Here is a 72,089-nt window from a genome sequence, read left to right on the forward strand (position 1 = left end):
CAATTCACGTGCTTAAGATAGAAAATAAAGATTTAAAGATTAGATGACTACACCTATTACAAAACTTTCCGTGATCTGCCTTTCACATTGTCATTACCAGCTTTCTTCAACAGGTAAGTTGGGAAGCCCTGTCAAGACAAGGACACTTAATTATTGGTTTGTCACTACCACTGGAGTCAGAACAAGTCTTTCTTGCTTTCTTCACCTCAACACTTCTTATTTATGTATTTAACTAACCTAACTAGTAGACTGACTATGCCTTTTTGCAGAAAATGGAGATTTCAGTGTGTGGTCCCTTCTCTTCAGCTAATAATGGAAACACAGCACTCAGAAGAGCACTTCAGATACAGAGGCTTTGAATTTTCTGTAAAATATTTTTTAAATACTGAAGAAAAAAAATATGATCCTTTACCAACTTTGGTAACAGTACTTCATCTTCTGAATAAAAAATAAATATGAATGTTTGGTGGATGTTCACAGCTCTTGTTTGCTTCCATAGCTGCAGAGAAAACTGAAACAGAGATACATACCATGGCCTCTATGTGGTTTAAAAAAATATTATTCTTATTGGGAGGTTAACTCCTTTAAGTGGAGCCAGAAAAGATATGGATAAAATAAGAATACTGAGGGTAATATAGTGAATATTATTTACTCTTTCCCTACTTCTGAATGTCTGTTATCACCAAAAAGGATAAACTTAAGAACAGAGGAGTAGATATATAGGCCACTACTATTGCAAGCTTAGTATTTGCACAGATGAACACAAAAATCTTTCCATGCTGATTGTTTCTCACAGCAGCAGACCTTCTGCCTTTACCAGAAAGGTCTGTCTTTTTCACAGCTCTGTGTTCACGTAAACCTTCTCGTAAGCTCTGGTCTCTCAACACTTCTGAGGTGCTACAGTCCTCAGAGAGAAGGGGGTTGGACCGTTAAGAAAAAGCAACAGATTTTCAGTCTCCCTTTATTTTTACTGCCTACATCAGTCAGCTGTGCTCACGCAGCACATAACATTCCCACCATTAATAAAACAGCCCGCTAACATCTTTGGAGGCAGGAAAATAAACCCAGAGCATTGATTTCAAGCTTCAGCTGGAACAGGCACCCAACATCAACAGCACAAAATGAAAGATGAAAGCCAAGGCCTTCGGCAACATCCACATGCCAGTGCCTCTAACAGAGGGCTCCCACCTGGTTACATTTCTTACCCCAGAGCCACAGGAGAGCATGCATCTCACAGCAGTAGGTCCATGACACCAGTTCAACAAAATCAGCAGCATTACCATAGCTGACTCTGCTTACAGGCCACCATCGCTGGTCCACCCCTCCCCTTCCAGCCTCCCCCACTGCAATCATGGCTTCAGCAAACACCACAAACTCACAGCCTCACTGAGGAACCTAAAAAGCTGTGAACTAATCCAGCTTGGAGCATGAAGTTAAGAACTATGGCTAACAAAATTGAGATGTTTTCCCCAGGACTGATATGAATGGAATATAGCTCTTAGAAGTGATTTTTTTTTTTTCTCCCATCTCTTTTCTCATTGGGCACTTAGCTAATTGATGACATGAGTAAAGTAGAGAGCAAATCCACTTGCTTCTGCACCCTCTTATCTAGCAGTTCTCCTGTTGCAGTTCGGTATTTCCTTCATTGCTAGAAAGCAGGTGTACAAACTTTTATTCTCTCAGGGTAAATAACACATTTGTGTTACCCTGATCTGAACACACAAAGCAGAAATGCAAACCGAACCCCTTCACCAACATCCACCTGCCATTGACTCTAGCAGAGGGCTCCTACCTGATTGCATTTGTTAACCCAGAACCACAGGACCCATTTTGCATTGTTTTCAGTGTTGTCACTTCCTTGAGGTCAGCTGCAGACAGGGCAGCACTGATCTTAGTGTAAAACTGGAGAGCTCTTGTTGTCCCTCTGTCACAGGACAGGTCATGTGCACCCATTACCTTGGGGTTAAAAAAAATACCCACCTGTGTGTCTTGGTTCAGAGCAAAACGCCTGCCTCAAAGCAGCTTCTTATTTCTAGGCTATGGCAAAATAGAGGAAAAAAACAGGCAGAAGCACTAGTAAGTCTGACAGAAGGGCACCTCAGTGACCAACACAACTGAAAAGAATGAGGCAGTTTTCATCACTTTATTGCAAGCTGGGAGCTGCAATCAGAGGTATGCTGCTCAGTCAGTCACCCTGCAAGAGGCCTCATCTTTGACCCTCATCTTGGTAATTATCTCCCCTCACACTGCTCACACCAAATGAGACTTAATACAAGCTCCAGCTGCACTCAGTCAGCAGCTTCATGTACACATCTTATGACTCCTTCTGAGGACAAGCATGCAGAAGCCAAAAATAGCTTCCTCATCTTATTTACACAACAATCATGAACACTGTAATAAACAAATAAGCTCTGATGAAGCTGCTTTATAAAATTAGTTTAGATTTAAATATTTTATCTTCCACGAAGAAGGATAAGCAAAAGTGCTAGCACTATCTTCAAAATAGCAACCAAAAAGAAAATCATAACTGCTCAATTGTTTATTTATAATGTGTGTGTGAATATTGAAAATAATTGGAAGTACAGAAAAATAATTACTTTGCAGCTTTTTGTTTTCTTCTGTTCTTACCAAAAAGTTCCAATCAAACATGTTTAATTCTTGCCCTAGTTGGCACAACTTAAGCATAAGTCTCATTAACCTTAATGAAACTCAGGAAAGCACTTAATTTATCTTTTGATTTAAGTGTTCCCCCCAATTAGAATGCTGAACCAAAGGCAAAATTAAAGCACAAAGAGAGTAAACTGCAACAGAAGTATGCTCCCAAGTGAAGGGATTTTGCTCTTGGGGGATTTGCTCTCTGCTTCATCCAGGAAGTCATACCAATGAGTTAAAGCTATACAAGGGAGACAAAGTCTTTATGCTCCCATTGTATGCTGTGAAGCTTCAATTCAGTTTTTTGTTTCATGTAACTTTTACTGAGTTCCCATTTCAAGTAATTTCAAGGTATTTAAAACTAAGATTTTAGGAACAGGGAGGGGAAGCTCTGAGCCACCCTTCTGTTCCCACAGACAGCTTGGATCCCGATGACTGAGCATGCATGGCAAAGATGACTGGCTTTACCTTATCAGCTAAATCTCGTGATGCTGATCTGTTTTGGTACCAGGGCTGTGGTGTGCAAGATGCTGTAAAAGACAGGGTCACTCCTGATGCTGGAGAAACCCCACACTGCACAGACCCAATGGCAATTATCACACCACCTTGGGAAGTATCAATACCTGTTTCCCAAAAAGAGAGCAATTGTTAAAGCCATAGGGCCTCTGAAAGTAGCTGAGGATCCTGTGGAAAGTTACGTTTTAATCTTTGGTGACACTATTAATGTCCTGATAAGTCCCAATTTAAGAAAAAACACTTTGTTTCCCCTGCATGATGTAATCTAAAATGGAAGTGGACTGTCAGGAGTTTGTGGAGGCTGTGTTTATGGCAGCTTTGAGCTTTATGCCAGGTAGCAGTCATGGAAGACTTTTTGGTGGAAATTGCATGGACATGTGCTGTAAGGATCAGGCCCTACCAGAGCAATCAGGACCCCAAATGTCAGAATCATCCATTTCCACTTAAATAAAGTACTTCCCAAAATATGAAAGGCTCGGAAACTGAGCATTGCATTTGCACATTTCTGTGCCAGCACAACATAACATATGCTCAACATGTCTAGAAACATTATGGTGCTGCTTCCATTTCCTGCCAACCACGACAACTCATTCTTTTCCTTCCTGATTTTAGCCTTTGTGAATTGTTTCAGTTCAGGAAAAGGAGGAATAGAAGAGTACTTCAGTACCTGGGAGAAGAAAGTAGAGGAAAGAGGCTAAGCATGTGTTCTCAGGATCAGTTGGCAGAAGAGGCAGAAAATACCACAGAGCGTGACACAAACTGAGAAAAGATTGTACTTGCTTTTCATTTGTTCCCACAACAGATGCATGCTGGCCTGACTCAAATACTCCATGAAGTAGCAGCCATTGCATATGCTTCCAGATTCATGTCAGCATAGCTGCAGGCAAACACACTGCTAGCCAAACATCAGTTGAAAAACTAGCACGGTGGCTACAACTGAAAAAAGGCTGCATATCCTCGAAGTCCCATCACAGTCTGCAGAGTGTAAGAGTCCTCTCCCACTGCCTTCAAGGCTAAAATTCCTTTCAGTGTTCTCCTCTACAAGCAGCACTAGGTTCAAGGTACATAGCAGCATTGATAAACTTGGTATTCAATTTTAGGAAAACCACAAATGGAGGATCCACCCTTCAAACAGGTTCAGATTTGGGAGGCACTCAAACATCTGAAAGATTTGATCCTTATCTAAATGATTCAAACCATCTGAGCAACACACAAGTCTGCACAAATGGACTGAACTCCCGAGAGAAAGCCCTTTCTCATGAAATTTCAAGTATCTCCAACCCTGGCTTGGCAAGAAGTAACATGAGAGCAGGCTCCCTTGTGGTATTTTGGTATTTCTGATTCCAAACATGGCCAAAAAAAGAGTGAGAAGATGGATTTCAATACATTATCTGAATTTATTAGATATATAAATTATTTTAGCTTTTTTTCTGATGACAAACACTCTAATATTTTTGAGCACAGACACAGTAATCTATCACCCAGATCTACATGATAGCTCAGCTTTACTATATGCTTCTAGCCACTGAATTTTGGCTTGTTTCAAAAATAAATGCATCACATGGAAAAACTGTCTCGTCACTCCTTCCAAAAAGTTAGCCCAGTCCAAAGGCAGACAACTGCTCAATAGAAAGGTAACAGTAAGACTCTGCTGACGTTCCTACAACAAGATGTTCTCTGCCTGTTACACTATTGGCAAGGTAGCTCCAGCAAGGGTTGGTGGGAACCCATGTACTCTCAAAGGTCAAAGAGGAACTGGCCAACTTCAACAAAGTAATAAAGGGCAGAGACTTATCTACCAGGGAAGTCAAATCAGTGTGATATTTCCCTCAAAATCTAACAAAAGTGCAACCAAAACCAGAGATTAACACTCCTCTTGACTGGCTATAGAGGGCAAAGCCACACTTTGGAAAAAAATTGAGAAAGAGTACATCTTTATATCCAGCAGCTACAGAAACAAAAACAACAACAAAATATATTTTACCCATAGTCTGATTCCTGAAGAGGCCCACAGTGGCAAAAATAGGATAATTGTAAAATAATAGCTCATGGTGTTCTCACACTTTTTTTTTTTTTCCATGCTGCTAAAAGCAATTCACTCAATCAGCAGTTGGCTATCACCAAAATTCCCTCCTTCATCTCTGTATTCCACTTAGGGAGTAGCAAATATAGGGCACTCAGCTCATAACTTTTGTTTTTTTCAAGCAAGAAAATTCTTATAAAAATGAAATAAGCCTCTGGTTTAATGGCCATCAACTGAGCACAATAGCTATGATGGGAACAAGAGATCTTGAAAAAATTCCCTCCATGACTATAGGGCTGATTCTCTCACATTAAATGATTGTGGCATGATTCCAGATGCAGAAAAGCCAACTCCTTCAGGATGGTTTGTTCTTGATTTTAGCTAATCCTCCTAGAATACACACTATTCTGTAATAAACCAATCAGCAAGGGAGCTCCCAGGGTGCAACACCTCACTTCCCAGAAGTTGGATCCACACCCAGTCACGCAAACTAGTCTCATCCTACACGAAGGCACACGTTTATGCACCCACTGCTAATTTCCAGAAAGTCTTTGCCATGGACATTCTGGGAAAACAGTTATCTTCCATCTGGAGTTTCTTTTTTCAGCTGGTCTTCATAATCAGTTGGCTTTCCTGTACCCCCGCTGATCACAGTCAATATTTCTATAGCATGATCTATAAGACCCCTTTAACCTGGCATGAGTCCGGACTTTTTCTACTTTTTCCACAGTCTCTTTGACAAAAGGTCATTTTTTTCCCAGAACATACCCGGGTGATCCAGCCTGAAAATAATTCAGGACCCAACCACCTCATTAAAAACAAGAAACACTAGTTAAAAATAGGAAGAAAAAGTAATTGTATCTTGCATTTATTTTGTTTTAAACACAACCAGCAGCCACATCTGTTAAATCAAGGCTAAAGAAGGTTTAGTTTGGGTTTATACAGCAGAAAAATTTCCTGTAACAGCAGGCATCATCTGTGCCTCTCTTCAGGCACCCTGTCAGTGGGGCAGTTTCTCCTTTCTCAAGCATTATCCTGTCTCATTGCAATAACTATAATGCTACAATGCCCTCTTGCAGTTTCCATGGACCAGGTATTCCTCTCCTCCTCTCAAACTGTTCTGTGATGTTATTATGCACAATCGGCATGTTGTGCTCCATCTCAAAGGCAGCTGAGGCCTTTGAGGATTAAGAAAAGGTGCAATGTCAGATATGTTATTATTAATTCAATTAGGTGTCCATCTACTACAAGGTTCTCACTGAAAGCAGGAATTTAAAACTGGGTCCTGCCAACCTCCTACTCCAACCTGTCCGTCACCTGTCAGAGACTTCAGGAAATTAACTGGAGCCTCAGGAAACAGGAGACAAGGGAGGCCTCTTTGACCACACAGCAAACATTAATGCAAAGAAAGGACACTTTTGAGAACCAGCACCCTGGTTTTGCTGATCCCAAGTATTTAATCTCTCAACCTACCACCTCATTCTTCAGAAGCCCCAATGTCTGAAATGTATCTAGAGCAAGGGATGGATGGGGTCAAGTCATTCTTCCACCAAAGGCTCCAAAGACCGCCAGCACAACGCACCAGAGCAGTCATCATTTTGCCTTTCCTTCTCCACTCCCTCCACAACAAGCCACCAAAATGAGACGCATTTCTGGAAAGCCACTGTTGAAGACCATGCCAATGAAGCAAAAGCCCTGACTGGAACACTGGCCAATGGTTCCAGGAGTACCATCTGACCAAACTGATGGATTTCACTTGAGCTAGCTACATTTACCCGTAATTTGCAAACAGTCTCAATTCATAAATTGGATGATTCAGGACTGATTATTGCCACATTACATCATCTTCTAAGAACAGCATCACAATGCAGCTGCTTGCAACATCTGTATTTTATGGATACTATCCACAAGTCAAGGAAAAATGTCTTCTGCCAGGACTCACCAATTATTAACATGCTGAGACAGTAAAGGTAAGTTAAATGAGGACTGATTTACCCTTCACCTCTTATGAGTTACACTTCTATCTGCTTTAAGCTCCAAATAAAAGGAGCCTGGCACACTCTTTGAAACAGCTAATTGGAGTTTCAATGCCCAAATTCACACTTTTCAATTTGGCACACAGTGGGAATAATCTCCATGGAGGTGTCATACGTGTTGCTGCAAATCAGAATTCAGGTGCTTGGCAGGTATCTGCATCTAAAGTTCAGATAACACCTGGCTGTATTGTCCTGCCTGTACCTAGAATGATGATTCTCTACCTACTGTAAGTTCAAGGGAAGCAAAAATGCAGGCACTTAGATAACAGGCATACAGCAGATTTACAGGAGCCCACTGGGTCTTGAATTCTTGCAGGAAGCACTGAAGCAACCAAGTCTCGTGGTGTGTGAGGAGCCAATCAGCTAACTTAGCTTGCACTATCTCCCTTCTCTTGCTCTTGGATAATTTGGTTTTCATATCAACTATTTTAATAGTCTTTGCAGAATAAAACATACCAGGTTTTCAGGATTTTGCTTTAAACAGTCATGTGATTTGTGCGTCTTTTTGAAGTTTAGCCATGTAATCCCCCTTGGCAATTTTTCTATCAGGGGTTCTAATACTTCTGGAGACAGAATCAAAATTATGCATATATTTATGATTACATACAAAGCTGGCATTATTCAAGTGCAAATCTGTAGCCAAGAGAAGAACGGAAACTCCCTAAACCAAAGATTATTAAGAAAATGCAATTCCTTTCAATCACACAAGGTCTGGTGCTTCTCAGTTTGCCCTTTTTCCACCTGGTCCTTCTGCTTTATGTCTATTCCCTGTGGGCTGACACACATGGGCCAATCCTCCTACCCCTGCCCATATGTTTAGTCTGCCATTAACATCACGTAAGAGACTAGCTGGAAGAGACACACACCAAGGAAAGCAGAGCCAGAACATCCCCCTTCTCCACAGCCAAGTGCACTGTGCTGCCAACACATCTGCTCCCCACCAAGTCAGCGAGCTTCAAGGTTATTTTGGGACCTGCATCTACACCAAATGGCAGCACAGAGCTTCAGCAGTATGAAACTCAATGAGGACCATATAACTGAAACCTGCAATTCAGGAACCAGCCAGCACAAAGGGCAACTAACCCCTCCTTTCCTACTCCCCCACTCCAAAACAGAAGGCAGAGAGCGTTTCAAGGACATGAGACCCTACCAGGTACTCAAGCAGGCACAATGGAGACCCTAAAAAGTATTTGAAGGTGATGGTTTAAGGCACTCCCTCAGTTTCTGGCTGTGCCTTTACAGGGGCAAAGCTTCCATCAAGAAAGCACAGCCAGCAGCAACTTCAGGCCATCAAAGGGCAGGTGTGGACAGCACCTGGGCCTTTGCCCCTCTTTCCAGAAGAGAGGCAGCAGGTCTCTCTGAGCATGAGCTGCCCTTTCCTTGGGGAAGAGACAATGCCTGCCACCCAGAGCTCGGGCAACCTGCCAGGCAGAGTTTGGGGAGGTGTGAGGAATGGCTGACATTGGGGGAATCAGACAAAAGGCATCCAGTGAGAGGGGAAGAAGCAAGTTTAGCAGGGAGCAGCCCTCCCCTTGGGTGTGGGGGGACACCCAGGCTTGGAAATGGCACACCTGTCCTCTTCTTGCAGCCAGAAAACCTGCTTTAAAATACCCACACTTTCCTTTCTGCTACTGTTTCTATCGCTTATTTGCCGTGAAGGTTGGGGAGGCTGTAGTGAGGTGCAGCTTTCAGTGAGGACCCTGTCCTGGCAGGCACTCGGCCTCTAAGTGCACAGGGAGCCATTTACACCCCGCTGCAAGGAGGATCTGCCTGCCCAGACAGCCTGGGCAATGCCCACCTGCAGGGTCAGCACTTGGTAAAGAAGAGTGAAAATACAGCTTCAGAGGTGAAGAGGGAACTGTCACTGAGAAACAATGTTTAACCACTTCTCTGAACAGAAAAATGACAACTGTGATATAGCTAAAGCTGCAAAAGGCTTTGCCTGCTCCTCCCAGAGACACACACAGCAGCATCACCTGAAGTTCACTCTGTCTCCTCTGTGTTCAGGGCAATGCCCACTCACCTGACACAGCTACATGGCCTACTCCTGCAAGAGCATACTGCTCCCTCCTTACAAGCCCTGCTTCACTTAGGGCCTTACATCCATCCTAGCAACAATGCTGCTACTAACAGAATCATCTGCTCAATTGTGAGATTAGTGAAGACTGCACATAGGGAAAGAATGTAATGAAAAGGCAGAAACATGAGTACCTTAAATTCCAGGAAAGTTCAAGTCTCAGGCCTTTCTGCAGACCTTCACTATCACATCACAACAAAACACCACCAAGAAACGTAAATAGAGAATATACTTAAGGAATAAAAATGCTCATTTAGGATCCATCAGCAACAGCCTTTCACATCCCTCAAATTTCCCTGGGGGCTACATCTCTTGGCTAAGATCATCTGTACTGCAGGAGGCTGGAGTGCATGGCACAGGCATTGCCTGGCCAGAACCCAGAGGAGACTTGGGGCGTGCAGAGCTCCAGCCACAAACGTCCCCACAGCCCTGTTCCCCTAGGGAAAGCTCTGATTTTCATAGAGGTGATATTTTGACAGCACGTTGAAACTATACAGAAAGCATTTTGCCGTGTTACTTATGCAGATACTGAAAGCAGAGTGGTTTTCCCCCTCATAAAAAACATTTCATCAGCAACAAAATTGCTGTAGCCCTCCTGTGACACTAACAAAACCAGTGCTCTCCAAAAAGCCACGAACTGAGTTAGAAACTATATAAAGCTTTAATGTACATAAGTACATCATGCTGCAGGAGCCATTCTGTACATTAAGGTCAGATCAGACCACAGTAACTATCTGCTGGTAGGTAGTCTGGGATGTCCAGGTTACTGTTCATGTGTACATAAAAATAAATGCTCAAATAAGCTTTGGCTTTTAGATATTTAACGTTTAGATGCCAACCAAAATAAAACATCAATCTAGCATGGATTTATATCCAGTCTATTGTCTGGTCTTTCTGTTCACCACCTGAACAGAAATGGCCTTTTGTTTGAAAATAAGAGAGTCGTATTTCAAAAACATACCAAAACCAGTTCTAACATTGCATCTTGGACCAAATAGTACATTTATTAGTTTCTATTTGTTTTCACTGGAGAAAGTATCCTTTCTTCTTTTTTGCCAGTCTTCACACTCACATATCAAAGGGCTTATAAAAGCATCTCAGCTGCTGATTGACTAAGAATTATGCAGAGCAACTAGTTTCCTAAAATATCCCGTGTTTCTGACACTTCTTATTGCCACTCATTTGTCTGCCACATAGACTTACTTTTGGGGCAAGGAACACCTTTTAGTATCCATACAGAACCAAGACAAACAGAGGCATAAGGTGGGTAGATTGACTAACGAGTACTAACAAGTATCAATCAGTATTCTCACCAAGGGAAGAACTGCAGGATTTTCACCTCTTATTGAAAATCCAGCTATTTTACCTAAGAAGTAACTGAAAAAGAAACTTTGAGGAAGGGTGTTAAATACTTCTTACAGAACAAGCAGCCTGTAACAGAAAACCAGTTAAACCTTGGAAGGTCTCCTTGTAAGGACTACGAGTACAGCAAAACCACACTTGACAAAACAGGAAAACAAGCAGACAAATACTAAGATGTCTCCCGCAGCAAGCTCTGATGAACTGTCACAGGGGAGGTCAGGTCACCCTGCAGCAGAGTGCCAATAATTTCTATTAAATTCCAGTGGAAAAACTGAACATCCGGAAAAAAAAAAGTTTCCTTCAGCTATTGTTTCCTCTCCAAAGATCACATCTTCAACTAAAAGGATGGGGAAGAGGAAAGAAAGAAAGAGACTGAGTGAATAATGCTCCGTGACTAATAGCCGTAGTCTGACCAGTCTGAAACAGCTTCAAGTACCCATGACCTTTTGAAGAGCCACAAGTTAGACACTAACAAAAACGCATAACACAAACTCTCACACCCCCTTCCTTTTATCAAATGGGCATTAGGATGAATAAGCTGACAAAAACACCATGGAAGGAATCTGCTGAGTAACTCATCTAATATTCCACCGTGGGCTGGCTCTGAGAGTTTGAGGCACACAACTACGAAGGCACTGCTCTGACTGTATTCCAGATGACAAACTGTCATTAATCACACATAAATACTACGTGTTGTTCCAGGGCTTACACAAATGTTCTCCTGGAGCAGCTCTCAAGCCATTAACAAATCACTGAGCCCTCCTGTATATCTCATGACATAATTTCTCCAAGAGGATGTGAAAGCTCGCACCTGACTGCTCCATGCATCCCACTCCCTGTTACCAACCTACAGGACTTCACTCAGTGCATGTGTTCCCCACACCATTTAAAGGTCTTTGGTATAAATTCTGCTTTCAGGGGGTGGCACACCAGTTGACTGTAGGGGGCTTGTTTTGTATATCTCTTCTGTCAATCAAAACAAATCCACCCCAGCCTTCAGCATCATTAGATCAAGCTTGTCAAAAGCAGCTAATAGCAATAGTAATACCATCCAAGTCTAATATACTATTTCAGTATATTAGACTTGTATATATACCCTTTTCATCAGCAGGTGTTAAAGGAGGTCACTAACACTATACAGCAGGGTGCAATATTCTTCTGGGGCTCTTTCCTTCAGATCTTCAGCTGCAAGGAAAGTACCATCTTTTATACTGCTGGACAGTAGAGACATATTCCACTGAAGCAATGCATGCCAGTCCTCCATAAATAGAGATGTAGTGATTCCTGTGAATGTCATTTTTAAGTCAACAATAGATAAAAATCCATAATATGATTGTTGTTAAAAGGAAGGGAATAATTTTCAGGATACAGCTTACTTTTTCAACTCACAGGATATATAGCAGTCATAGTCATTATTCCCAGATTTAGTTTAGCATCCGCACTTCCATGTTTTTATTCCAAAATCACTGTTAACACATTGAGCTTGACCTATTAATATCTAGATTAAGTGATCAGAATTACACAAAATGTTGTTTTATTTTTTGAGTAGACAAGTAGACAATTCTGGTTCAAATACTGACATTCACTGAAATATTTGTTGAAATAATAAATGTCAGAAAGCATTATGATCCATTGTATAGAGAAGAAAAAATACTATGCTGGTTACATTTTGAATGCATGCTAACAAATTCTCAAATGATTGCATGATCAGAAAAAAATGCACATCATTAACTATAACTAGTTAACAAAGATAACTTAATAAAGCTTAATGGAAAGTACTCAAAACTCCCAACTAAATAATCTACTAGCTGTAAAAATCAAATAACATTTACTTAGATGCCTAAGTATTATTTAGCCAGCACTCGAGTTGAGAACATTATTCTACCTTGGGGGAAAATCAGCTTGGGCTAAAGAAAGAACTGTGATATGATTGCCACCCAAACCTTTGGGGAAAGTCTGGCAGTGCATCCAAAGTCCACACCCTAGCACGTGCTTATGTAAAGGCAGAACCCTAAAACCTGGATGTAACAACTGAAATGTAAGGGAAATTCAAACATAGATTTTGGACCATCTCTACCTAGATGGAAACTTATTTAAAATTGTGAGCAAAACTTAGGATCCAAAAACAGTGAAAAGGCACCAAGTGAGCTTCATGCAGCTACCAAACTGATGATAGAACAACAAAGCAGAACTTTGAGGTACAGCCCCAGCAGTGAATACCAGAAGTTAAGACCACTCCTGACCTGGGGAAAACTTAAGCAACAATCACACCTAAACTAACATGTTGGTAGTACAACGAACTGTGGAGACCCTCTCAATTGCAGACTTCAGAATAGGAACAAGAAGCCATGGATGAGAACAAAAGAGAGATGGGGAAACAGGCTCTGACAATTCTGAAGATGAGAGGTGACAGGAAAGATTTTTGAAGACAGAAGTAAACAGGGTGGAAGTCATAAACAGGAGAGCTGACAGCCAGAAACTGTTTGGATTTTAAATTAGCTCAGTGGATAGACAAGGGGAAAGATCATTGAACTGTTACCCATGAATGACAAGGATGGAAGTGGAGCACTGTGAGAAAGAAGACATCCAGTATATTTGGCAGCAATAGCTTTAGGAGGGTCTTGAATGGGGACACAGTGGCAACTGATCCTGCTTAGTCTCTGACATGTATCAAAGAAGAAGGAGATGGGGATAAGTGGAAAAGTGTCCAACCTAAGAGAAGAAATGAGGAAGAAAGAAGCACCAGAAAATCCAGCAAAGACAAAAGGAAAAACCCTTGGGCATATGCAGAATTGCTGATGAAGTGTTTACTGATGAGCAGTGAAAGAATCTCATCATGTCAGCTCAGCGAGCTGGGAAAAGCACCTCAAGACTGAAAAGGGGCAGAAACCGCCCCTAGAAAAAAAGCAGCAAAAATGCAAAGGGAGTTCAATGCATTCTTAAGAGAGTATTCTTTGTACAGCATGGGGAATATGACAGGGAATGCTACATCTTATCTGGGGATACAGAACCAATTTCACAGAATCACAGAATGAAGGGACCTCTGGAGATCATTAAGTCCAACCTCCCTGCCACAGCAGGGCCACCTAGGGCAGGTCACACAGAAACACACCCAGATGGGTCCTGATAGCCTCCAGAGGAGACTACACAACCTCTCTGGGCAGCCTGTTCCAGTGCTCTGTCACCCTTACAGTAAAGAAGTTTCTCCTCAGGTTGAGGCTGAACTTCCGGTTTTCAAGCTAGTACCCACTGCCCCTCATCCTGTCACAGAGCACCACTGAAAAGAGATTGACCCCGCCTTCCTGACACCCACCCTTCAGATATTTATATACAAAAATAAGATCCCCTCTCAACCTTCTCTTCTCCAGACTAAACAGCCCCAGTTCTTTCAGCCTTTCCTCATAAGACAGGTGCTCCAGTCCCTTAATCATTCTTGTAGCCCTCCACTGGACTGTCTTAAGTAAATCTCTGTCCCTCTGCAACTGGGGAACCCAGAACTGGACACAATACTCCAAGTGAGGTCTCACCAGGGCAGAGTAGAGGGGAAGGATGACCTCCCTTGACCTGCTGGACATACTCTTCTTAATGCACCCCAGGATATCATTGGCCTTCTTGGCCACATGGGCACACTGCTGTCCCATGGATAACTTCTTGTCCACAAGGACTCCAACGTCCTTCTCCATGGAATTGCTTTCTAGCAAGTCAGCTCCTAACCTGTACTGGTGCATGGTGCTATTCCTCATCAGGGACAGGACTTTACACTTATTCTGTAATTCTGAGCCTTGTTTACCTAGGGCAGGGTAGGAAGTAAGGGAACCGGGCAAAGGAGGGTGGAGAAAAGAGCTCTGGTTTATCTAACAAGAACTCCTAAGTACTCCACCAGGAAGATCCATGGGCATCAGAGGAGTAAGGCATCTATAAATACAACTGTACTAAAATCCCCAGGCTGATACACCAGAACACACCACACAAGCTGCACTGAGCTGTTGCAGTTACTAAAAGCACCTTCCTTCCTGATGGATCTGCCAGCCTCTCATGGCACCCCATACTCACCACTGGGCAGGAGCCACCTCCATCCTGATCCAGCAGACTCTGCTCCTGAGCAGCCCAAAGGGCTTGCTAGACACTGACACAAGGTGCTCTGTTCTCCTTCCCACCACAGAGAAGCCACACTATGCTGAGCTAGGGAGAGCAGGCACCTTTTTCCTGTATAATGGAGCCTTTCAGCCTTAGTGGGATTACGTACCCTGTAAGAGGAGCACTGGAAAATACAAGGTGGTATTGTATTGTATTAATGTCACTTAATGGTAACTGTCAATGATCGTGATGGAATAAATATGGAAAAGGAAATTACTGTAATTGATTGACAGTCTGGAAGCTTCCACATACGATCTAATGAGAGCGACCTGTGAGAAGCTGCTGCAGTAGAGGCTATTAATGCAAATCATATGCACCATGCCTGCTCTCTGAATTATGCAATGCCATGTGAATGTCTAATCCATTTCACCAGGTTTGTCTCTATCCAGAAAGAATATTTCACTGACATGCTGATTAGTATATTAGGAGACTTTTAGAAGTTCAGTGCTAGAGCTGGAGTGTTATTAATTTAGTTCAGAACAAACCAAACAGGTCTGATCAGCCATCAAAATCACTACATAAGTCTACAAGATAAGTTTGTCACAGCTGATGAGAATTTGCAGGAATGCCTTGTGATACGTGGTAGGAATTAACAAATAGATAAGGAGGGTATCACTTTTCATGGAAACTGTTGAAGACTTGGGAATTGAAGACAAGGAAAAAATGTTTGATATAGATCCATATTTTTGCAGGGATTTCCAGAAAGAACATTGTGATAACAGAAACAGACAGGAAATGTAATGGAGATAGCTGGCACACTTATATTGCAGGAGTGCCACAGACGTGGGAGGCAGAGCACAAACACATCAGAAGATGGTGCCCATCCCAAGCTTTCTCAGCTGATGCCTTTGTATTTTGCCTCTAAAAATATATTTAGTTAAAATGCCATTTAGATAAATGATGGAAAATTTTTTTATGGATTAATCACAGTTCCTGGGGACCACTTGTCCATTGTGCAAAGCCATAACACAATTAGCACCACAGTGTCTGTGAGAAGGAAGCACAGATCTGGACCTCACACACTTCATGATTAAGCTGGGAATGTGAAGAAAGTTTGCATAAAGTCTCCTGTACCTAGGCTGGCTGTCTCTTCCTCACCTCCACCAAAATCACTCAACCTTTACAAGAAATTGAGAGAAAACAATGTGTACAGGACCCCTCACTACTTTTTAAAAACAGCCATTTTTCAAACCTGAGACCTAAACAATAAAGCTGAAAATTAGCCGTGTCATTCACTCTAGCTAACATGAACACTTAAAGCAACCATTTTGCCTCAGTATCACTTGAATCAAAGGATCTTAGGTTAGCTGTGTCTAAAAAACAGGTGGAGAGCCCTCAAACCCAGTCACAAAAGTGAAAAATGGCTGAAGAACAGCCTCATCTCAAGATAACAGCTGCTCTCCTCCTTTTAGGCCAACAAAGTCCCAGCCGTGTGAGACATGTGGTCCTTTAACACCTGTCTAGCATCTGGAAGGCTTCATGCAGGACAACAGCATGTATATGAAGGGTCAAGGCCAAAGCCAGACTTCCCAGATGAACCAGTGCTGAAGGCATTTGTCTTACTTCATGTAGCATAAAGAAAAGTACGTTTCCCACTCCTGGTCATGAGACATCCCAAGGCATCTCCACACCTCTTACATGGAAAATGGGACCAACATTATGTAATAGATCCTCACAGTCCTCTCCAGTGATCGATACTGGATCACCGTTTTCCACCTGTTTGTCTGCAAAGCTCAATAAAAATAAGCCTTCACATCTGTGCAAGCACTAAGATTTCACAGAGTTATTACTTGCACAGCAATGATACAAACCAGCCCTTTAACAGCCTAGGCTTTATGGCACCTGGATATGCCTAGGGACAGATACTGACAGCAGAGCCAAAGGGATCTTGAAAATCAGTACAAGGAATGAGGCAGGGTTTCTTATTTGGCAAGTCAGCACTGGGGAAGCAGAGATCCACATGTCACTGTAACATTATATACTCTTGTAGGGAAAAGATGCTGAAAGCCCCCCTGGATTCAGACATTGTTACTTTATTAGTGTTATTTGCAGTGCTACATCACAGCAGAGCCTCAGCCACATCAGCTGTGCAAACACAACACAAGGAAAGGCAGCCCTTGCCCCAAAAGACTTGCAAATATACCAACTGCCCCACAGTAGCGGACACTAGTTTTCTCAGCTGGGTGCAATGATAAGGAATTGTTTGGGCCTTACTTCTGCAAGCAGATGAAAGGCTGCCCCCACCCACACAGGGAGCCTGCAAGTCAGGAGTCAGCTCTGAGCCAGACACTGGGCACTTGGGCTCAGCCAGCCCCAGGTACAGGGACCTCTGCTTGGGACCTGGGCCTCAGCATGATGGGTGGCCTCACACTCAACCCTTACGGGCCACAAGATTCATCTCTGCAGGGAAATATCAGATCTATTCCTTTGGGATAGAAGTGTTTGGAAGCCAGTGGTTTAAGATCCCTTCACAGTGGTTTCAGAGAAGAAAGAGGTGTGTTTGCAAGCTCTCAAGAAATTGCTGCAACTTCCTGGCAGCTACACAACTCCTGAGGAGGCTGCAGGCACCCTGGGACCTGCAGATCCTCAGCTGGGGACAGAAGCACCTATGCTGGCACAAGGCATTTTCCTGTTTGTTTTTGTTGTGGTTTTTTTCCACTTTTCTACACACTGCTCCACCTCAGAGGTTGCTTTGGGAAGGCAAGGATTAAGGATGTTTTGATCCAGCTTTCCTTGTTAACAGAAAGGATAAACCCTCCCTGACATTTTGATGTTTTGAATTCACACCACTAAGTTTCATTAATATTTCCTGGGGAGCTGAATTTGTCTGGGAGGGGTGAGCAGTGCAGGGGCAGAGGTGGGGAGGCGTTTGCAGGAGACAGAAGGCCTCTCTGCCTTGGAGGAGTTATTTGCCACCCAGGGGCCAACACTTTCTGATTTTTGCAGATATTGATGCTTTCAACATGTAGAAACGCTCCAAGGGAAAAATACTTTGTGTGCTCAGCATCCAAGATTTCAGTATTTTACTCACAGAACAGGCTGATTCTCTCTGTGCTCATTCAACAGGAAGTTTGCTTTTGAGCAGGATAGGCCCGAAAGGCAAAATCTGTGTCCAGATTTCAACTGCTTCCAGAAGTGCAGGCAGAGAGGAAGGACTCAGACTGCTGGGCAGCTAGTAGCCAGCTGTGAATTAACACTCCTCTGACAGGGGGCAGGCTAAGTTTCTATAGGAAAACTGATCCTATACCTTAAACGACATGGCATGCCTATCCACAAAGCCTGGTAATGAAGGAGGACAGTATTAACATTCCAATCAAAACATCCAGGAGGAGGAAAAGGAGAACTGGTACTTCCAGTGTCAACTCCAATTAGGAGGAAATAGAAGCCACAGATGAGAAATAGGAAGCATCTGTATGTGAAAGCTTATTTAGCTTTGAAGCTGGTGTGGGAATATTGGCTTAGTCCTTACTTTCCCCAAGTGTTATGTCATCTCGTGTGTAATGTTGACACTTACAAGGATTACTTATTAAATAATTCCTTTACAAACAACAGGGAATAATTCTGGCCTTTGATATAGGCAGATTATGATCTCAGATGCTACTATAAAGATCTTATATTCATCTTAACAGGCTAAGCACATTAAGAATCAGGGCAGAAATACATGAATATGGAAAGTAAACCAAAGAACAGGAAAATCAGAAAAGCCATGCTGAGCCACAGGTTTTTAGTACCTGAGAAAGGGAAATTATTAAGATATTAAATCAGTCTGCACCAGTCTTCAATTAAGTAAAAACTGTGTTCTATGCAAATCTGGGCAAAAGACCTTCATTTTTTTATTTATTTTTTTTTTCCTTTCACAACAGTTCCCCATCTTAGGGCTGTGAAGAGAAAAAAACCAAGGGGTTAAGAATAGCCTGCAGATGTCTAATTAACCTGACACTGCCCTCCGGTCAGGCATAGCCAGCTCCCAATTACCTGCAGGTGCTTTATCCAGGTTGTGGATGAGGCCTGGCATGATGCAGAGACTCCCAGGCCAGCTCTGTAAGGGTGCAATGCTGCACGTACACGGCTACCCTGCTCCTCCTAGTCCTGGAGCAGTTTGGCCTGTTTCAAACACCACAAAGCCTGAGTTAATAAGTTTTGCCAGGCCTGAACGGGCTCTCTGAGGAGCTGGCCTGGATATTGCTGCTCTGCTGCAGCACCAGGAGCACCAGGGGAGCACAGCACGTGGGCCCCCATTACCACCTCAGGTTCCCCCAGACGCTGGGAGAAGATCAGAGGACCAGAGCAGTGAATTCCCCAGGGCTGCTTGTCCCAGGAGAACTCATTACTCATGCTCTGGGATGGAGGAGCACAAGCCCACAAGCTCAGACCCTCACACCCCACCCAGGGCACCGTGTCCATCTGCATGTTGCAGTGTTCCCAGTAACGTCCCCACAATCCTGGGTGTCCAGAACAGGCATGAAATAGCTACAGCTGCTAAGCTGGCCATCACCTGTACCCCGAGTGGTTTGTGCTGCAGTCTGTATTATAACCGAGTGCCAGAAATCAGATCTGTGCTGATGGAGAGTCTGAATTCAATGTTTGTATCAGGTCTGAAATAGAGCTGCAGTTGCTGTGTCTGGAGAAGCTGGACCCAACATCATAGTCCTGGCAGACTGCTTTGTGGAGACACAGCAAGGCTCCTGTAATATTTTACAGCATACTTGGAGATCTTTTCTGCCTGAAGACACGAATGGGCAGATGCAAGGGGTCCAACGATGCCCCAAGTTAGAGCACACCTTGACTTCAGGGAAATTGTACTTGCGGGTCACTTTGGCATCAACCTTTTTTTTTTTTTTAGAAAAGAAACTATCCTTAGACATTTTTCCAAGCTGCCTCCATTTGAGCATCTGCTCTAACATGGATGAGGAAGAATGACTCCTTCAGAAAGAAGCTGAACCAAAAAAAGAAAGTGATAATTTAATTAGTTTTCTCAAAGTGCAAATCCAGGGACGTGCTTGAAGCAAATGAGGCATTAAAGCTGAGAAAATGCATTGAGGCCCTTCAGCAGCACTTCCTTCAGGGGAATGAGAATGGGAAAGGCCCTTTTCATACTGTCCCATTGTCCCACTACCCTCTAGGTGTTAGGCCCTGGAGCTCCAACAAGCAGCACAGTATGGGGTCACCCAGGGCAATAAGTGACAAACAATTTAAAACTTTTCCATAAATCTGAAAAACAAAGAGGCTTTTTATCTCTGCGCTGAAAAGAGTAAACAAGCAGAGCCTCCATCCCCAGAGCCCACAGCACCGGTGTGATCACAGCGATCAAGCTGATGGGCTGACAACAGACCTGCAGCAGGCAGCCCTGTTCTTACAGCAGAGAAATCGCTCAAGAAATCCTTCCCAGTTGCCTGCTACAAAAAGGGACTCCCCCCTGAACTCCAGTATCCTTCCTGCTGGTAAAAGCATGCTGCTGCTTCTCCTGCTAGTCACACCCGCAAGAGGCACAGCTCGCTCAGTCCCCTCTAGGGTCACAGCAACATGACAAAGGCAGAAGAGGGCCCACTATTAGCCTTTTCCTAAGCTTACAGGAGAAGCTCGTGCTCTTTATTAAAATCAATCAAGCCAGAAATACTTTTTTTCTTTAAGCAGCGAGTGGAAAAGCAAAAGGAGACAAACTTTTTACCAACCTAGAGAGTGGCACAGAGGAGAGAATAAAGACTGAAATGACTGAAAGCCTGCAGAACATTTTATAAACCAGTTATTTTTTCCCCCCAACAATGGTACTCTGTCCCTGACACGAATCAAAAAATGTCACAAGGCAGCTTGGTGAGGCCGCATGTGAATGCTGGGTATTGAGCAGCAGCAGCTGCAGGCAGACTTTGTGGTTAACCCTGTGAGACTTTCACTGCTACAGCTGGCTTGGATTCTGTCGCCGCCTCCAAGCAGCCACTCCTTACCACTGTGCCACTGCTAATTGTAACTGCAGCCTTATCAGTCTGTATTTCATTCCACCACAAGCATCACAGAACCAGTTCAATGGTAAAGACGTCAAATTAAGAGAGATACGTATTACATGCAAGCCTTCTTTCTTTCAAGTTCTCAAGTTCATGCTTTATATACTTTGAATACCTAACGGCCCAAAGTAACCTGAACTCTGACCTGTACTTATCCAGCAAGCATCAGTTGACCTGGCAAAATACTGAAGAGGAGAATTAACCATCTTTGCCTAAGGAACATCTCCCCCTACACCACCTGGAAGCCTTTCTCTGAAACCAAAACCAGAAGGTCTGTTGGCATTCCCTTACAATCCAGAGCACTACCCACTTGCATTTTTTATATCCATGGTATCCAGCTCTACAACAGGACACTTTTCCTAAAACTTTCAGCATAATTATATTATATGCTTCTGCAATGCCAACAGCAGAGTCCAACATGGCATTAAAGTTAGATTAGTGAAGAGCAAATATTTTATGTCTCAAGTGTCACGAAAATTTCTGCAGTTCTTCAAGCTCTTGGTAGAAGCCTCTGTCATTTTCAGCTTACCTCTCATAAATGTCTCTTCCTCACATGCCTTCCCTGCAGAAGAAAAGGCAAGGAAAACAGAGCTGGAAGGAGGGGTGTCCAGTTCTCAAGAAATACGAGCCTGATTTTGCATTAAAAGTTTCAGTTTACAAAAAAAAAAAATCTTTTAAAAATTTACACTTCTCAGCAATCTGTAATCAGGTTCAACCATCGCATCTTTCCCAAGGTAGCATTTGAACAGAAGTCTTCATTAATATCTTTAAATAGATTCAGAATTGCTCTAGTGACTCTGAAGTAAACCCCTTATGGAAAAAAATATGCAATTGGTTTTATAGTCTAATCAAAACAATTTCACTTAGTGCAGTAAGTTGCATGCACTCCTCTGCACCTGTGCAAGGCCTTGCATACTAATGAGTTTCATTACAGAGATACAGGCTACCTCAAAGGCAGTGTACTGGATCAGAGTACTCTACTATATTCCTGTGCAAAAGAAAAAAACAAAAGCCCCTGAAAATCTTGTATTTCATCAGTGGATTTATACTTGCACAGGGATTTACTTATTGGGTCAAGCTTATGCCCTTGCATTAGCATGAGCCCACAGGCAAGTTAACCGAGTGGGAGATCTGTTCTGTGCAACCAAAGTGATTTAAAACAAAGGCCCTATCACCCTCCACCTGTGGTATTTGCATGAAATTCTGCTGGGGTCCTGCTTTCCGATTGTGTGATTTTATCCTCACATGGCAGGCTGCACCATCTGTAGAAGGTGGGCCGTTGTTAAAACAAATCTTCGGTGGCTTTTTGCCACTGTGTGCATGATCAGATGATCCATCCCAGCTCTATCACCCTGCTGACACCTCGCCCCCAGCAAACCTGCTGAAGTGCAGCTCACTTCCCTGCAATTCAGCCCTTAGGCCAGTATTGTCTGTCCAGCAGAAGTATGCAATGAATATTTTTAAGATTGAGGTGCTAGAATATACACATCAACATAAAACAGAGTCCTTCAGGTGTGGTCTCTTAAAATACCAAGGCATTAGCAGCAGCACCCCTGTCCTCCCTTTGTTCCCAGAGTTTTTAACAACAGAGGCAAAGGAAAAAAGGCAAATGCCAATTCGGTCAAATTGCTTGTGAGCACAGTGTGTGCAGGATGGCAGGGCAGCTAGGAAAGCTCCTGCTTCTCTCCATCACCCCAGCCCCCTCTGCTCCACCTGACAGTATTTTAGCCTGGAGCATCCCTAAGGGCTACAGCACAGACTGCCCACAAGGAGAACAGCAACATAAAAAAGCTTCTTTGCATCATTAGGCCACAATTTGAGCTAATCCCCCAAATTCTGTGGGGGAATGTAAGCACCTAAGAAACAGGCTGCCTATGAAGAGGAGAACTGGGGGCTGGATTTAAACCACTTGTCATCTTTTTCCTTTACCTAATCCCTACCCCATTGTTCAGCCCCATTTTCTTTACACTAGGGAAAAAAAAGTCTTCCTTTCCCAGTTCTAATGCAAGCCTCCCGACAGAAAACAGGATTGTTTTAATAAGTCTTGGCAAGACATACTCATTTTTAATCACATTCTTGCAAAAATTAAAAAATTAGACAAAGGAAGAGCAAGAGAAAAAGGGACTCTGGGCTGCAGACAAGTGGCCAGTAAGTAGAACATGGTGTCATTTTTAAACACGGGGATCTGCCTATGCCAACACCAGCCTGTGATATCCATCACTACACTCCAGCCTAAATAAAATCAGGAAGAGGGGGATGGGCAGAAGAATGAAGCCCTTGCTGCCAGTGATGGTGTAAAGCTCGGGAGGATCAGGCATTCTGCCTACCCCAAATCCCCACCTGGCCCCACATCTCCATTACCTGTTGGGGCACTGGGCCATGAAAACTTGGAACCCAAGCAGTGAGTGCTACTAGAGAGGCTGTGGGTTTGCAGTGGATGTAGATGGCTCTTTTCCTTCCTCTCTTCCCCTTCCTGATTTTGGCTCTGCAAGCGATGCTTTGCTGTCTGGGAGCAGAGTTTTGTGCTGCAGGACTTCTGCCTTTCACACAGCAGAGAACGAAGAACCTGACCCAGAGCAATGTGAAGAGGAGGAAGGGTGTATACCCTTTTACCTCAGGCAAAATCTGCTTTAGCAGATTGTACCCAACAGCCCAACCACTTCTGTCTCCCCCACTGCAGGCAGGCATCTCCTCCCTGCCTTTACCAGTAGCTGCCACCCCCTACTCTGCCTTCCCCCAAGGACAGAGGAGGTCAGCACCAGCATCACCTTTCCAGCACCTCAGGTGCAGGAAAGAAAACAGCTGCAGCCTCCCAGTGGCTTCACGGCTACTCATCAATATTATCAGTGCACCTGCAAGTTATCAGCCAAGCTAGGGAAGAGTACCAGGAGTGAAAAGTTCCATCCAGGTGTCAGCATCAACCCACTCCTGCCTCCCAGGATAGGGCTGTCTTGGTAGCTGCTGCGAAAGAAAAAGGAGCATTTTCAGATCAGGCAACCTCAGAAGTCATCTTCCTTGCAAAACTCTCAGGAACTGGGAGGCCACTTGGCTATATGGGTTTGGAACTCAGTGGTAAGGCCCTGACCTTTTCCATGACATGGTGAAGCTGAAAAGTGTCTTTTTAGTCATAAAAAAGGTTTGTCACTTGACTAGCCCAACAGCTTTGTATTACTTATATTCTTCAAGTGTAACCTACACTGTGGTAGTCAGCCTCCTTACCTGGAGGTAAAGGTTTATATACCTATTTCTGCCAGCATAACTTACACCTGGACTTAAGACAATGCAAGCAAGACACTAAGACCACCCAAAGGCTGTTGAAATAGGTAATCAACATTCCCCTAGGCCTCCTTTTTCCTTCAGCCCAAACCCAGACTTTTGACTGCATAAAATTTCTCAACTTTGGTTTGCCCTGTGAAATCAATGGGGCAAATCATGCAAGTTAAGGCAAAGCACTCACAGGTCCAGAAACTTCTGCTGTGCAGCATCAGTGGATGAACTTGAAAGGAAGCACTACCATTGCAAAAACATGCTTTAGGTTCACATCCTCCACAAGGACAGGAGATGCATATTGGCATTATATGACCAAACAAGTTACCTTAGTAGAGTCACAAAATCTCATATGTTCTGTACAAAATTCTACTTTTTTTTCCCCCCACTAACAGGTGTGCATTATGCATATTTTAAAAGACTACAAAATAGATGTTTCCAAATTTAAAGTGTCTGGGCAATTATTTATCAGATTGCACAGAGAAGTGTCTGTCTCTGATTTTAAAATCAATTTTCTGCTGTAACACTTTGAAAGAGCCCAAGTCTCAACACACAAGCTTCTCACAAAAACTATCTTGGTCACCTGTACACTACCCATAATAAAAGCTACATTTCTCTGTACATTTACCTACAACAAGAGCAGTGACAAGAGGGTTAGCATATGACAAAGCTGCATCAAATTTCTGAAAAATTCTGCATTTCAGATTTTGCCTTTTTAAAAATTATTTTTAAACAAGATTTTAGTCACCACATTTTAACCCTGTTTGACATTGTAGCTGAGAAATAATACAGTATTCTGAACTGTTCTTGTACTTACTAAATTTTGCACTGCTCTTCACAAAAATAAGTTAAGGCTCTTGGACTCAGTCTAAAATTATGTTGCAAAGTTTTCCCACTACAAGTTTCACGGAGCACATATTGGCTGATCACATGCAAGGACTATGCCTGGGAAGCAAGTTTGTCACCCATCATAAAAGGGGAAGAAGACAAAGTTGTTGTTCCAACTCACAGTGTTGCAAAGGTCTGCTTAAGCCTCTTCTGCGGCAACAAGAACCACACAAATCCATTAGAGCAGCTCAGCAGCATCTGCAGTGATGCCAATATCAGTAGAGATGCACCTTTGCATCTACCTGCTTTCGTTCTTTTCACATCCTTTAGGAGAAAGTGCAGCACAACCACACGCTGAGCTCAGCTACTAAAGAGCATTTCTGCTTGGTTATTAGTAGACAACATCAAGCTGGGAAATCTTAATGTGAATGGCTATAAATGCAGGCTTTGGGAGGAAAGGCTCAAGTTTTCATTCTGTAGGTGGCCAAGTGCCTGGCATCATGAAGTTGTGGTTGATAGCCAAGCCTCCGAGACATTGCTGCAAGACAGAAAAGTAGCTATTAAGAAAGGCCAGAACCCCACTGAAATAAAGTTTTGCTATTGAAACAAAACATAGAAAAATCAACAAATCTCTATTTTGGTGGATCTGGGATTTCACAGGTAGTATTTCCCTGATATTTGCCTTTTTTTTTTTTTTACTTAAGTTTACCAAATTCTAGGGACATTATGGCCAAGAAAAATACCTACATACAATGAAACAAGGAAAAGTTTCCTTGCTTAAATGAATCTTGAAAGGGCAAAGAGGGCAAGTAAACTCTGTTTCTTGCTACTTCAGAACAAATAAAGCATAGCTTTCCTTTCTGACAGCAAACACACCTTTTTGGTCCTTCTTACCATCATCAAAGGAAAAAAACCCAGACCTCTACTGTGTTTTCTAAAGCATCACTGACTTCAATGACTGGGAGAAAGACAAGTGGAAAAAAAAATAGGCTTATTTCATTGCAAGGTTCCCACCCCACCATCCCGGTTGCATGCTCTCCTGGCACAAGCTCTGCCAGTTAAACCTCAGTCCTGCTCTGTGGCTGGTACCCTAAACACCCAAAAAGGTCTTTTCTTACAGTAGAGGGACCTCACCTAGTTAAAGTGTTCCTGAAGGACCATAACAGGTCCTGCACAATTCTCTAGCTTGAAGACCTACACTCAATCACAATCATTTCTGTGGTAATCAACTAGTAACTGAATGAGCAATAAGCCAGAGTGAGATCTTGGATCTGCTGCCACATCCCTGTCCTACCTCTTGGACACCACTGGAAGAGTTTTATTTCTCATTAGGACAAGCATACCCTGCCATCCCTCCTCTGACCTGAATTGCTCTGTGCAGAGCTGATTTAAAGGGAGGGTTGAGCAACGCCCAGCCTGAAATCTCATTGCTGATCAGCTCCAGGTTGCTTGGCCACGTCCTTTTTATGAGCCCCTTCCCCAAAGGCCACCGTGTTTACTATGGTGGCCTGACTGCCCAGTGTCCCTGTCCAACAGCCAAGTCACATTTTCCACTCATGGTCCCACTGCCATTGTCTTTGGTCTCCTTCTGCAGGACAGCAACAACAGCACATTTCATCCCTGAAATGCAGGGCACAAATAGGGAGCACAAGTCAAACAAAAGCTACAGCCGCTCTGTTTACTAGGGAGAAAGATCAATGGGCTTCAATGAAAGGACAGGAAGCTGATGTTCTCACTGTAACTTGCTGGTAAAACAGTGAATAGTGCTATCGAGGCTGACAAAAGCTCTTTTTTTCCCCTCCTCTGACTTTTTTTTTTAATGAAGAATCCAATGGAGAGGGTTATGTAGTTATCAACGGGCTATGAAATGGGAAACATCAGCAAGTTTATTCTACTCTTTTGTTTGCTCTTTGAGATAGTTAAACAGAAGCCTCACAGTGCACACAGAAAGGAAAGAAAAAAAACCAACAAACCAACAAAAAAAAACAACCAACAAGCCAGAATATGGGTCTGAGGGGTTTGCAACCACGTTTGTTCAGCATCTTTCCTGTATTCAAGGTGCACAGAGCATCCTAATAGATTAGCAAGGAAGAGCATGGTCAACCCATGGAAACAGCTAACCTTTCCATACATTCCAACAAGGTCACTGCTGTGACAAGCCAACCCTTAGGGCTCTATTAGAAGCACTACACCCGGTGCTGATGTGATTAGACCCTTCTTCAGGTACATTTGGAGCCATTCTGGGATGCTCTAGTATAGTGACCATCTAAATGCCTTCTTGGCATTTACCCAGCACCATAAAAAGGGAGCTGTGCTCTGGCAGAAACACTGAAACCTACCCATAAGCAAGGAGTGCATTGTCCTCCCACAGACATGGGCCCTCTTCACTTACCAAGATTTTTTTTTTCACATAGTGAAACAACATTTTGCAGCTACTCATAGAAATGTTATTAAAACTCTGGATGCTTTTAAAATGTTGTGATATGATTTATATCAGAAGGGATGCAAGTGAAAGAAGAGCAAACCTGTGTAGGAACATCATATTCCCCAACACTACATGAATCTCTCATACAGCCTAAGCACATGCATTTGGTTTGTGCATTAAAAATAATACACATGAATATTTGGGTATGTTACATAAATTGACAAGGAGTCCTGGGAGAGCAAAAAGATTTTAGCTTCTTGAGTTCCAAAACACTTGGTATTAGTTGTATGATACCATTTTAATTTTTTACCAGCATTCCAGACCTATATATGCACATGTGATGCATATCATGTGCACAGTGTCCTACATATAAAATTTCATCCTCCAAATTCAAAGTGAAGCTTACAACAAGGGAAACTGTCATTTTTCTTGAAGGCTCAAAGGAAAATTCAGGATTATATCAAAAACATAAGGTTACTTATTAGTAATGTTGTTCTTCAAAGGACTATAGAAAATGAGAGGACTGATGTCATGGGAAACTGGGAAAGCCAAGTAATTGGTGAAAATGTTCTTAAAGGTTAACACTTTCTTTTACTGCTTTTGAAGAACTGTAAAGAGACTTGATAAGATTTCCTTCCTGCCTGCTTGGTCCCAGGAGTATTATCCCTGCAGTGAGCCGGTTTTTCCTAAAGTTTCTCAGCCCCATTTTCTACATTGATACAAAGCTCATACCTGCAGCAGTCTAACCACGGCAACACATCAGCAAGAGCTGCCCTCCCCACTGAGCACACATTGGCTATTGCAAAGCCTTCTAGAGCCTTCCAGTTCACACTAACCTCTGGGGGCTCCCTAGTGGCCAGCGTTGCAGATGTGCATGTGATATGGTCACTCCTGTTCATTCCAGATGAGCACTGTCAAGCAGCTAAAGCAAACCACAAGCATGTAGGTATGGCACTGTTTGGCCCTAACATGAGCATGCTTGAAAAGATGTGACATGCTGGTATTGCAACTGCCCTCCCCCTGGTTACCCTCTAATGTCGTGTACAGCCTGTCTTGCCCAAGATGCACACAGAGGGATGGAAAGACAGTTTGAAGTTTTCACCTACATTCAGCTTTGCCAACCTCTGCCTCCTGTGCCAGACCTCAACAGAACCAAAAAAAGGTAAAAGCATGCTGCTCCCCCAGGATGTGGGTAGTCCTCTTTCTATTCCTTCTTTGAATGAGAATTTACAGACCAGTGCCCCTAATTAGGGTAGCTTGCAACAGCAATAGAGAATGTATAACAATTACTCACTCCAAATAAAACCTAATAAAGTGTTGCTTCTGCTAGGCTTCAATTTCAAATTCTATGAATTCCTTAGCACGGTCCTGGTTTTATGTCACTTCAGGTTTTTCACTAAATAATCACACAAATCAAAACTATTATCTTCCAGATATAGTTGAGATGCATTTTGCATCTATATACAGATAATGTCTAAATAGCTATTCCTTAGCATCTCAGAATGTGGGGGCTCCTTCCACAATAAGAGTTTACTTGACAAGGTGTTCAGCAACAGTTCTATACTGAAGTATGTATCCTGCCTTAATCCAACAGAACTTTCTGCTTCCTTTTGGAAGCATAACAGTTGAATTGATCTTTTATATAGGAGGACAAATTTAATTTTCCGGCTCCAATTTGGAGAAGAATGCCTATTCATGACAGCACTTAAGCTTCACGGAAGTCAATGGGACCTAAACACATGTTTACAATTAACCATGTGCTTAAGTGGTGGTCTGAACTGGGTGAATAAATGTGAAGTCAGTAGTTCTGCTTGCATAAGAAAGAATTACCAGTCTGGGAGAGAATTATAGAATTTGGCTATTAAGAGGCCGGAGGATTAGTAACAAACGTGTCATTCCTGTAAGTAATTTACTTAAACCAAAGCTATGGCAGAGCTGTTTGTAGTATGCACTCAGATTAATTTGAAGGACAGACTTAGAACATAATTATCAACCAAGCACAACTGTAAATTTGTAATAATACATCAGACTCACCAACTGACTTTCAAATGAGATCTATGGAACCAAAAATCCTGTTCAGATTTAATGAATTCCAGCCTTTTTCAGAGCTCGGCTGTGACTTCACACAGAAAATTGAGTTAAATAGCAGTGCAGGCCAGAAAAGTAACTGCTGCTACGGAAAAATGAAACCAAAGAGCATATGTAAGAGCCTCCAAACCCTTCCAAAATTAGTTTTGCAGTAGCAGTTATCATAAAAAGATGAGAAGCCATCAACGGAGCTTAAGAGGTTTAAGTTCCCAACTCTTCATTGTCCAATAAGGGTCCTGTAGACTGTCAGACATGTTTCGAGGTACTCTTAAAATAACTTCACAGTGAAGATAAATCGCTGCATTGACCATATTTAGAGAAACACATTATGATTTTCAAGCAACTTTATCACATACACCAATTAACCCTCCTTTTTCCCAGGCTTGCTCAGTGTTACTGACATATCAATAGCTGGTACATCTACATTAGATGAAGTTTGCACTCTCCTGTGTTACACAGGAGAGGAGGAAAGGGACTCATCCATCTCCAGCTGTCACTTCAACTCTGGGAGATCAATGAGAAATTTAACAAGTAGAACTTGGACCAAAAGACCCTTAAGTGTTTTTAGTTTTGTTTGGTTTTGAGTGTTTTTTTTTTTAATCAGTGCTTCTAATGCACTTTTAATGCTCTACAGTCATAGCTGGCTATGGAATGTGACCCTCCAAACTAGACAGATACTACTTTAAATGCCAGAAGCTAAAATCAACAACAATAAGAATTTGAAGAGCGTACAAGTGGCTGCAGCCCTCCAAGGCACTGCAGAGCTCCAGCAGCTCCAGCTCAGCTCACCCCAGGCCAACTGCATCCCACTGCCCCATGACAGAAAGCTGCAAGTCCCTGCAGGACCCCAGGGTAGTGGTGGGATCCACACTCTCTGGACATTTCCCCTCCTCTTTGCCATCTCCAAGAGTAGCAAAAAACAGCAGGCCAAGCATCTGTGCTGCCTTTCCCCTCTGCAATAGATAACAGTGGTGTTTTGTGCTCCCAGAGCTGCATGTGACTAATCTACAGTTTTACAGGTAATAACCCAGCTCCAGAGGCTGCAACAGCTCTGGAAGTTACTAATTAAATCACCACAGCTGCTCTGCCCTCTCCACCACAGTAACTAAATCTGGTAAACGTGTGGGTTGTCAGGCTAAGGAGTGGAGGGCTCTGAGGTACAAGGAAGGATATGTTATTTCCTCAAATTTTCCTCTACTGAATTCAAGGTAGAACTCCAGGGAGCCAACACATTATAGAAAAAGTGTTCCTTCAGATGTGTGCCAAGTGCCTATGTACAGAAGACACAGCATGCACATCAGCAGAGATGGCATTACAGCTACCAAAGTGATTTATATGTGCCAGAGTCACAGTAGGGCTGCTGCTGTATTTAGACATATCTATGCATGTCTGGCTTCTGAAGATAAGCTCCAGCATGGTGTCCTTCCCAAGACCCTCTCTAACACACCCAAAGGGCAGGGTCTCTGCCTGCAGGCCCTTTCAAGGGAGCAGGCACTGCCTAGCCCAGTTGCCCTGGGCTCCCAGGACAAGTGCCAGCCCTCCAGTTGCCTAAACAGACTTTTCCCCAGAATCTACACATTGCACACACAGGATTATAGCTAGCCTCAGAACACAGGAAAATTGAAGCAGGCAATACTGTTGACTTCCTACACAAGAAATATACCTGTCTAAATAGCAACAAAGCATCAATAGCTACTTACCTGCTGGCATTCCTTGAAGTACTCAAGACATTTCTGAGGCTAACATCAGTCTTTGACAGCATCAGAGACCTTTTCTCTACCACATATGTTCAAGCCAGCTTCTAAACCACCTAGCACAGCTCCAGCCCCTGCCCTTACTACATCCCATTTCCTGAAACAACTACTGAGGAGCCTCTTTTAAAACATCACAGCCTCTGTTTCAGCTGATCCACCTCATCAGCATTAACAGGTGATCCAAGTCCCAGGTACATCATCTGTCGCTTAATTACCACCAGTTCAGACTGAGAAAAAAGGTTAGGACATAATCTGTTTGCCCAAGTGTTCTCTGTTACCGTCACTGTGGGCCCTGGGCCAAGTGCAGGAATTCCTCCTGCTGTTTGCTACAGGGTTCAGATCAGCACAGAGGCAAATAGCAAAGAGAGGAGGCAAAGAAGTCCTGTGCTTAATCCAAAATTTGTAATCTGACATGGATACACCCAGCTCAATACCAAACTCCCCAGAGCAGTTCCCCAATTTGCCACACCATGTTCAGGACAGACCAGAAGTATGCTGAGGAGGGTCTAGATACATCCTCGCATTTTAAGGGGTCTGTGCTGTGCTGGCAGTAGACAGAGAGCAACATAAGCCCCTCTGTTTCAGGGCTGATGCCTGCATCAGTTTCAGGAGCTGGCAGTTTGCTCACTGGCCACAGGATGGGATGTAGGATGTGAGCAGTGGAGCATGTCTCTGCCCTGTCCCACCAGCGTGACCCATGTGCCACGACCAACGCTGGGCAGCCATTGCAGAGGAGCACACGCTCCACAGCTTCTGGCTGGCTTTGGATGCACCAGATGCAGCTGGTCAGCAGGCTGATCAGCAGTATTTGGCACATGGGCTCCCAAAGCCAGAGAGAAACCACAGTGCAGTGCTGGGAATATATGAGTTGTCAGCACCGCAGCAGGAGAGCGAGAGACAGGGATGAATGGAGGCCACTGAGCCAGCTAAATCCATGCCTCCACGCACAACGTCTGCCAGAGGACAGACTGATATGGGTGAGGAGGCTGGGGCACGAAGGGCTGGGCAGCTTGGCCAAGGACACACGGCAGCACAGTGGCATAGTCAGGTACCTAAAGAAGGGCACAGGATTAACATGACAGGAGCCACATAAATCCCCTGGTTTCAAGTCCCCTCTCCTTGTCCCTACCCAAACAGCCCCTGTGGCTATAGCACAGTTTTTCTCAGCTTGCTGTCTCTCATCCCTATTGTAAGACAGGGCCCTGGCTTCCAAAATGCAGTATCTCTGCTCAGCAGGTCCCATGCCCTTGGTCACCTGCAGCCTTGCAAAACCCGCCGTGCCAGAACACCAGGCTCAGCGCATCCTGCCATCAGAGCTGTCACTTGGCACAGGCAGCAAGCAGTGGCAGGCTGGTGGCAAGCATGAAGGGAAACAAAGCAGGGCTGGAGTGGCAGAGAGAGCCCCTGCAGGAAGCAGGATCCTTCTTTCAGTGGAATCCAATGTGAGATGCTGGTTGCAAAGTGGTTTGCAAGCAGTAAAAGCACGTAAACACCAAGGGTACTCATCAGCCCAGAGCCACTTCTTGTAACCATTGTTGTCATGATTCCCTCCTTTTTTTTTTGGAAAGCAGAAGTCATGACGCATCACACGAAGAATTTTCTCACCTTACCCACCTCCCAGCCAACAAACCTGAGGTGTGCTGCTTGCACAAACAAACTGCCTCCCATGAGGCCACGTGCACAGCCCTCTGCAGCCCATCAGGCCAAAATATTGCTCCTCCTTGACCCCACGCAAACATGCACACACGTACATACATAAGCAGAGCGACAAGATACGCTTCTTCTGGCCAGAAGGCAGGCAAAAAAAGCTCTCTTCTCTTTCATGTGGCTCCTAAACCTCACAGAGGAGGGTCATTTGCAGGGGGGTGATGGGGTTGGCATAGGTGCTGCATGCCCCTTGCAGAAGGCTCCCAGGTGGTGAGTGAAGGGCTGGGGCAAGGGTTCAGGTGGGCAGCCAGGGAAATCTGGCCAATGCGGCATTTCAGCTGTGACAGAGACCCAAATAACACTCATCATCTGCAGCTGCAAGCTGGAACCACTGCCCAGGCCCTTCCAAAAGTGCACAAGAAGATGCCAGGGCCCTCAGGATGGCCAGGTAGCCAGAGGGGCGAGCATGGTCCATGGGCTGGCAGCAGGAGGAAGCAGGGTGGCCATCAGCTTCCCTCCAGCATCCACAACCAGGAGTGGGATAGTTGCAGGAGGGAGATCCCGGAAGAGCAGCCCAGTGACTCTGCATGCTGGGGACATATTTGACTGGCAGAAGTCCAAGGAAGGTATTTTTACTGCACTCAAGTCATCAGCCTACTCTTTCCTGTTCTGAGTACAGGTAACCAAGTTGGACACCCAAAGGAGTACTGCGGGTACCCTCAGAGGACTGCCACTCCAGTGGGCCAGTCAGGATCCAAGTCACTCCTTACACAACCTGACACCTCCCAGAGCTTCCCTGGCTGAGTTGCCTTCACATCATCTGAACAGAAATGTGTCCCATGGACTGGCCCACTTTCTGCTGTTTCACTGTTATGCACCATAGTTTCATTCTGTTATGGAGCTCTTCTGTACCTAGAATCTACCTGTGGATTCTCCTGCAGATGCACAGTAGTGAGCTGTTGTGTTTACTATCAGCTGAGGAGGGAGAGCCTTGGGAGGGATGTTGCTGTCTCCTCTGTAGCATAATCTGGGGTGTTGTGGTCCCTCTCCACAGAGGGTGGATGTGGCACTAACACACATTGGGCAGTACAGGGCACACAAATCATCCACTGATATCAGAGCAGAGGAACTCCTTGTCACAGGACACCATGGGCATCAAGGGTTGGCATGGGTTTAAAAGGCAACCAGGGAGATTCATAGCAAAGACACATGGAGGGCTAATAGCTATGATGATGTTGATCCCTGGTCAGGCAGGCCCCGAGTCACAAATCACTGGGGAGGGAATGAAAGCTGTGCACAAGTGGCATGATCTGCTTGCCCAGTCCTCCTGCTGTATCTGTGCAAGCCGTGCACACCCCAGACACTGAGCTAGGTGGACTGCTGCTCTCAGTGAAGAAGGAGGGAGTGAGGCCAGCATTTTCCCAGTGTCTTCTTGCTCCAGGCAGGTGTCTTATCCCCTGGGAGTCCTTGGAAGTGGGGGAGCTTTGTAGCCCTGCCCAGGGACTCATCCTGCCAGCATAAAATGAAGGAGAGCATGTCCCTGCAGGTGTTCCCACCCCACTGTGCTGCTGGCTCACCCAGGACAGGCAGGGATGCAGCTCCCAGGACCCTGATGCCTGCTGGCAGGAGGATAATCATAGAATCATAGAATGTGTTGGGTTGGAAGGGACTTTTAAAAATCATCTAGTCTGCCCCTCCTGCAGTGAGCAGGGACATCTTTAACTAGATCAGGTTGCTCAGAACACCATCGAGACTGACCTTGAATGTCTCCAGGGATGAGGCCGTCTACTCCCTCTCTGGGCAACCTGCTCCAGTGTTTCACCACCCTCATAGTAAAGAACTTGTTCCTAATGTCTACTCCAAACCTACCCTGCTCTAGTTTAAGACCATTGCCTCTTGTCCTTTCACTACACACCCTTGTAAACAGTCCCTTCTCAGCTTTCCTGTAGGCCCCCTCCAGGTACTGGAAGGCTTCTATAAGGTCTCTAATGTGTAACATTAATGACTGACCAGGGCAATTTATCAAAGCTCTTTTGTGGCACCTCATGCCCTGTGAAGACAAGAGAAAGACTCAAGACATTAGATCACCAAATTTAGAGCCTGACCTGAACTTTGAAAAAAAAAACTTCACCCTAGAGAGAAAAGCAAGGGAATGACACAACTCTCTGTGTGTGTGGATCTGTGACCCAGGTGACCTTCCTTCACTGCAAACCACCAGCTCTCATGGGGCATCTCACTGCCCAGCAGGATTAGGCACATTTGGGAGCTTCAGGATTCACACCAGCCGTGTGAATGAAGCAGAGAATGAAGCCATGTCTTATGAAGCAGAGTCAGCCAAATCCAAGATGTAGTCCTGGGCTGCTGGCATGGTCCCTCCCCTACTGACATGGGGGGTGGCAGACTGTACAGAGAGACCATGGATGGAAAGGACCATGGAGTACAGACCTGCCAGAGCGCTTTCTCTTGAGTCTCTGCTGAGCACATTTAACACTGCAGCATTTAGAAAGAGCTCATATGGCACATATAGTCTATGCTAGAGACTTACAGAGCAGTTTTCTGACCTGGCAGCAGGCACAGTGCCAATGCTTTTATGTTTTATTTATGTATTTATTAAATTTGGCTACTTATTTACTTGCCTGTCCTAGCTCCCCAGGGTCTTCTGCCTGGTGATTTGCAACAACCCTGAAAGGCAGGAAATTGTGTGTTCCCACACTGGAGACTGACCACGACATTGCACCAACACTCAAAAGAAAACACTCCCCGCAGCTGCCCCAGCAGCTCCATCCCACCAGCACACACAGAACAGCCCACCCAGTGCTGATCGGGACAACAAGGAGCCTCCCTGGTCACACACTCACTGAAGCCTGGACCAAAGGGACCTGGCAGCATTTCATACAGATGTGCATCTCCTACGCTATGGATGAAAGCTGGATGGCCTGCGGAACATCAGCAGCATGAGCAAAGGCTCCCACTTCCCCTCCCGCCCTCAAGGGAAAAGGCACTGAGGTAGCAAACATCATTTATCAGTCAGATTGTGCTGAAAGACCGTCTGTCCTCTCCAATGGAGGAAGAGCAGGAGCAGAGGCAGCAGGAAGCGAGTCAGGGAAGAGGTCTGTGGGGGTGATGGAAACAGCCTGGAGAGCCTTTCAGTTGTGAGGTTATTGTTCTGAATCTGGCCCAGCTGACAGACCTTTGTCACAGTATTGTCACTGCACAGTACCTATTTCATGGCCATGAGTTGATCATTAGGCTTCTTCAGTAGCAGCTGTTTGCATCATTAAAAATATCACTGGCAGCCCTGGCCATCTTAGCAGATACACTGAGGATTTAATTGGAAAGGACACCATAAATATTCTCCTTTTGTTGATCTAGATGATCCCCTGCGACCAGACCTAAGGCATATTGATGGAAAAGCTGTGCCACCCTGCTCTGCTTCTAGTGAGTTTAGTAGCCAGAGTGCTGAAAGTGATGCATCAGTGATCAGTCTCAGGGATATATTTGTTTAAATGGTAAAGAAGGCCAGAAAATAATTACCTAACATCTGCTTAACTGCTAGCAGCTTGATTTATCTCACTGTTTAGAAAACCGTATATTTAGGAAAAAATATCAAATTACAGCTGGTATGTGAAAATACAGAAACTGAGGGTTTCAAGTAGCAAATTCTTGTTGCAGAGAAGGATGACTAGTACTTTTTTTTATAATTAAAAAAGCCAGTTTTTCTGCAGCAATACTGGAAGGCTACTCCTCAAAGGAGCCTTGCTCTGCTAACAGTGGGAGTTCATGTTTCCTCACTGGAGATGCAAGTGAGGTAAGCTTCAGACTCACATCACCTTATTTTCTGTCATATCTCCCACCCAGATTTCTAACATGTTTCAACTCTGGGGCAAGCCTTCACCTTTGGAAAATAAACGGAAAACTGGGGGGTTAGTTATGTAAGTAGTTTCCAGGGTTTCTGTTTCCCCTTCTCCCCCCATCTACCAGACAAAAATGATCACGTTAATCCCAAAACAGCAGCTCACCTCTGAGTCCTGGGAAAGTCTGTGTAGCAAGGAAATAGCTAGGGCTTTTACTTCAGAGATTGAACCTATACATTAATAAAACTTGCATACTTTTTAGCCATAGCAAGTGAGCTCAGACCTAACAAGTACTCAGTGTTTGCTACTGTTCAAGTTCAGCAGTCAGAATCTAGCCATAAATACCACAGCTATACTAGAAAATTTGTTCTACCAGTATCTGTTCATTTTTACTCAAAGTTTTAGAAAAACGGTAGTCCGGCAGTTCTCTTACTTAGCTACAATATCATTGCTTTTCTCCCATATAAATATATTGCAATCATATATATATATATACATACAATAATGAAGGATATGTATCTAGTCTGTATTATACCATTTATATATTTATTATCTATGTTGACATACTATACATAAATGTTAGTTTGTTTAGAAATGTAGCATATAAATACACTGCATCACTTTGCTGCTTCAGTCATAAGTGAGTACACTGAACTACAGCTGTAAAAATAAGATGAATGAAAGTCCATTTAATGATGTGTCATCACTTGTTTTTTCCTGTTTATCCAGTAATTCAGAGTGTCAGAAAGGCTGCAAAGCACCCTCAGCTGTTAGTGCGAATTCATGACGTTCCTGCTGTATACATAAACTTCACTTATGCTCTTGCCTTGGATACTCAGAAATGTAGTGGTCAAGGATCTGAACAAGAGGGCTAGGAGTTTTAACTCCATAAAAGTAGCCCATAGTGCTCAGGACACTCATTGAGCACAGGGAATGCCTTAAAAATCAGAAGAAAGGATGCAGGATCCTCACCTCGAATGCCCCATCTGCTGGTCCAGCTTCCCCAGCCATCTTGGCCCCCATGCTTCATCACCCACCTCCTCCACCAGCATCCATCCCTTCATGAAACCCTCTTGCTCCCTGCTTGTACAGGGCTGCAAAGCATCTCCTGGAGCACCAGCACTATCCTCCTCTGCAGTCCAAAACTTGGGCAGGGTCCAGGTAGCTGTGCTCCCATCATGCGGCATGGGCAAGAGCCACACTGGGTGTTGTGTGCAGACCAGGGGCATGGTGGAAAGCTTCCCCCTCTGGTAAATTTGCACCTGTAGCCTAAGGCACAACCTGCATTCCACATGTTTGTGGTTGTTCTGCACGGTGACAGTGGAAATGGATGTCTGTGGATATTGCTCCTGACTTAGACAAATCACTCCAGCTACAGAGGCTATTTTAGGGTTGCATTTGCCTAAATGTGATGTGTGCATGGAAACAAGCTGAGCCTAGGTATACGTTCTGAATATGTTCCCATGCTACAGGGACAAGCCCAAAGTCACGTTTAGAGAGCATCTGTCCCCGACACTGAGTTGAGGGTAGCTATTAACTCTCAGGCCCAATCTCAGTGGTACATTCTACCTCAGGGCAATTAATGGGCACAACACGTCCTAAGGCAACCAAAAAGCAAAGAAAAGGCTGTAGTCCTACTGCAAACTAAGCCAGGCAAGGCCAACACTCTGCTTGTGAAGGAGGAATACATATCCTTCTCATTGATACCACCTGTGAGATGAACACTCTTAGGAAAATGACAACTTTGTGTCAATTCCTCTTTTTCTGCCTTCTTACATTTTCTTATTCCTTCAGTATCTTAGCTTTCCATACAAAGTCCTGTGCTGTGCAGAACCCAGCAGTAATTAACACAAAGCATCAAGCTCTGCTTTCCAGAAGAAGGTGAGGAAGTGCAGTGGCTATTATGCAGAGACCACAGAAATGCAGCAAGAGTCACACTAATGAAGACAGGAAGGATGAAGAACTCAGGCTCAGGAAAGCAAATAAAAGTATCAGGCTAAAACACAGCAGCAATTTTCTTCTAGTAGCTATCTTCTGAAAATGAGACTGAGGTTAAAAACATGTTTATAATGAATAACACCCCCCTGCAGCTCAGCAGCTTTCACATGGAAAACAGCTTGGCAGGATTATTTAGCAGCAAGGAAAGGAGCTGCAACGGGTGGTGGAGCACCACAGACCCTGCTCAGGGCAAACCCCCTGGAGAAAGGGCAGAGACATCACATCCCAGGTGGAGAGCTCTCCCCTAGGCTTATAATCGATAAAACATAAAAAGAATAAAAACGAGGACAGTGATTTCTGCATTCAGCTCTTCACTGGCCAGCAATACTGTAGGGCAGTGACAGGCAAGGCCATAAAGCATGAGCAGATCTGAAAGGTAACTTTTTGCTTTCTGCTTTTTTCTCAGCTGAGCCACTTACATGGAGAAATCTCTTATCCCCCCTGCTCCTTGTGCTCCAGCAAGCGACAGAACTGGCAATTCTTCTGTAGGCATTAAGGTCCTGGTCTTGCTTCCAGAAATGTCAAAGGCAAAATTCCCCTTGTGTGAAGAATCACAACTGATTTCCTGCAAGCTTCATGAAGTTGTTTGAGCCGGCTTCCCAAAATAAGCCAATGCATTTTTAAGACCACAGCTGGGGGTCTGCTGTATTATAACGTGACCCCTGAGAGGGGAAAAATTGCTGCGAGGTGAGTTGTCCTAGGTATTGTTTTAGGCTGCTGACTCAGGAACACAGGGCTGCCTTGTTCCACATCTGAAAGGACTTTTTTATTTATTTCAGGACCACACAGGCTAGAAATGGTTTGGGGCTGTTGGTTTGTGGGTGGAAGAGGGGGTGGGAGGTTTCCTCCATCAACACAAATTGTGAGGAAATTCAGGGTTTGTGAGAAGCAGCTTTCCGGTGCCCTGGGACTGTGGGAGGCTGGCAGGGCTCTCGCCAGGGCTCCCCATGGGTGGCAATGCTGGAAACAGTGGTACCAGGGCAGCAGGTGCGGCTGGCAGAGTGTCCCTGGGGCAGCCAGGTGGTGGGAGTGACCTTCTGGAGAAGGTGGGAACCAGATCAGAGGGCGCCATGCAGGAAAACGCTGGGGACAGCCAAGCTCGAAGAGGAAGCCGGGGCTGCAGTAGGCGTTGTGCAATTCCTGTGAGCCACTACTAAATGCCAAAGAGGAAGAGAGCTGAGCCAGGATGCTGATTAAGGCCTCCCCTGCACAGAGGGTGGAGGAGGGCCTCCGATCATGCACCCTTGGTCTGCACAGGTCTAGAAAGCTGGCTACGGCTGAGGTTGAAGCCATGGCATGCCTTTGGCACAGCCAGCTCCATGCCTTCTCCAGGTCCACACAGACCACCAGCATTTCCCATCAAAGAAGGGACAGATCAGTCTACCCCAGGTCTGATTGCCCATGTTGCCATTGCCCAAGTCTGTTTGATCAGTTCTGAATTAGCCCCTGCTTAACCACGCACAGAAATAAAACCAGCCTATTGCTTTCCTATCAGCAAGTTATGGAACATTAGAGTCTGAACTGGCAAAAGTCCCACTTTGCTGAGAGCAAGATCAGGCTCCCGCCCAGCACTTCACGTACAATTACTTTTAATTCGGCTCAGCTACCAGCAAACTCTAGTGTCTGCGAGAATTTTTAAATGTATAATTTTGTCAGTTTTTCTCCTTACACTTGCTCTGCCTTAGACACTTGTCACCAATTTTATTTAATTAGCACCACAATTGTATTAACACCACATTTTTTTAAATTTAATTATGCTTCTACAGTACCCCAGCTTGTTTTGTGCAATTAGCGCTCTACTTTCAGACAAATTAATCTCCCTGGAGAACTGCATCGAAAATAGAGAAAAAGAAGAGACCTCATTTAATGGAAATAACAACATCAACTGACTATATATGTATATAGCCCTCATATGTTGCCAAACATACAATTTGGGGTTTGTGCCTCCCATGCACATAAATTTATCAAGCTGTTTTCTCAGGGGTGAAATCAGTAATTTTCTTTTGTCACGGGCTTTCTGTCCTGGATGTAGTGCAAAGAGTTAACTCTGTCTTCTGCTCTATCAGGCATTTTAATCTAAAGAGGACAGGAGGAAGACTGGTTCCTGTATCTGGTAAACATTTGCTTTATCAGGGAATGTAAGACTGCCTCTAACAGACCTTTCTCAATTCAACTGCAGCCACAGAGAATTTGAAGTGGATTTAGGGTATCTAAAGTGACTGACTGCCCAGTCTCTGTCAATCTCCTTCTGTGCTCAGGTTTCTTTAGTGTTTTGACTGCCCTCCACATAAACGGCAATGAACCTGAACCACTAATTTCTTCTCCAGCTATTCCAAGTAGCAAAACACAGCTAATTCCTGCAGACAAAGAAGCCAAGCAAGCTGATGTTACTCATTACCTGTCTGTGTGCCACTGTATTAGAAGTGAGCAAGAAGCATGGCCCACAAGGGAGTGTTTTACCCCAGTTATTTGCATCACATCTCTTTGTATTGTCTTTTATATTAATTTGCCATCACCTGCACATAAGAGTCTTCCAACAAACAGAAATGGTTTTGGAAAGCCCGTGTGAGAGCAGAGTACAGGACCAAAGAGGTATGCACACACTCATGCAGTCAGAGAAACTGGACTTAGGGTGAATGCTTCAGACCATCACCAAAATCACCAGTAAAACCAGGACATGGTGCATTTTTGTATGCTTCCACTAGCTGTGTTTCACAGGAGCTGATGCCCTTGCTACTGCCCTTGGAGACTATTGACCATGGCAGCAAACCTCTTCATCCACCTCAAATCTGGCAGGGTGGCAGATTGAAACAATCTTTGTGTATCTCTCTTAGAGATGCCTGCTCTTGGGGCAACTGCAGCTGCCCCAGCTTATTGCCCCATCCACTGAAAGTCTTGAACCATCAACTGAAAATCTGCAGAGACCTCTGAGCAAGCTCAGCTGAAAGCTGTGTGGTGAAGAGGAGATTGTGGAATTTGTACCCAAAGCATGTTCACTTGAACTTGTTTCAACCCTAAAGCCACAGTTTCTTCAGAGGAATGTGTTTGAGGAACCCTGCATCGGGTAACTGTAAGAGGTTTCTCCTGCAGAATGTCCATGTCACAGAGGAGCAGGAAATAACTGGAAAGAATGAGAGTTCGGACAGTTCAGATATTATTCCAAATATTTTTTTGTCTTCCAGAATGGTATTAGAAATTTTGAACAAAGATAATCCACAACATTTACCATTTGATCAGAATTACTATAAAAATACACCTCTTCTTACTCTTACGGCTTCTCATGCTTGCACAAACTGGGATGGAGAACAGATACATTTAGAAGAAAGCCACAAATGGAAAACTGGTAAAAAATTGGAGAAGAGTCAATCAGCTACAGAGAACTGAAAACAGATCAAAGACTAGATCAATGATTAACAGGAATACGTCCGGGCTTCTTTGTTTTTCAAAGCTTACTCTCAGCCACCTCAAAGTAAAACGTGTTGTGCTGCAACTTTTCGGTGTCTTTTAGATTAAAATAAATTCCTACTTAACATACATTAGCAAAGTACAGGGTTGGTATTTCTTTTCACAACTGACTTATTGAAATGTTACCCTTTAGCCAGTAAAGCAGTGTATTTTGAGCATCTGAGAACCTCGCTCTAGCCAAGTCAAATTAACTGTCAATGAAATAGAAGCCCAGGACTTGCCATGATGTTTTCTGTGTTCTGGGATACCTGAACATAAAAACAGTGCCAGAGTGACAATTGGCTTTGTCTTGATGCCACCACACTGTATTTTGTTGGTTTAGCATCTCTCAGTTTTAGGCATGTAAGAAAGCAGAAAATGTGTATCTCAGTTACTTCATGACAGAGGAGCTTAGTAAGGTCGAGAAATTTGGATTGTAGTGGAAAAGCATCCAGAAGTTTAGAATGAGGTATCTTCCCCACCGCCCCAAATACTTTCTGGAGCATACAGGTGTTGTGAGCAGCTTGGAAATAACAAGCTGCAAGTGGTACCAGCACAGTCCTTGTGTGGACAACTTGTGAGCCCTGCCACCACAGTCCTTGCATGGGAATTGCCTTCTGCAGGTGGTAGGGGTAGAGGGGCTGTTTGCCATCTACCCTGGGCAGACGTTTGCATTTTTGAGATGCTCTGGTAGGCTGCAGAAGCAGCAGGAAATCATGCAAGAAATCAGGACAGCTTTAACACCACTTTTGCCTTTGTGTTTCTCACAGACTATGCTATGCTGTGACCTCAAATCAGTCACTAGTCCTTCTGCCTCTGTGATCAACCAAGATACCTAACAGGCAGCTTATCCCTCTGTTTTTCAGTCCTCTCCCAGCCTGCAGCAGGGTTGCTAGTGTGCATTAAAAAGGATGGTGCAGAGTATTTTCTGCTCCAGGCCAAGGCCATGATTTCTGTTGTCATTATGAAATTATTCCTGTGTCTTCCACTGCAACACTGTTATCTTTCTAAAGCTTGTTATCTGGTATGTTTGAGCTCATGTGAGTGGACTAGTGAAGGGCAAAATGCCTACATCATACCTTGGGTAGGCTACATCCAGCACCCCTAGGACAGCCTAGCACCTTCAGAGGTCCGCTGGGCAGTGACTCTCCTCCATCTTCCCTGATTTCCACCCTTATGCCAGCTCTCACAAGGATAACTGTGGCCAGCATTGCCCTCCCTCAAGGCGCCTGGGGCAGGGGAGGCAAAATTCCATCCTTCTTCTCTGCTCTCCAAGCCAAGAAGGAGCACATCACCCCACACATGGGGCAGCTGTGCTTCCCAGGCATTCCCACAGGCACTGCGAGCACAAAAGGCTGCAGCTAAGTGTCACGGTTTAGCTGTAATTATTCCCTGGAGACAATCCTTAAGAGCCTCTTCTATCCCCAGCATCTGCCTTGTGGTAGCCAGCAATGACCTCACCAGTGGTGGAGGTCTTCCTGCACAAGACAGACACAGCCAGGCCCAAATACCATTTGCACCTCTGTGGTTTATCCAGCAGGGACAAGCTGTGGGCTGAAAGCTGTGTTTGGCAATCCCACGTTCAGGGCCTCGGGTTAGGCGGGCGAAGCTGTCAGCTTTGCCAGCCCTGGTGCCTGAGCACTGCAGCCCCTTCCCCACCCGCCCTCCGCCCCCCCCCTCCCCCCGGCAGGTGTTTGCTCTTCTGATTGCTCAGATGCAAAGCACAAGGAGGTTTTCTAATCAAAACCCTGGTGACCGCAGGGGCTTCTGACAGCCTCCCAGGACTGGCATTCCAAGGCTCAGCCGCAGCTCTCGGTGATACCAGCTGAAGGGTTTCTCGTTAGCACACTAAAGCACCGCCAGCTAAAAACCCCTTGTTAGTGCTTGCTGCACAGAGCAGGTCATTGCTTCAGCAGCAGACCAAGTTACTTTGGAGATTAAATACACAGTCGTTCAGCTTTGTCCTTTCTATTTGTTAACTAGTTCATTCTGCAAATAATAAATACGGAGCGGGGGGAGGGGGGGGGGAACCCCAACCCTATTCTCCAGAACATCACTGTGAGGAGACAGGATTAGAATGACATCAAGTGGCTTTCAGCGTGACTCTGTGCGGTGTCAGGGTAGACATTCATACTGCAATACATTTATTCAGTCAATCCCACTCCCTGTGAAGTCAATGGATACTGTGCCAGGGACTTCAAAGGAAGAAGGATCATGCCCTCCTGTGCATTTTAGGGCCCTAACAGAGGTTGCTAAAAGCAGTTTTTAAACAAAGTAATCCCATTTCTTTTTCAGAGAAGCATGCAGAAACACTAGACTTGCTTGCTGCTGGGGGAATTCCTTTTTTTTCCTTTTTTCAGTTAATTGTGTTCCTAAGCAGAACGAGGATAAAAACCAAGATCTTCTTTTAATCTTCTGCAAAATGAAAATTCCGAAAACCGCAAAGCTCAGTTTGGATCAATGAAAAGCTTGTTTTCCAGTAACATCAAAACATGTTGGTTTTGGTTTGGGTATCTGGTTCATAAGAGATTATGCTTTGTCATAGAGCATGCAAAGTAAGTATTTTAGTGATGTTTTAGTTAAATTAGACACCAGAATGGTCCAGTCTGACAAGGTCTGTAAGGAATGTCTGGACCACACCGCAAATTTTTTACTCTGGGCTTTTTTTTAACCAAAATCCAGAATGCCTTGATTTTTCATTCTCTGATAGGGAAAAAATAAGGTTTTGAGTAATTCTAACCATCATCTACTAGCTCACAACTTGTGTTATGGGAACATTTACAAAGAGTTAATAAATGACCAACAGATACTGTGGACTTGCTACAGGCATTAATATTATGTGTTATAAATGCTCATAAGTATACAAATTGAGAGAAGACCACTGACCTCCTGTCTTCTTAGTCATCAATTAAGCATATACTAAACCATCCCTTTACCCAGTATTAACCATGGAACCAGCTTAATCTGTTGATTAATCTATTGCCTACCCCTCACATAAAACATGACCAATTAATGTGAGAGCTACTTTGCATACGCACCCGGGGTGCCATTTCAGATGTGGAGGCATCATCCACAAAGGCTTTGCCCCCATCTGTGGCAAAGTGCCCTGGATGAGATGCCAAGTGTGATACCAGGAGATGTTTATACCCCTGCCCATGTCAGGCAGAGCACAGCACTGGAGGATACAACGAGATGCAAAGGGGATGGGAGCAGGGGGGGAGATTTATGCACCACCAGGTCACAAGGCTGGTAGTTCTCACATTATCCAAGTTAATGTACTGTTCAAAGGCTACAGTGGTGAAAGCAAATAATCTGTCAAGAGAACAATTTTTTTTTTTAATCATCTGTAGAGTCTTGAGCAAAACTGTCCCCCACCAGTGGTCCCCTGAGCTCTTGTATCCCATGCTGGCCCCCATTCTTGGGGCACAGATGCTCTTCATGTGCATTAGGCGATGCTGCAATCCCACCTTCCACTACAGCAGCCACTGCTTTAGCTTCATCTATTAGATGTCATCTCTGAGGACAACCTGCAACGTAGTAACCTATCTACTTCCAACATGAGCAGCCAGCTCCTCAGAATTCCCCTTTTGGGGAAATTTGCAAAAATAGGAACAAAAGAGCATCTCAAGCCCACAGCCATTTCCTACCCAGTGAGACAAAGACAGCCAGAGAGGAAGGGAGACAGAGATAACCCACAGCACAATTTACTGCCCCAAAACTATCTGCTCAACTAAAGGCACAACGGTAATCACAGGTGAGGAAAACCACTCCGTGCTAACGTGTGAGAGTGATTTACAGCACAGCCCCCTTCCCAGGGCAAGGGCTCTCAGCAGTCAGGAACGTAGGCTCAGGGCTGCTGTGCATGAGACCGTGTGCAAGTCAGAGGGGCATCTCGTGGAAAGAGGGGTGCTTCCTCCTCTGCTAGCCTGACACTGTGCAGCCACAACACTTCAAAATGCTTCCCGTTAAAACACAAATGCAATTATGATAATGGCAGTGAAGACCAGTGTGCTGAAATAGTTTCAGCATTTGAGATATCCCAGTTAACGTTTCTGGTTTACAGAAATCTTAAGAGGCTTATTGCATTAGCTCTGTGTCTTTGGTTAAGCAAAATCAGCTTTAAATCACTATTCCCCAAGAGAAGGAAATGGAAAGTATAGGTGGTGTGTATTAAAGGAGCTCAGATTTTACCAAAATCAGTTTAAATTAACACTGCAATTTTCATCACAAATATTTGCTAACTTATTTTAAATGGGGCATATATCTGCTTAAACTGAACTCTCACAGAGGTTTTGTCCAGCTGTTACAGAATAAACTAGTTAAATAGACTGTCATCTGTTCTAACGATTGCTAACATTATAATTACTTCTAAAGTGAACATGGCATGCCAGGCTCAGCGTTCGATCTGCTGCTGAAGATGTAAGATGTCTAAAGTAATCTTTCAAATTTAAATACAATGGACATAAAGGTGATTATCTCAAGGAGGCACTACAACACACACATAGATTAAAAAAGTCCAGGAAGAATGGTCTGTGCTGTGAAGAAACATTCCTACAATTTTAAAAGGTGGTGGATAAATTCAGCATCAATGCTCCTGTGTGCAAGGCTGTAACAGAGTTGTGATAGCTCATACAGCGTGTCTGAAATTGAATCTACAAAATGGCCCCAGTGCCAACATGGTTATTGTATAAAGTATTTTCATATTCCTACACCCTACCTTCTGCAACCCTAAGAGAAGGTACCTTCTGTGCCATTGTATCCTTCTGTGTCTTTTCTGGGTTCTAGTGTTACCTCTGGACCTACATAAGCCAACCCGTACGTGCTGGGTCCGTGGCATCACTGGTGGCTCCCTGTGCTCCTCCAGCTGAAGGATCATGTTGCCAGATGGCAAGTTCCTTGGACCAGATCTTGTGACTCTAAAGCAGGAAATAAAAAACTATATCCCCTCACTCAAAGGTCAGGACTGTCTGGATTTGTACAGTACAGATCCAAATACATCTACAGTTCTTGAAATACCTCTTTTGCTCGCAAGTGCTTGAAAGCAGCATGTGCATGGGATAAATCATGCCTATATAGATTTTTAATGGTAAAGCTAATCATCCTATATGCTTCCCATAGTGTCCTGCAGCATCACAGTACCACAAACCGTCAGAGATCTTAATTTCACTTCATGGGCAGGTATCACTACTTTCAGCAAAGGCAACTCAGTTCAAGTCAGTAAAAACAAAGTTGCTACTCAGAGCACTGCAAGTTTCGTTTAACAGCATCACTAACAGAGCGAGGAAAAACTCTCACAGAACAGAACAGGAAATACAGGGCAAAGTGGAGCTCCGTTTCCTTATTTTTAGTAGTCCATACATAAGTCTCCATACATTCCCCCACAGCAGGCCTGCTGTGTGCTAATTAACCCATACTAATTCTCTCTCTCTCTCTCTTTTTTTTTTTTTTCCCCTGCAAAAGCATTTCCATTTTATTACAGAAAGGGAAACTGAGGTTCAGAAAGACAAAGAAAGGGAAAAAGAGCCTTGCTCAACCTCCAAGATTGCACTGCAAAGAACAGATGGAACAGTTCCAGTCCTAGTGGACACAAGGCTTAAAAAAATTATCCATATTAATTACTTCAGAATTTTAACGACTGCCATGGGAATGTAACAGCAGTGGCCCTGAGTGAAACATCAAGAAGCAGCAAGACAGATTTGCTAAGAGAATGCAATGAGTAGAGCCACATCTCCACAACAAACCACAGATTCTGCTCCAGTATTTCCCATTCAGCTAGGTATTTCCTGCAGAAACACAGTTGTGTCATTCACCCTAAGAGTACTTTTCTTCCATCAATCAATGTATCATTTGTCTTTTTTAAGGTAAATATCAGGTGGCTGGGTGATTTTGCAGTTACTTTTACAAACAGGTAATCATCCCGTCAATAGCGCAGAGGTGGCTCAATTAAAAATGCAGCAAAAGGAATTAATTGGGTTCTTAATGAGTGAATTAATCGTTTACTAGATCTTAATAAATAATCTGCTACTTCCTCATGTATGCCATGGGAAAAGTTTCAAAGATGCCCAGAGGGCCAGATTCTCTCACTGGTGGCAAAGACCATGAAGAAAACTACTTACAGTTGAAGGTCTGTAAAGTAGAGGAGGAGATTTTAATGTTGGATTACTACCTATGGTCAGCTGTATTCAAAACTCAGGAGAATACAGGTGGGTACCTGCTGTGTGGGCCCTCCAGGCTGGTGGGAACTGAGGGGGGAGCATGGTGTGACCAGGGTCCATGAGGATCCTGGTGCTCTCCTGCATCATTGGGAAACACCTCAAGTATCAAGGAGCCAATTGTCAGAAGGAGCCCATGGTGGCTGGAGGTTAATTGTGGCCGTCAGAGATGAGTGGTTACATGGACATGTCTGTTTAAAATTAACAATGCGGTTGTTAGCTAATATAGCTCTTTAGAGAGGAGGCTGTGGAAAAGGATGGAAGCTCCTCAAAAAATAGAAAAAAATTCAAAACATTGTGTTGTCTTCTGAATGAGATCAGCTAAAGCAGGCAGGAATAGATACCTGCCTCGGAACAAGAAACTTCACTGAAGGCCTCAATGGACTTAAGAAAAAGTGCTGACCAGAGCCCACTGACATATACAATACGTGCAAGTCAAGACACTCATTGTTGTTCTCTACAGAACATTTAGTGCTTCTTAGGGCCCTCCTTAGAGGAAAGTAGGGAAAAAAAGGACAAAAAACCCTACAGTCACAGTTAATTGAAAAACATCCCTTGCCTGATATGAGCTAACTATGGTGTGCATGGCAGCAGCTGGACACCACCATAACCACACTGATCTCCCATGTAGTCAGGGTAACCAAGACTTCCTGATGCTACTCATGAAAGGAACAGGACCTCCTCTTCCTCCTCACCAATAAACTGATGCCTGCTGATTGTGAGGCAATGGGTGACTTGCTATGGGGTGAACCATTGGTTTTGCTCCATTCTGCTGTGCTGTTCAGGAGAGTAATGCTCATGTGTTTACACAAATGAAAGCTTCACTGCCTTGGACTGCTACCAAAAACAAGAAAGATATTTCCATGCAACTTTTTAGACTAGCTTTCTTTTAATGTTTTTATTCTGTTCAATGACTTAAATCCAGTCTGTGATTTCATGTTCCTGGAGGTACTGTGAAAGTATAAAAGAAAAAGACAGGCCCTATCTTAAGAAGTTTGCAGTCTAAACACAAGTCAAAAAGTGCACAGATGAACAGGCAAAGTGGGGAGCATGGCTGAGATTAACCAGGGATAAAATACAGAGACGGAAGAGGTGGGGATAAAAGACCCAGACTGATAAAACCCATATAAAAGTTGGAGGAAGATAAGAAGGTCCTCCAAACAACGTGCTGAAGGAGATTAAAGAGGTAGGAAGAGAGACAGGAAATGATAGCACCATGGAAGCCAAAGCACAAGAAGGTTTCCAGAGGAGAAGCACCGACTGCCTCCTTGGGGGCTAGCAACCCAAGAGGAGAGTGCAGCAAGAATGTTTGGTCACATCCCCACTGGCCCTTTCAACATTTTTCGGTGAAAGTTCAGGAGTATCCATTGCTCCAAACTATCGGGGGGAAAGGGATTGTTGGTTTTGGGGTTTGGTTTTGTTTTTATTTAACAGGGATAGGGCTTGAGATTCCCTAGAGCGTACTCTCTTTATAATCCTTTTGGGATTAAATAACTCCAGACAGATTTCCCCGAGGGCTGGATCCCCTTTCAGTTTGGCAGGCTGGATAGGCAGCTGCAGCCTCTCCCTGCAGAGAGGGAGGAGGTTAACTGTCTCCCTGCCACAGACTGCATGTCATGCCTGGTGTCCTTTAGCCTGGGATCAACCTGACTTTTACCCCCTAAGTACAATACTCAGAGCAGCAGAGGGGTGGGATGCCATCCTTAAAGAAGGACGAGGCTCCAGAGGAGTTTGGCGCATCCAGACAGGTGGCAAGGGAGTGAACAGCAGAGAGGCAAGCAGGGGAGAGTGGTGCTGGCTAAAAGAGCAAGCAAAAACCTCTGTGTAGGTGAACACTTCATTTCTCTAACATACATATTAATATATTCAGGACATCTACTATACTAAATCACTGGAAAACAAGGCTTTTTTCCTGGTATGTGGAAAAGAACAGAGGAATCTCCTCTCCTGCCCCAATAAGACAAAGCACTCAAGAGAATGTAAAGCCATATAATCTCATCAGATATGGAAGCTTACTCTAGACTGCAAGTGTCCTGCTCGGGATGCTCTACTGCATGGCACGAGGGCATCCCGTTCCCATGGATTTCACAACATAACTCATGATGGGTCAGTCTGTAGGGGGTGACTTGAAACCTGAACTTTCCCGGTTCAGAGACCAACAGATTTATTTCCCAATTAAAAAAAAAACCCTATTACTTGCCTCAGTGAGGAGAAAACCAGTCTAACACAAGTGAAAACCTCCTCCATATTATTTTAGACTCTGCATTAGCAGCTTTGTTTTACCCTTCCTTTCAAGAAGCTCCATGTTACAACATGCCCACTTACTTGGCTTCAGTGTTAGGTCTGTAGCTAATAATGATCCTGTCCAATACCTGCTAGGAGAAGGCAAATATGACAAGCCTGCAGTGGTGATACATCTCATTTTGCAAGGATGTGACAGGTAGTGGAGCAAGAAATCACCTACCAAGAGAACAAAGGAGAACTGGGAAACGGTCCTTGTGCTTCCTGAAAGTGACATTGAGTAATTTACACAAGTCACTAGGACTGTGTTAGCGGAAGATCAAGTAAACATCATTAGAACCTGGCCAGCCTGTACTCTTTGCTTGCTTTGTTTGGGAAACTTGCAGCACTAGAAAACAACTGAGCAGAAGGCACATTTTTCTGATCTGAACTGGAATGTCCCCACCACATGGGGACACACGTCTGTCTTCTTCCTTAAGCCAAGCTCCCATGCAGTGCATGTGGAAACGCAGCTATCACTGCTTCCCCATCACTGCTGCGATTTGGGGAAGCATCTGCAAATTTATGAAAAGATGAAACTAGGGAAATAAACATTTCGGTGATACCACCCATGCTGCGTGAGGTGTCACATGCATGTGGCTCAGCAGTTGGGACATTTGCCTGGTGTTCCCCTAAGCATGGAAAGTCAGCATGAGCCTTGTGCATCTGCAGCTATGGGGGCTGTAGCTTCCTGCTGGTCCAGCCATGCTGGCTGAAGAGGCTACTACTCCTTCCCAGGGGGAGGTTTTTACCACCCTAGCTGATTTGTCTTGATGTTCAGACCGGGCTGGTGTGCTGCCTTATTGCAACGGGGTCTGCTTCAGTCCTGCTCTCAGCTGCAAATAGCACAATCTTTCTGTAAATGGCAGGTATATGTGTTTATTCTCTGTGGGCACAGAGTAAATCTAATTAAATCAGAAGGCTTCCAAAGTGCCATTAAGTCAAATTTATGAAACGTATTAAATTACACTCCCACCATTTTCCTGCGGTTTTGGCCTCCCAGTCTGAGGGACAGGAGTTTAGAGCAGATAAACTGATGGAAACTTCCTCGATCTCCAAGGAAAGATGGGAGAACGAGTGGTCTGTTCACATTTTCCCATAAGTATCACAGTAGCAGTCTGTGAGGGAAGGATTTATTTTCGGAAGAGCTATTTTGAAAGCTAAAGTGTCACATCCTGGCTGGCTCTTTTCATGGTGTTACTATAATCATCCAGTTATGACAAGCTTAATGCAGAAAAAGCAACTTTTTTTTCTTTTTTTAGGAAAAGAAACTATGTAACTTGCATATTTTTAGACAAGGGCTATAATTTTGTTTCTTCTCCAGTATTCTTTTTACTTTTCCCTGTCATCTACCCCTATTTATAAAGTACCACACATTAGATCTAGGAACTGTCTGTCCTTTTTGGTGTAGAAGTCCATGCTGGCAGCCCTGCCTAGCCCTCCAGACTTCGGAGGGTTTTCTGAGTCCAGTGCAGCAAGTGCTTTTCTGGCTGGCACACACTCTCCTGAGTTCCCCTGCTCTCACTCAGCTGTGGCTGGAGGTGGGAAACCATGGCTGATGAGAACTCGCTATATCTCCACTATCCAAGCTAGCGCTCTTTGATGTTGAAAAGATTTATCCAAAGGACAAAATCATCCTGCAGGTACCTGTTGCCACTTCAGCAGCAAGCCTGCTCTCCCCAGGGAGATGCAACTAGGTGGGCAGCTGTCTTGCTGCCAGGTCTGAGCTGGAGAAACCAAGTCTCGCCTCGGCAGGCGTAAAAGCTGGGGACAACCAGGCTATTATCATGCACGGTAGCTGTCAGGTCTTGCATCTCCTTCCTCTGCTCTGCTCTACAGGCTGGGCTCCAGCTGAAAGCCAGGGTAGCTCAGAGCAGGACTAGAAGACTGGGTGCTTTCATCAAATAAAAGTATTTTCGCAGCTGGAGTTGAAGCACAGTAGCTCATTCTGACTTAAACCGCATTTTCTGTGGACCAGACAGACAAACAAGAAAAACACAGACTGCATCTTCCCTTGCACTTAAGTAGCTCCTGCCTTGAATTCAAAGGGCATAAGTAGGAAATTGATATGCTTTCTAATTTATTGGAGGGAAGATGACTCTCGGAAAACCAAGGAGACTGCTCTCAATTTATGGGAAGAGGACGCTTTTAAACAGTGAATGAACGAATGTTGAAAGAGTCCTGCCTATAGAACTACATGTATTTAATATTCAGAAGACTCATAGGAGATGCTAAAGTGCCCTCAGCTCAGAAAATTAATAAAATATTATCTCATGAGTGAACTTCAAAAGCTTTGGCAGCTCCATTCATTCCACTTCAGATAAGCAGCCAAAATATTGCAATATCCTGCTAACCTGATGTGAAACATCCAGCTTTTGTTGGCCAGTAACACTAAACTGGAAATGTGTGAACAATCTTTATTATTAAATATTTAGCCATTTCATCTGCTCATTTGTGCCTCCCTATGCCTGGATCCAGTAATTCCTGCTTCTAAAAGTGGATCTAGGCCCAGATAGTAAGCAGGGCTTTGATGCAAAAGCAAGTGTCTGAAGACACAGGATTTCAAGACTGCTTTTGGCAAAGCCTGCAGCTCTGTATTTAAAGGGCAAACTGTGCAGAGATCTCTCTTTCTGGGGCAGGAAGACCCTGTTTGTCTGGTGGGTGAAATGACCAAGTCCACAAAAGACATGGCAAGAGGACCTCGTCTGAGGAAAGGATGTTTTAGAGAGATCCTAGGCTTTGGTGGCTTTGTGCTCGTCTCCCAGCAGCCCATCTGCTCCCAGCTGGCTCAGGAGCAGCTTGGACAGCCTTGGATCTGGGCTCTCAGTTGTTTCTCTGTCCCTTTGTTTTTGTTTGTTTGTTTGTTTTCCTCAGACTCCTCAACCCATAGCAAATTTCCAGCAATACTAGAATGTAAGTTGTTGGTACTGGCTGAACCTTTTAATTCTGAGCTGTTGGGTGGCCCTGCCTTTCCTGCAGGAGAGAGGAGGTCTCAGGCCAACACATGCCAGCCAACATGTACGAGTCGTGCTCCACAGCACTTAGACCTGGCACCTGCTGAGGATGTAGGTGGGGGCCCTAACACTGAGATCCCAAATTAAACCGACATCTGTGGGCGTTGACATGAACTGAAGTTTCCTTGTTACGCCTTCCCTGCTGCAACAGCAACTCACCCAGACAGAAATAGGATGCCACACCTCAACAGCACATCGTTTTGGGACCAGTGTACAATGTTTTGGCACCTCAGCATTACTCTGGCAGCATAATTCAGGACTGAGAGATCTGTGCTCCTCATCCCTCTTCACTGCTTCTTGGTTGCCACTTCCCCAGGAACCCTCAGCACATGTAAGGGATAGCTACCTCTCTCCTCTTCCTGCAAGAAGACAATGTCAAGCAGCAGTGAATAAAAAAATTCCCTTGTCCATGACTGGATGTTGCTGGAAAATAGGACAGAGATCCATTTCTCAGCTACCAGTTCAACAAGAGGCAGTAACAGCCGAGAGTCAGCATCATCTCACGGCTGCCTGCTTATCCACACGGCATTGGTTTTCCCTGTTAGTCCAGATATTCCCTTCACCCCAGCCCAAACTGACATTCTCATCAGTGTAGGCTACAGACAGAACAAAAACTAAATCCCTGCGGAATCTGATCCTCCTCTCATCCCTGCTGCCACTCCCTCCACACGAGGAAGGGAGCCCAGGGGAAGCTTTATTAGTCTGTCAATGAACATAAAATGATAGCACTTGAAGGAATGTCAATCCAGCACAAATAATGAGTTATATATATGTGTGTGTGTATATATATATATATATATATATATATAATTTCCAATTCATCAGTAATTCCTGACAGATGGAATCCTTGCATCTCAGGTCAACCTGACATCGCCAGCACTCAGAGGTCCAAGTGAGCATTGCCAAATTTAATGAGCTGCACTATCAACGTCTCCACATTATTGGACTAATTACTACCTTCTGAAAAGAAAAGGAAAAAAAAAAAGGGGGGGGGAGAAAAAGAAAATCCTCTGAACAGATGAAACTTTAATTAACAGCATTTTGAGACATTACTTATTATGGGGCAAATGCCACTTCAAAGTGAAAATAGCCTCTAGGTGGATAATAGATCTAATGAAAGGTACAGTAGTCAATTTAGCACTAACTTGCTTCATATGTGTGGCTTTAAGCCTGCAGACTAACCAGACTTCATGGCAGCAGCCAGCACATGCTGCTGCTGCTAGGTTTCTGTTTCCACAGAGCAGGGACCATCCAGATGGGTTGGGCAGGGGGGCATCCTGCTGCAGGTGGGTCCTGTCGATGGAAGCAAATCCTGGTCACTCCAGCTGGTGACTCCAGCACATGGTCACTCCAGCTGGTAACCAGTGACAGCGATGGCCTGGCAACCAGAGTGGCTTGTGTTGAACTTCCAAAGCAAGATCTTTACGTTATAAAATAATTGTTTCCATTCAAAGCAGTGGCTGCAGTCTTGAGCTTCCAGGCTGAAAGTCTGTGTCTCGTTGAAGGCAGTGGAAATGTTGCACATTGAATTTGTGGAACTGATAACAGAATTTAGCCTTAAACTAATGAAGCAAATGCAAAGCTAAGTTCTTCAAATTATTTTCCAGCAACTTCTGTTTCGCTCTTTCACACACATACACTCATTCATTCACTTATTTAAATAGACACAGTAAAAAAAATATCCTAGCCTTCAAACTAGTCAAAATATTTTTCCTGCAAACTGAGAAGGAAGAAGAGGAAGAGGTTTGTTGCTATTTCTATTTTCGAATACTAAGCATTGCTCAGTTCTGCCATGATGAGGGGCCATGTTGAATTGGCTATATCAAGTAACAGCAGGCTGCAAAATCCTTTCCTTATCCTGCAAAGACCTTCATGAATCCACTCATACCTTGCCCACTTCATGCACCAGGGTAACCACCTTTAAAGACCCCACTGACGTGAACTCAACCGAACAAGCCCAGGGCAAGGCTGGCACATCCCTGCATAAATTCAGATGATCTGGGAAGTGTAAATCACGCCAGTATGCACTGGGAGGACTTGGCTGATATCACAACATTTGTGTGCGTTTAGGTGCATTTCCCAGACAGTGACCTACAGAACACAGTTCAGTGCTCACTGACATCCCGTGCGATCCTGCAGGATTCACCCAGTCAACTACTGCTCCCCAGGCAGGAGGAGGATAAAACTTGGCATCCTGTGGCTGTGTAGAATGCACACTAGCTGTGAGCTGAGCTTGAATTGGAGGCATGAATTGCTTGGAGGCATGGGAGGGAAGGGGGAAGCATGAGATTTGTTTAGGCATAAGGACATACCTCAATTTTCTCCTTGGTTTTCTTCCCAGTCCTGCCCTGGTAGGCCCATTATTTCCCATTTCAGAATTAGCACCTCTGCCAGCAGAACATAAAAGCAGTGGTTAAGAAAAGCTGAAACGTCTGCCATTGGAGCATTTTCTGCCCTGATGACAAGATCTTAACTGAAGCCATTTGCTGTGGGAACAAAACAGCAAGTGCTCTGCTGCCAGTATATGAAAACATGGGGGGCTCCGAGAATCTGTGTTGCCTAGGATGCTGCCAAGGCACAGCCTGGCAAGGTAGAGAAGAGTGAACTCTGCATCCCCAGCAGGGACCCAGCTCTGCAGAGCTCCTGTGCTCACCTTCAGCATTGCACTGCATAGGTTGCCTTAGGTAGCTCTAGCCAGGCATCACAGCGTCTCACCTTGGCTTTTTCCTTGCACAGGTCTCTCTGCCCTTCCAAAGCAGCTCATGTTACATCCCAGAAAATCAGATCAGCAAAATTTCTACACTTCAATAATGACCCAAGACCACACTTAGAACTGGGCCTGTCAGAATCCAGGAATGAAATAGTTTAATATGGAGAGTTCACTTTATCATTCCCTCTTCCACCTCCTCCCTCAAAATGAAACACTTTAAAAATGAGAGGCAGCAGCTAAGAGGCTGGTGGGTATGTTTAGCTGTAACAGGATTTGAGATTGTGAGATTCTGGCTGATGCAATTTGAGGAAGAAATAGGCTTCTCCCTGTCAGAAGAGCGATCCTGACATCAATGGGTACATGGCTGTTCAGTTACTGAGGGGAGGATCACAGGACCTGCAAACCATGGTGTATGACAGGAGAATGTACCCCAAAGCATGTCTGTGATGGAGGGTGTGCCTTGTTGGTGGCTTCCATACTGCTCAGCTGCACTCAACTCACAGCTGTACAGTGGCTCTCATGGCCATCTCCCTACATAAGCCTCCAGAACAACTCTTGGATAAGTCCACTAGAAAAAGATGAGAGCCACCACTTAGCCACATGCAGCTGATTCCTCCTGTGTTCCCAGGGCCAGCCCAAACTGCTCACCCAAGCCATCCCAACCCAGGTTTGACATACGAACGCATAAGTTTTCCTTAGCTATCTGGCTTTAGGGCTTTCGTGAGGCTTTGTGCCAGTGCTTTTCTGTATATGGGAGTTGGTTCCTCTTCCAGCCATTGTAGTCTCTTCCAACACCCTCAACTTTACTTTTGCCCATGACTTTTAAGACACCCTGACCATCAGAGTGGAAGTCTACAAGGCAGCCTGTGGGCTCCCAGCAGCTGGCTGCTTTCCAGGCTTGTGGTTGCCATCTTCCATTACTGGAAATACCCTAACTAGTTTCTAATGCACTGCATTAACAAGCATCCACCTTATCCCTAGTTGGCTGGTTTCTTCAAGGCTTTTTTTTAATCACCAATTGCAGACTGCAAACACGTTTCCCAGCATGGTTCTCCTTGCTTCACTCACAGCTGAAGATAGTCTGTGAAGACACTGCACAAGTGGTGGGTTTGGTGGGTAAGCAGGATGCAGGGCTGGTATCTCCTACAGCTGTTCAACCAGGCTAAGCAGAGATATCTACACTGGCAATTCACTTCTTGCAGCCCAAGAGCTGGGGGGAGGTAGGAGGCCCCATATGGGGAGAGCTGTGTGGTGTCATGGAAATCCCTCAAAACACCCACTCAGGACGTTCACCTCTGAGGCACCTTCTCTGCAAAGAGTGGATGTCAGAACTCACCTGGGAGGAGCACTTAGCAAAGCAGGCAGGTATGTATCATGGCAGGTATAAGCAGAGGCACTACCAAATAATCAGGCAGAGTTTAAACCCTAGGACAATTAAGAGTCCTATACTACAGACACATCCTAATTTGCAATTTTCTTTTTTCTCCACATGTAACACACAGACTTCTCACAGCACAGAAGAACAAGATGTGACCGGATTTCTCTTATTCTCATTCCTGATGCTTAAAAACAAAACAAATCACAAATCAGTCTCCCTCGTCAAAGGATGAGAGAGAGATAGATCCCTGCTGCAAAGTTTTTCTTCCAACCCTCTGGTATCTGTGAGGCACAGCCCTGCAGCCTGGGTGTGAGCTTCAGCAGCTGTTTGCAAAATTTCCCCCTGGACCCAGCTTCACCTTTCAAGCATCTCTCAGAGGCCATGGATCTGAGACGTGTTTGATTCTTGTCTAGTTAGCTCTTACCCCTGACTTACTATGAAGAAGGGTGGGGGAAGAGATAGATCAAACAGATGATGTTGACAAAGGAGGTGCCTGCACCTTGATTTACTTCAAGCCCTTGAAAGCCTGTTACTGTATGTAAAAGAGGAAGAAAAAAAACAAAACAAAGCAAAAAAAACCCCAAAAAACAGTAATAAAAAGCAACTAATGTATCCAATTTTATGGTCAAAAATAAAGGAACTGGAAGGCAGGCTTTTTAATGGCTATCATTCCTCCTGTGTTATTTGAAGATCCCCTTGTAAACGGGAATCCTGGGTCTGTTTTGCCATCTGTTTCCTCCACTCCTGCCTAGGAATCCTGAAAGGGTATTTATTGTATATGCAGGTTCAGTGAGGCCCACTTACTATAAACAAATACTGCATGAAATATGGTGGGGCCAGCTCTTTCTACAGTGCCTGTATTTATGAGGAAACAGTATAAAAACAAATATGTAATCTGGAAATAAACCTGTTAAATGAATAAAAAGTCCTACAGAGCAAAACATAATGATTAGCAGAGCCATTCAGTGAAAGACCCTGTTAAGGGAACACATCTGCTGTCATCCACTTTGCATCAGTGCTTTCCCCCCCCCGATAAAAATCCATCTAAAAGCAGCTATCAGAAAATCATGGGGGAGGGGACTGGGGAGAAGGAGATCATACAACCTAAGAGCTACATGGCCAACCACAGCACTTTTGCTTGTTCTTGAAATGCCTCTTGAGTCCTGCACCCTGCTGTCCACCAGATATAATCTGTTATTTACAGCATGTACTAGGTACAGATTACAGTCACTCAGCTCAAGGGGGGAAAAGAAAAAGGGAACAAGAAGTAATTAAAACAAAACAAAACAAAACAAAGAAGAATCATCAAAGCAATTGAAGGCCAGCACGGTGTGCTGAACAAAGGTTCAAATAAAGAACTTGAAGTGCAACATGTTTGTGCTAACATTAATAGGAAATAGTATTTTGCTTTCGACCAATTGCACAGTCTAAACATGGGCTCTATAGGACAGCAGCACAAGATAAATCTGCTACGGAAATGCAACTCAGTCATGACCTCTGATTGCCAGCTTCACTAGCATGCAATATTGCTATTCAAATGCAGGAAGTACAATTCCAGCTACCTGTTCCCATTAACTCTGTATTTACAGACCTCAAGTAAAATCACAACCCGCTCCGCACCCACTCCACCCCACCCACACAGGCAGAGCCACCTACAGAGGGGTGAGTAACCACACGTGTTGTCACCCTCTCTCCCCGCTGTTTAGATTTGCTCCAAGACGTTCAGTGTATTTCCTGTCTCAGTTTCTGCTTTCCACTGTGGGTTGCCTGACCTTCCCCATGGAGCCAGTTATTAATCCTCCAGTCTCTCCTGACAACACAAACAAAGTAGGTACAAGCTGATGCAACTGTGGAAAGCGCCGTACCGAACACTGATGCAACTCCTCGGAGAGCTGCGAAAACTCCCCCAGAGCATGTGGGACAACTGCTTGCTTTCAGCTTGACTCTTGCTTTTGCCTTTGCCTGTCAGCACAAAAACTGACAAAACCCACATCTTCCCATTCCACAGCTTGGAAAAGCTCTGGTTTTACCCTCCCTCTAACCAGTCCCTGGCAGAAGCATGACACAGACAACATGCTTCTCCTTTGTCACACGTGTGACTTCATGGTCAAACCGAAGTGCATTGCCTTGGTCGTCTGCTTAGTATTGGGATCATTTCCACTTCTTACCAATCAATCAAAGTAAAGCAATAAAACCTTCACCTTTGTAGCAAGGAAGACAATGCCTGAGCACCAACTGGAGAACACAGTAGCAACAGACTGGCCTATGACTCCCCTTCCTCACCCAAAGCAGGGAGCAAGGCATCACGTAGCGTAATTTGAGTACTAATTGGCAAAACAGGCATAATAATTTGCTTGAATGTGCACTATGATGCTGCTGCACTGTTTGCAAATTATTAACCAGTACAGACTTGCTGTCTTCTGTGTACATGAGATATATGTAAAATCTTAATGGATTTATATCACTACAGTTACTGCTACTGCTCACTGACACACTTTAGTATTTTTATTGCTTTTTTCATAGCTGACATGATTCTGATAGTATGTAATTAAATATTTTACAAAGATGGGGTCTGATCCAACAACCTTTCTGCACATGAATAATCTCATTAAGTTCAATGCCTCTTCTCATGTACCCAAAGCAGGCAAGACTGGGTTCCTAATGCTACAAAAGTAATTTTTTTTCCTCTTCTGTATTCCCCTTTTGGGATTTTCAAGGAACAAGTATGAAAAAATAAAAAGACCCTTAAAACTCCTTCACATTTATTTTGGGCATTGAAACCTTCACCTAGGATTTAAAGAAACTACAAGAACACTGTGTGGCTGTTATGTTTGGCTGGGGATGGAAAGAAATAAGAGTTTGTGTTTTGTCACACACTGAAAGACATACTGCTTTTTTGCCAGTCAATATCATAGTGTGGTTTCCTGAGACAGGCTAAGGGCTTGAAGGGGGAATTTTTTTTTCAGTAATTCATAACTTACCTTAAAAAGTGGTGTATTTTAGGCATGAGGGGAATTGCCCAAATGTGGTTTTTTATATTATGTACAAAATATGTCACAGTCATATGCTTGTTTCAAACTGATAGGTATGCAAAATGCTCACACACCAGTGTCTCATGGGTTGTGCACATCCTGTTCCCCACTCACCCAACACATCTACATGTTCACAGCAAAGTTTTGCTCCCTGACCCAAAGGTAGATCTATATCCTCACCACAAAGCCTGATTTGGGCTTGACCCATCGTAGAACCAGCTTTACAAGTTTTGATTCAGATCTGAGCCTACAGGCAGGCTTCTCTCAGGCGTGCTGCTGTCCTGGCATCTGGCAAAACCCATTGCTGCTCACCCAGAATATCCCAAAATTAACCAGGCAGGAGGGAAACTGCACAGGTGGATCTTTGGATCTGAATTTTAGATTTGGATTCATTTAAAATAAGTATTTTTAAACCATCACAGCCGTCCTTTTTCCAGAACCAAAGCACAGACGAATAGAGGGAGCATGTGGGCCACTGTGAATCCCTGAGTAAAAACTTGTGCCACTTCGCAATGCCTCTGCAGCTGAATGAAGGTACTTTTCTGGTTTTCTCCCAGCAAAGAATGTACTAAGGCTCTGAACACAGCCACTTTCTGATAATTTTACACATACTCCCTTACTATTTTATCATCTCTTGGATCCCTGAAAAAACCTCTCTACCATCTTCAGGCAAAACCAAACCAAACATGAGTTTCTGGAAACAAACAGGCCTTTTAAATTAAAGCCTACTAAGTATGAAAACAAAGATATTGCACAGTAGCACCTCACCTGCACTTGGGAACCACTGAGCCTGTTGACAGCACTGCCCAGAAGGAGAAAAGACAGCCTTCTGGCTTTTGGGACTCAATCAGACTAGTAACGTGGCATGTCACTAACTCATAAGCCATGCCACGAGCTGAAGCCCTTTAAGCACACAGTGCTGAAGAGCTTTGGTGCCCAGGCAGGGGATACACAGCCCTCTCCCAGCCCTGTTTACTGAGCAGGGTAATCCCATCGCCTTTCATCTCCTGCACCCTTTCCAATGATTTACTGCTGCACACCAGAGGGGTGCTTGGAAAATAAGCCCAACCCAAATCTGAAATCAGCTCATGGCAACAATCACAAGTTTGTTTCAAGACCCAAACAGAAAGGAAAAGAACAAAAAGCTGCTCATAAATTATCTGATCCAGCAGTCCTGACCTGCCAGCCATACAGTAAGGGAGCATTACCCTGCGCTGACAGCTGAGCCCAGAAAGAGGATGATCATTTCGAGATTCATCAACTCGGCTCTCTTCCCCCATTGTCAACTGTTTTTCTGGGATCTATTGAGAAAAAGACAAACAAATCCATCAATCACCTTCTAATTTAACCATCTTTATATTTTGTGGAGTGTGGGGAAACAGGCTTCCAGACCCACGCCTCCTCTCCTTCACTCCCCCCTGGCTGGAGCACACACTTGGGCTTCAAGCCTGCTTCCCTTGGCCTGCTGTCCTGCTGCTGAGTTGCCGTTGGGGACAAAATCAAAAGCACTGAAACGGCAAGAGAGAGCTGATTCCATATGAGGCATCGGGAAAGACAACACACATCAAGACCTCTGGAAAACAGACTCTCTCCTGGCTTCCCAGCCATGTGCAAGTTTACGAGGTTTGAATTAAATTCAGCTGAAGCATCCACGCCATCAACTTCTTATCCAAAATGAACTCAATCATTGGACTGTTATTCCTTTAAGAGTCACCTGGCCATGCTCCACACTGCCTAGGTTAATTAAACTCTGTATCTGAAATACCTCAAATAATACTAACCCATCTTTTGGCATAGTAATGCAGGATGAACTTTTAAAAAAACTTTTAAAAACATTATCAGAACACAGAGATCAAGGCACTACAGTGACCCCAGCACATGGATGTGTTACAGCCCTTTGACAAGTCCAGGGCGGCACTTACAGAAGCGGAAGCGAGAAGTTAAGTGAGACACAAGGTTTACTTGCCCATATGCACCTATGAACACAAACATATGGATTTCTTTATGTCTTGACCCCACAGAACGGGCATAAAATTTGAAAATTGCCACCTGGCTTCTGTGGTTATTTTTCCATTTAGGGATTAAACAACATCTAAACCCACATGCGCCTGTTTTTCTGTTGCAAAGAGGCAGCACAGACAATTGCAAAGCAAGGAGATGGGTGTGAGAAAGTGAATTTCTAGTGACCCAGGGGAAAAAAAAAGGGATGAGTCCAGGCCTGCCAAACAGCTGGTTGAACTTCAGAGCTTGGTCTAAGACTGTTCTGAGTCTTGTCTACTGAGAGGAGAAAAAATACCTTCTCCCCTGCCTGCCTTTCTGCACGGCTCCCCCAACACCAACACGCCGGAGGGTGCTCCACACAGCAAGGTCAAGACTTGTCTCCTCAGCTGAGTGAAAAGGCTGCATGTTTTTAAACATTGTTTTGCAAGAGAGGCATACAGGGCTCTGGTCAGATGAGTGCTCAAAAGCCTTTAATGTGTTACCTTACTTCAGCTGTTCCTGGTTACTCCCACCCCTCTGGGCCTCCACAGCAGAGCCCGTGCACCCGGCTAACCCACAGCAGTGCAACCTGTGGTGGGCTTGTTGAGCACATCTCAGCTCAGCACCAAACCACCACTGTCTGCATCTAAGCTGGGGTCCTGAGAAGAGACTGCAACACCTATTAATCTTAAACCCTGTTGATTAAATCCATTGAGCTATTTCTCCAGACTACAACGAGGGGCAAAGGCTGTCCTGCAAACAAGCTCTGCCCTGCAGTCCAGATGCCTGGCTGCACACAGGAAACCAAGGGAAGGACTGGGTCTTCATCTACATTGAATTTGCTGTGGGTCCTGGGTTTTCCACGTGTGCAGCCATAGTCTGACATTGCCAAGCTTGAGATGTGCACAGTTATGGCAGGAGCTGAGAACTTCCATTGAGCCCTGGAGGAGCTTGTTAAATCTTTCACTGAACATTTGCAGAGGTGAGTAAGGAATGATGGACCCTGTTCTCGTGCTGGTTCACGCCCTGGGAAAAGAGTATGCTGGGATCTCAAGCACAAGTCGAAAGCTGTTCAGAAAATGAAAAACAAAGATTCCCCAAACATTTCTTTGTTTCTATTCGTAACCACCATTTCATTTGCATTGATGTTTCCTGAACAATTCTCTCCTCAAAATAATTGATGGGGAAAAGATTGAGAGATGTAATTAAAAGAGAAACAGACAGAAAACAAAGGGAAGAGGGTAAATGGGCATGTGACTCTGGGTCAGGGAAGGAAGAGGAGCAGGTGGTGGAACTGATGAGGGAGATTTAATGAACTGCGATTGACTTCGAATAACAAAGGAGGAGGAACCTAATCCTACCGTTGGATCTGTACACATATGGACTTACCATAACAAATGGTAATCAATCCATCAGCCTTAAATTAAAGATAAGGTGGGCAGGAAGGAAGGGACATGGTTTATTCCCTTCCCCCACTCCCTTCAAACTAAATCTGTACACGTGTGCCCATTTCTCTGTTGGCAGAATTAGCGTCTGCCATCACTTCCTTCTCAACTGAAGCAGTCACCTTCCCATGCCTCGCCAGGCCACTGCGGGCAGGTCTCTCTGGATGTTGCCCCAGAAATGCAGAATCGTGGTTCCACTGATTCTGTAGCATAATTCATGCAAGAGCAATAGAGGCTCAGCAGCCTCAGAAATACACTCTTAGGACTCTGCATGTAAATGCTCACTGAGCTTTAATCAAATGCATATCACAGAGAGTCCTGCGTGACAGAAAACAGAGCTGCCAAGCCACAGACCTGCCAAGAATAGCTTCATCTGTGATACAAGTGTTTTTCCTCTTTTGTATCCTTTTGGCCCTTGCTTTCTCATTCTAGGACAAGCTGCAGAAATATCCTGCGGCTTATATGGTATCTCCTTGTTTCAAGCTAAAGGCAAGTTCACTAGATTTTCTAAATATATACCCAGGTTTTATGGATCCTCATTAAGTTTTCTAGGATAGAATTTCTATTTTCAGGCCCGGATCCTCCAAAGAGAGCTGCATGGTTGGACACCCCTTCCCATACATTTGGCCAAGGATGGCTGTGCACGTGGGTTTCTTTGCAGGGCTTGCTCTAGTGTTTAGGCCTGGAAGGCAGCTTCTCCCAAAGAAAGTACTTCTAATCAGAGGGAAAATTTAATTTAGATGCTGGTATCTCCAAGGCTGGTAACTAATATTTATTTGTCCTTGACCAGCAGGCAGAAAATGCATGAGCAATTCATAAATTCATGAACATGTTGGCATATGTTTAAAAGAGTGAAAGCTTGTGACTTACAGGGTAGTGTCAGAAGCTAGGAAATGTAATTTTCTGTTTCTGCCACAACCTTCCTATGTGATTTCCCAGCACAATCCTTATTTCAGACTATTCCAGTTACACCAGAAGACTGCTGCCAGCCAGGCTGGGAGGGAGCAAGAGGTGTGCAGGCACCTGGGGTAGGAGCTATATGGGACTGCAGTTTAGCACAGAAGCCAGGCACCTGGCAAGGCTGGGTCTGGGTACTATTTTAATAAAGCATTTCCAACAGTTCTCCTGTATCCCAAGGAAAGCACAGGGCAGGCACAGATGGACAATGACATGATGTTGGGCCCTGCCACATCAAATCAGGAAAGCGTGGGGGAAATAGAAATTTGTGAAATAGCCACAGAAGTTAAATCCTTCTCCCTCTTTGCAATTCAGCAAGATGGGTAGGAGGGACACAACCCAAGCACTTGCTTAAACATTAAACCCTGCTTGCTCACGTCATCTTAACGTGTGTGTTGACATCCAGGTGTTCCAGCCTCACAGCAGCTGAAGAGCTCCCACCAGAAGCCCCATCAGGGTTGCCAGAGCAGAGGAGATCATCCCTCACCCCAGGCCTGGGACATGCCAGCAAGTGCTCTGCCCTGTCAGTGGTGACCTCACAACATGAGCAGGTCCCCCATGCTATTCCTACCTGGCCATCAGGAATGGGACACGAGATGTTAGATGGGAGTTTGGGATACTGCAGGCAGATGGAAAGGAAGTACAGTGAACTGCCTGGCAAGTGCTAACACAGAACACTGTGTATCTAGTCTCTGACTTTTCTTCTCCCAGCTTCCACATGCTAAATGACATTGCACCTGGAGCACCAATTTGCACCACATGGGTGTTTTTGGGTACTAGGTGGGCTGGCCAGAGTCTGCCTGCCTTCCTGCCAGGCCTGCTGGAGCAGGCACCTCTCCACAGCCGCAGCCTGCTGCACCCAGATCTCCTTATCCCTCTACCAAAGAGGGCAGTCCCTGCCCCCCCGGCCTGCAGAAACATAAACACAGAGGTCCCCAAGAGGTATCATTTATCACCACCAGCCCTTGACAAGACAGACGTTCCAGCGGGAGCACAGCAAGGCATCACTTACCTGCTCCCACAGAACCAACACTTGGGTTTCTGGAGGAACAGTCAGACTAGTCTCCCCCCGACAAACACACACAAACACGTTAGTCACTACCTCACGACCCTCCACTTCTTTCTCCTGGCAACTTCAATTTTACTTAAGACTTTTTGCTCAAGGGCTTCTTCTCTTACTTGTTGTTCAACAGGGGCTTGAAGCGAAGGAGAAGGGAGAAGGCCGAAGTGGAGCTCGGCAGTGCGTGATCCCCCTCTCAGCCTGGCAGTTCTGGGACCTCTTCTGTCATCTTTTCACCTATGAAAACCTGGCTGGTCGCCATAGCATAATACAGCAACTGGAGAAAGAGAGGAAGAAGGCTTAACTTTTATTTATTTTAGTGCGATCATTAGGATTATGTCAGGGGGAAAAAGCATTAATACATAATCTTTTCCCTGTGCTATACAACACTGGCTGCTTTTAATTTAGAATTAAATTGAAACACTCACTCAGAGTGGCTTTGAACAGCAGCCAAGGCCTTCTCTTGCATTGTGTGAGCAGCTGGGTAGCCTTTCCACTCTTTTTTTAAATTCCTGGTCCATGGTGCCCTTTTTTAGACCTGTGCTGGGCATCAGACACTGAAGGTACTCGGGTCACCCTTCCACAAGTGCTCAGAATCCCCTTGGCTTGGAGCTGGCACACTGACCACAAGTGAAGGGAGAACCCACCGAAACACAGGAGTACAGCCCCTAGCAGACAAAACCTCAGCAACTAAAGCTCCACATCTACAGGTATTTGGCAAATTAGAGAGAGAAGGGACATATTAAAAAGCACATTAAAATGCACATTTTGAAAAATGCTAAATAGAAGTGATTTATTTATATTCTTGACAGCACGTGTTATTTTGTATACTTTGTCGCACATGATGAAGCAAGTTCACACAAGGAGAATACGTTTTGGAGGTATAAACAGGACAGACAAGACTGGGTGGGGCAAAGCCAAAGCCAAATTTAGTTAAGTGAACCGGCCATCCTGTTGTGTTCACGTGACAAGGCTGCTCCAGACAGTTCTCACCAAGCCAGTGAGAAAGGTGCCTCGGTCTCCCTGTTAATTTTAATCTGTATAAATACTAGGTTTTGTCAGGCTAAAGAATCCACTGCAGACTCAAGCCTTTGCCTTAATTATTGGTATTCACTGAAAGAAAGGGTAAGTTTAAAGGAGGGGGGAGAAAAAAAAAGGAAAAAAAAAAAAGCCTGCCACCCTTTCAGTGCTGCTGTGAAGAGAACTCTGCTTATCACAACAGGTGCAAAGGCCACTCACAAAACCAGAAGCAGTTAAACACTGAAAGGCTAAGAAATTATTTATTCTCTTTGTCAGCTGCTCACACAAGCAGGGTAAAGGCTACTTGGAAGGAAAGAAAGGGTAAGAAGAAGGGTTAAAGTTTGTCACAGAAAAAAATAAAGAAAAAAAGACAGTGCATACGCAAGCCCACAGGTTCACAGGAGATACATCAACCTTAAAAAAATAATAAAAAATAATAATAATTAAAAAAAAAAACCACACCAAAAAAACAAACTACGTGCCCACTTAAGAGGAGGAATGAGCAGCACCAGCAGGCTGAGGACTGGGGGAAATTTTAACAGTCTCCCACTCCAGTTGAATGGGGAGGGGAACAATGCCAGCTGAAAGAGCAGCATTCCTGCCCTTGAGTCCTGCAGAAAGGGGCTGTGCAGGTCTTTCTGGTGGCTCCCTCTAATTACGCTTTCTTGTGTATGGCAATTCATGGCCAGCTCACAGAACATTCCCTGTCAGAGGGGTGATTTGTATACCACACCTACAGAGTCAACATATTGGGGAAAAAATTACTAAAAAAAAAAAAAAAAAGAAGAAAACTCCTCTGATGCAGCGCCTGCGATTGCAGGGTTCTGTTCTCCCCTAGGATCTTAGCTGAGGTTTTTCTCTTCCACCCTTCCCCTTTCAAGACAAGGCATCAGAAGTATATGAAACTAGAATTTAGTTTTATAACACCCCTCCGTTAATCCCTAGATCTCTCTCAAGTGCTGCATAAATTTCACCCTCACTTCACAGAGCTGGAGGTTTTTTTACATCTGGTGCATTTTATTTTCTAAGGATGATGGTTCTGTTTATTTTAACCAGGCCTGAAATGATGTGCAAACCAGCCATGCCTCTTAGATGCTGATTGTTCCCAGAACCAGATGGCCAAACCTTCCTCTTTTAAGACAGCTGACTCAAAGCCATAAAAGAAAACACAAAAAATGAAAACAATCATCAATAACAACATCAAAAATCACCCTGTGGTGGGAAAAAAAAATATTTCAATGTTGGCACTGTGAGAGAAAGAAATCAGAGTGTTTGGTTTCCAGACCCTGGAAGTCCAGCGTGCAAAGGAGGGAATTTGCTCATCGGGAAGTTTCCAGCAGTAGCAAGCTCACAGGAGGAATTCCCTAGCTTAAATATGACAGATGTTCATACCTCTGCTACCCAGAAGCAGTGAAAACCACCTGTGGTTACTCTACCTGCCCTGCTAAATGAGCAGCGAGTCGGAGTACTAATAAAACATAGCGATGCGAGTCGCCGATGCCCACACCTGGGAGTTCTCTGACACCCACCACTGCCTTCACAATTTACAGCCAAACCCAAAGAGCTTCAACTTCATTTTAGCATTGTAAACAGTCTCTTGCCATCCTCATGGTTCTCCTCCTTCCCAGGCCTGTTCTATTCACAACCGGTCCTTGTTTAATTGGGCCCCTTTGCTGCAAGAAGAATCACGGCATTTTTCACAAAACCAAACTTGCCTATGGGGGTTTAAGACAGCACAGGGTCTCTGTTCATAAAGCTACTCCAGCCTAATTAACCCTAAGAAATCCTATACTGAAGGTTTAAATCAGTCCAATATCAGACTGATGGCGAACTTGCCTGTGTACAGCCAACTGGGTGGTTCCGGTTTAGCAGAACCAATTCTTCTCCACCTTGACCAAAATCAACATAAATGTTCACACTCTTGTAACTAAAATGAAAAATAAATTTTTAAAAAATCACAGTCAGGTTATGGATGGATACAAACAAGATAGCACAAAGCAGCTTGTGATTTTTCTACACAAAGGTGTAAACTTAAAGCACATGGGCTGCTCAGCAGTAGTGGCTGGCCTGCAGGCTCTCATCCTGGTAAACATAAGGTAGTTTTTCCTTCTTCCACTGACTTCCACCTCTCATGGGGAAAACAGACACACAAGCTGTCTAAGGACTCTTAAAAAACCAGTCACCTTCTCTTTAACCATCATAACAAACAGAGCACCACACAAAAACAAGAGATGCCGGGATACCTTTAATCAACTACTTTTTCTTAATATTTGCTAATATTCTGTAAGAAGTACACAATCTCAGCATGAAAAGACTTTGCAAACATTCCAAGAAAGGCAAGAAGCCCGTTTCAAACACTACAAGGGGAGGAAGGGCTTTAGACACTTTCAGAGTTTCCAATTCAATTTTCTCTGCCTTTTAAAAATGGCAAAGTCCCAGTTAAAGGATACATGTTCTGTGCCTGGGCCACTGCAGACTTAAGCTAGAGGTAAGACTACATTTAACAGCAAACATCGTCTACAAGGCTGTTTACAATTGTTGAGCTGAAACCAGATTTTGAACAAAGTTAAACTGCAAATATAAGATAACACAGTCAAGGCCTCGGTGCAATCATTTCATGGGAACCTTCTGGTACTAGGTTGTAGGAGCCTTTTGATTCGGAGTAAAGAGTTTGTGTAAGGCTGCTAAGACACACTTTTGCTCACAGATAGGGCACAACACGGAGGAAACCTTAGTTCAGCACCTCTTTCTGCATATAAGCCTTCACAGATGGTAACAGCAGAAATAATTGCATACCCTCATGAAGTATCTCAGGTGTATTGTCATTTAAAACCTCCCTAAACATGTTAACTAAATAACAACAACAGAAAAAACTAACTAGGTAATACTGTTGAAGATATTACTGCCATACAAACAACTGAAGATACCATGTCATTCCTGCTCTGGACTGGGGACATTCTCTATGTTTGCCAAGTCTCCTGGACAATGGGACTCTAAGATTCTTGCCACCTCTGGCATAACATAGATGTTTAATAACAAGGACCACATGGCTGGTACACATAGTCCTCACTCATCAGTGTCCCGTATGCTGAAAAACATTTTCTGTGCTAATTGGCAAGGACGGCTGTTAATCCACCATAGAATAGCTCCCTTAAAAACCTCAGTGAAATCCACTTAGGTTTGAGTCAAGCATACTTCAGAAGGTATTTGTCCTCTTTGCATTGGGATTGAGAGCGACAGAGAGAAGGGGTGAGAGAGAAATACTGTAAGTGTCGTAGGGCTGTAGTAAAACTTCAGAAATCCCTTAAGAGTGTGAAAGAAGACACAGGCCCTGAGCTGAGGAGAGCAACTGGTAATTAAAACCTCAATACAGCAAGTCATTGGAGTTTATTTAAATACATACTTAAAGATAAACGCAAAGCATTTTGCTCAAACATTTTGAGAAGCATGATCCTTAAGCAAGATTAACAGGTCTTTAATAACACTTGTGTTATGAAATGTCATTATAATCAAGCAGTAAATCAATAGTACAGTAGCACATGCTGCAGATCATAAGGGCTGTATGTTGAGGAACAAAAGAACAGGCAATGTCCTCATCTTATGTGACACTAATCCATGTTATATATGCCTACACCTTTTCCACAGTGACTTTTTTGGTACCTCTAGTCACCCATGAGGCTGTCTACATGGTAAGGGTTGTATGGAAAGGGGATAGCAATGTTTTTTTTCTTCAATCTACATAATCTGCAAAGCAGATTAAAGGCAGAACCTGTGACTGCTGAATGGCTACTTAGTCCAGTGTGCTGTCTTGTTTTACAGCTCCCCTGACCTCCTCCTCGTGCAGCAACAATGCTGGCATATGAGGCTGCTCGAAGTGTTCAGGGGGCAAATGAGCCATTGCAAAAGCCACTGATGCTCCCTCAGCTTACAGCTGCTGTGCCATGGTGCCAGGGTGGGGGGATGCCCAGCCAAGGCCAGTGGATTGGGGTGAGGGCAGAAATTCAGGAACAGAGATTTAGGCTAAACTGAATCTACGCCCTGGTGAGTGAGATAATACACGCATTCCCCTTCCTGGACCGGGCTGTATTAGCACATCTGGGGCCCACATTTACCAGTGCTTTGGAGCACCTTTGCCATTAACACTAAAAACACATCCTGGAGGACATCAGGACTTCAGATGAAGGAGGTGAGAGGGGAAATAAGACACCTTGCCTCCCCCCTCACCTTGTTCCTCCCTCCTCCCACAAAGCTCCAAAGCACTTTATGACTTGAACGCTGTCAATCTCCTTATGGGAGAAATACATTTATAGAAACCCCATCTCTGTGGCTGAACACTTTTATGGTACCAGATGTTGAAGGACATGAAGTTGATAAAATAAAGCATAGTTCAAGGAAAAGCTTCTCTGACTTCCTTGAAGCAGTGCCAGTTCACCCCAGTGAGAACCAGGGCTGGCAAGCGGGTACAGATGTAAATAATGAGGCTGAATACGCAGTTCAGACAAGATGACGTTTGTCTTTTGCAGGACAGATTTTATTAAAAAGGGTTAATGTCTTCTTTGAAATATGGCACGGCAGCTGCAGATGACATCAGATTTTCTGCCATACTGTTTTATATCAATGCACACAAAGCAACCAGGAAAGACCAAGCACTGCTTGAGACTGTAATGAGAGCAATGGTCAGAGTTATCACAATAAATGATGTCATTTAGAGAGCCTCAGTCATATGGTTGTATTTAAAAAAAGGGTTATCTTCATTTTGTTAGGCAAACACATAAAAATGTATCTCAATAGAGCAAAAGCACTGAGGATTCAGGCACCTTTTCTGGTAATAAACCCAAACACCTGGATCTCAGGTAACACATGTGAAACTCACCTGCTTTCTGCTAAAGCCAGC

The sequence above is a fragment of the Apus apus genome, chromosome 2 (assembly GCF_020740795.1).
Source record: "Apus apus isolate bApuApu2 chromosome 2, bApuApu2.pri.cur, whole genome shotgun sequence".
In the NCBI taxonomy this organism is placed as follows: domain Eukaryota; kingdom Metazoa; phylum Chordata; class Aves; order Apodiformes; family Apodidae; genus Apus; species Apus apus.